Source organism: Helianthus annuus, chromosome 15, assembly GCF_002127325.2.
Source record: "Helianthus annuus cultivar XRQ/B chromosome 15, HanXRQr2.0-SUNRISE, whole genome shotgun sequence".
Taxonomy (NCBI): Eukaryota; Viridiplantae; Streptophyta; class Magnoliopsida; order Asterales; family Asteraceae; genus Helianthus; species Helianthus annuus.
In genome coordinates this window covers 40,636,244-40,708,332 of record NC_035447.2, presented here as the reverse complement: position 1 = coordinate 40,708,332, position 72,089 = coordinate 40,636,244, and the positions used below count along the sequence as shown (strand labels likewise).

At 40.6% G+C, this 72,089-nt stretch overlaps 2 protein-coding genes, 2 long non-coding RNA genes and 1 other non-coding gene across 6 annotated transcripts; 4 read left to right on the top strand and 1 right to left on the bottom strand.

The window, feature by feature from the left end:
• Positions 1 to 38,035: 38,035 nt before the first annotated feature.
• LOC110913638 lies at positions 38,036 to 41,642 on the bottom strand. The gene is made up of 4 exons (XM_022158460.2): positions 40,690 to 41,642; positions 40,203 to 40,616; positions 39,234 to 40,129; positions 38,036 to 39,170 (listed from the first exon to the last, which is right to left on the bottom strand). The coding sequence occupies exons 1-4, from the start codon at positions 41,408 to 41,410 to the stop codon at positions 38,574 to 38,576; spliced, it is 2,628 nt and encodes an 875-aa protein (XP_022014152.1). The 5' UTR covers positions 41,411 to 41,642; the 3' UTR covers positions 38,036 to 38,573.
• A 1,093-nt stretch (positions 41,643 to 42,735) lies between these two features.
• Positions 42,736 to 43,444, top strand: LOC110911499. 2 transcript variants are annotated; one of them, XR_004880759.1, is made up of 2 exons: positions 42,736 to 43,147; positions 43,236 to 43,444. It is a non-coding gene; the product is annotated as an uncharacterized LOC110911499 (long non-coding RNA). The 2 variants fall into 2 exon arrangements; XR_002576989.2 differs by having other exon boundaries at positions 42,737 to 43,147; positions 43,254 to 43,444.
• An 18,316-nt stretch (positions 43,445 to 61,760) lies between these two features.
• LOC110913637 lies at positions 61,761 to 62,186 on the top strand. Its single transcript, XM_022158458.1, has one exon. The coding sequence runs from the start codon at positions 61,761 to 61,763 to the stop codon at positions 62,184 to 62,186; it is 426 nt and encodes a 141-aa protein (XP_022014150.1).
• Positions 62,187 to 64,863: 2,677 nt separating this feature from the next.
• Positions 64,864 to 65,063, top strand: LOC118487202. The gene is made up of 2 exons (XR_004880757.1): positions 64,864 to 64,928; positions 65,000 to 65,063. It is a non-coding gene; the product is annotated as an uncharacterized LOC118487202 (long non-coding RNA).
• A 136-nt stretch (positions 65,064 to 65,199) lies between these two features.
• On the top strand, positions 65,200 to 66,085 carry LOC110909625. Its single transcript, XR_004880758.1, has 3 exons — positions 65,200 to 65,285; positions 65,347 to 65,453; positions 65,871 to 66,085. It is a non-coding gene; the product is annotated as an uncharacterized LOC110909625 (transcript).
• Positions 66,086 to 72,089: the final 6,004 nt, after the last annotated feature.

The following is a 72,089-nucleotide window of genomic DNA, read 5'->3' as shown; positions in this document are numbered from 1 at the left end:
AGTATGATGAACATACATAGCATGAAATGTTATGTAAAACGATGTACTAAGTATGCACACAATGGGCATACATAGCATGTGATGTAAAATGTACTAAGTATGATGAACATACATAGCATGAAATGTTATGTAAAACGATGTACTAAGTATGCACACAATGGGCATACATAGCATGTGATGTAAAATGTACTAAGTATGATGAACATACATAGCATGAAATGTTATGTAAAACGATGTACTAAGTATGCACACAATGGGCATACATAGCAAAAACATAATGAAATCATGTACTAATAGTGTACTAATGAACATAGCAAGTATATGATATAAAAGCATGAAATCATGAAAGTAACAAGTAGGCACATGTGTTTCACCCCAAAACGTTTGAAAAACAGTAAAAGAGGGGACTATGTACTCACTTGAGGGTGCTTAGAAGTCTTAGGATAACCACCAAGCAAAGCTAGAAGATCACGGAATCAAACGGCACCTATATAGGTATCTACGTTAATAAACGGACCTATCGGAGGATCGGGTAGTACAAGGGTTCGTAAACCAAATAAGTATGGGAACTTATGTAATATGGTTTAACAAAGCCTACGTACTAAAACGAAACCTATCCTAAGTGCTTTTGACCCATTACGACCCGTTTAGGTAGCTTACACCACTTTAACGCGTCGTTTGCGTAAAACGCGTTTGGAATGCCTAACTAGTCCTATGACAAGCAAGATATGCCTTAACATGTTTAATATTGTTGTTAAATCAGTTTAGATGTCAAAAATTTCGTTACATAGACTTAAAATGAATTTATGCGTAAAAAGGGCATTTTGGTAATTTACCTAAGGCATATAAACTACCTATCATATAACTAACTAAACGTCGTGACCATAAGGTATAACCTCGGAAGGTTATTCCCTATACAACTATGGTCACCTAATGTGTTTGGTCGGATCCTAAAGATCGACCAATGGGTCGGGTTCGTAAGCATAAGCGATTGATTAGATCGCTTACCTTTACGACCCTAAACAAGCACAAATCTAAAAGCGACGAGCTAAACATGCTAGAACAAGTTTAGTAAAGTTAGAAAACAGGTTTGGTATTAAAACAAACAGTTTTAATACCCTAGAGTAGTTTGGTTACAAAATACGCGAGAAAACGCATTTTGGCCGAAACTACGACTCGTCACTGAGCCTAGATAACGTGGTAATCAGTAGGTATAGTTACTAGGGACTATAACCATCGTGATTACGCTCACGTTATGAATTTCAAACGAACTTCGCATTGACCATAAACTGGTTAATGCAGAAAGTCAAACGCAGTTTGACTTTAACGCTAAAACGAATGAAAAACGCGAAAGAATACTTACAGAAGGTCCCCGCAAGATTCGAACCCGATTCACTCTCAGGTAGGAAGCATATACTTCCACTTAGAGAGTGTAGAATCAGATTCAAATGTGAGGAAGAATGAAATGGGTGAGGGGTATTTATAGATTTCCTTGAACCGTTAAGATCGTTCGTCGAAAAACGTGATTTGATCTAGACCTTACATGTGGGCACATGGTTTTCAAAAACCATGGGAGCCCCTAATGTGGACTATGTTCATTGAATACCATCCCATGGTTTTGCAAAACCATGGGTGAAAACCATTAACACTTCAAAATGAACTAGGTTCATTGAATCTGCCAGAAATTTCAAAAATGGTCCCTACACTTGTAAAACTTGATTGTTTTGGTACTTTTAAACCCCTTTAACCTCATTTCAAGGCTCTAAAATGATACTAAAGTATAGGGAACTTAAAATATGCTCAAAGACATCACGGATGTCGGTTCGTTTGTCGTACGGTTGCGTTATTCGCTTAATTACGACGGGAGTCGTAACTAACGCAAAAACGATCCAAATTAAGCGACGAATGGAATTTATCATACCAAACACTAAAATAAAATATTTTAACGCTTACATAAATTTTTGGAAGTCCGGAAGTATTCAGAACGTAAAATATGCGCGAAAATGCAAACTTATGCACTTTTTGACGCTTTTAGTCCCTGAATGAGCACAAAGTTTATTTTTGCGCACCAAACACCTCAAAGACTATTTCTAAGCTATGTAAAGAATATTTAGGGCATACTTAACTTATGATCAAGTTCCGGAAGGTCTGTTACAGTACAAATTGACATACTTTCGCAGTTTGTGGAATTTAGTCCCTGTAAGCGAATAAACTTGATTTCGGCATACCAAACCATCCAAAACTTATTTCTAAGTTATGTAATGGTTATTTAAGGTATGTTAAGCCTATTTCACTGTTCCGGAGTGTTTGTTGCATTAAACTGGTTATATTTACGCATCAGATCGCGTATAACCTTCCAGAAAGCGATTTAAAGCCCGAAATCGAACAAGAATTGATACGTGCAAAAGGTACACATATTTATACAGTTCCCAAGTATGAAATACAATATTTCATTGTCTTGGTATTTGTTTGATGGTGGTGGTGACACAGGTGTCACATTGAAAGTATCACCCTGGAAGTGTGTGGCACGCTTCGGGAAGCGTGGAAAGTTGAACCCGCGGTATATTGGTCCATTCAAGATTCTAAAAAGAATTGGGTTAGTAGCGTACAAGTTGGATTTACCTGCCGAACTGAACGGTGTTCACGATACATTTCATGTATCAAATTTAAAGAAAAGTCCAACGCAAGATACTATTGTTATTCCCGCAGACGAGATCCATATTGACGACACGCTCCATTTTGTCGAAGAACCGGTTGAGGTCACATATTGGAAGATCAACAAAACCCGCTGGAGCAGTGTCAAGCTCGTCAAAGTTCGTTGGAACGCAAGACATGGTCCTGAATACACCTGGGAGCGTGAGGACCGAATGAAAGAAAAGTACCCCCCACTTATTTCCCAAGAACCCAGCAACTCTAAGCAGGACTTAAAATTTCGGGACGAAATTTTTCTAACGGGGGGAGAATGTGACAACCCTCACCAAATCAGGTATCCGTACGAATTAATTACTATTTAATTACTGTTTAATTACTGTGCTTGCTTACAATTGTGGATAAACTGCTACTTGAATACTGATACATGCACTTACTTGCATCATACTTTATTAACTGTCACTTTGTTATTTACATACAGTACTTAATGACAAACATGATGGACAAAAGCCCAGTAGCACAATGAACGGATAACCCAGTAAACGTGCTGACATAGCCAGCACTAGGCAGACACTGCCTCTAAGGCCTGTATGAGGCAGAGATAGTTTACTACACCAGTAGAGAGTGTAGGGAAATGAGGGTTGTAGAACTGCATCACTAGGTGATAGTTATAGTGACCGGATGTGCCTAAAACATGATTTAAACACAAATCCTGCACTTTAATATAAAATTCAGCTTTTTAGCAAACTAGTAAAGTGCAAAAACATGGGAAAATAATACTAGACACTTTCCAAAGTGTCGGGAATTCTTTGTGTCACTAAAAATAATAATAACAACACTTTAAAGCTTTGTTAAGCACTTTAACGGATCAGTATCCAACCGAACAACTGGAATTAACCCGGAACATAAGAATATTGTCATTAACATTGTTTTTCTTTTTCTGAGCCAGTTAGGGTCCCCGAATACCCTAACACCCGTTACAATTTACAACACACTAGTAACTAATATTAAATCTCTAACTAACTAACTAATACTTAACTAACTAGTTACAAACAAACCGAATACCCCCCCCCCCTCAACGAGTTCAGTCACCATGTGGTGACACCAATTGTCCTTGCTAGATTATTTTAATCCATATGTCTAAGATCTAGTGGACATATAAACCCTTGGTTAATTGCAAGACATGGACTATATATATGTATATAGGATCACATTAACCTTCACAAATCATTTAACAAAAAAAATCAAACTCCTCTCCTCTCCTCTCTAGATATCTCGGCCGAACACCAAGCCCCACTCACCACCGTTTTCGATTTTGATCAAGTTACTCCAAGCATCTACAAGTGTGAAGGGTCGCGTACAAGGAAGCTTGGTGCTTACGGATCGTCAAGGACCTCACCTCAACGCTATTAACCACCCGTTTTTCGACTAGTTTCTTCCCTAGCCTCGAGCTAGTAGTAAGTGACTCTAAACACCTTCTTGATCTATTCTAAAGTGGTTAATAAGAGTTTTGTTGGTTGAAATTCATGAACATGTAAGAACAAAATTAAAAGTCTACTAAAGAAAATGAACAAGGTGGATAATAGATGAATATTAGTGTAAAACTTATAAAACTAGTTTTGTTATGGTTATTTATTGTTGATTGCTAGTATGGGAATGGATCGTCATCAAACCATGCTAGATTATGTTCACAAAACATGAACTAGCATTATGTTAAGTCGTAAAGTTATTAGATGACGAACCCTTCCAAACATAAACATGAACTTGTGTAAAAACAATTTTTCTTATGAAATGGAGTTCTAAATTAGTAGATCTAAGGATCTACAAGTGGTATTTTCGAAGAACCAAGTGTCAAATGAAATCATATTTTTAAAGCCGGATCTTTCAAAACAAAGGTGATTTTGGTGAACACACAAGTGTGTAGACGCTTGTGTAACAAAAAGATTTAACAAGGAATTATTTTTGTAATATTTGACAAGAAGTTGTAAAGTTGTATCTTCTTTAAAAACAAGATTCTCAAGAAACCGAGTTTATTTATAGAAAGATCTACTAAAAATATGGGGAAAGTTAGGCTATACGGTATGGGGATCGGCTTTGGACCGTCCCCATCCGTCGCCGACCATCCAGCCATGCCGCCCCTCCAACGTCGCGTCGTCTCCGTCGGTATTCCGACGTCCAGGACGGAGCAAAACAGTGGGCCCCATTTCTTTTGTTTGTTTGTTTGTGGGAGGATGACTGCTGCTTGAAAAAATAATGAAAATGAGAAAGATTACCCTTTGCTGTGCATTCGGTTGAGTGATGATGACTGCTGCTTGAAAACCCTAGAATCAAATGTGGGTTGAGGATGATGGTATTTTTTATAGTATGGATTTGGGGTGTTTTGGTACAGGAGCTTTTTACATGGGTCTGGGCTTTCTTTTGGTTCTTCTTTAATGGGCTTCAATTAATTCTAAGCCTTAAATTCTTACTTTATTTTCTACCGATAAAGAAGATGTTTTTTAATGTTAATGGAAATATTTTGTTAGTTTATTTGTTAAATATAAAAAAAATAGAAGATTAAAAAAAATAAAAAAAAAACATAAAAATGGTGGGGAGGACTATGACTAGGATCATCCTCCCATACCCTCTAGTTTTGGAGGATGGAGCATCCTTGGGAGAACTATGACGTGGCGCCTATATGGCGGATCATCCTCCCTTGGTGGACCATCACCATACCCTCTAGCCTTACTACATATTTTACACAAACCACAAGTTCATGTATTTTACGATTTATATCTATTTTGACTAGTTTGTGTTGATGGAATATTGTTTGTTAATGTTGGGAACATTGTTGATTTGAATCTTTAAAAGAAAATGATACGCTAGAAAGCGTGGCCACCTCCAGTTACAGGGGAAACTCTGGCGAAATTTTTCCAAAAATCTAACACTTGGAAATATTTTTATCACAAGTGTTATGAATATAATTTTTAACTTATTTTTCCAAATAAACTTCGCCACGATTTTTATTACAAAACTACCAAGTGTCGGAGGTGGGATTTTCACAAAATAAAACTTGATAAATATATATTTAGTATATATTTTCCGTAACAACACTTGTGAGATTTTTATGATTATTTTGTGAACTACGTAAATATTATTTTTAGGGTAAAAATAATATAACTGAATATTAACGGCTCCAAAATAATACGAACGCCTTCACAGTAATATTTAAGTTACACCGGTATTATTAATACCTCCCGAACGTTACAACGTAACTTACGTATTTTCAGAAAATACACTTAAATGCGTATTTTGTTATAAGTATTATTTTGGGAAATATTATATGTAATAAAATATAATATTTTTGGGAAAAATATTTATATTTTGGAGAAAGAATTAAAATATATTTTAAGTGAAACTTAATAATATATTTCGAAGTTATACGAACGCACATGTATTAAAACCCCCATCCTTGGGAAGGAATATATGTTTACCAAATAATTACGAAGTGTAAACACGAAATAGTTGCCTAACTATTTCCCAAAGACATTAAACCTTAAACTAAGGCACGGTCATCCGTCTAATAGAAGTTAGTACGTGTAGGTCGTTGCACAGCAGATTTTCTGGGAGATACTTTTTAGAGACGCACTTCGGTGAGTTCATGTCCCCCTTTTCTCTTAACTGTTTTCAGTTTTCAAACTGCGGGGGTGAAATATATGTTACTATGTTTACGAGTACTTTACACATGGTATGATTAGCATAAGGAGGGTTACTACTTAGATCATGTGAGTGGGTAGGCGTGAACTGAAGGCCATTAATCCTTAGAGTAGGACCGAGGGACAGTAGCGGTAGATCTATCTGGGTGTAGCGAGCCCAGCCCCAGGCCCAACAGAACGGACCTCAGGGTGACTTTGTGCCCAACGCAAAATCCGCTAGGTTTGAGTCTTCCTACTGCACATCACACATATCAATGGCCTTGCAAACCATTGGTGATCTCTTTATTTCCTTATTTGCTACATACCAGGATTTTATACTTACAAAGGTTTTTCCATACTCACTACACATGAACTCGCTCAACAGTTTTTGTTGATTTTTCCAACTTACATTTATTTCAGGGAACTAAGGATTCTGGCACAGTATGCTTCGTTTTCGCGCTGCGTTAAAGTTACGGGATCATCCACGTTTAGGGATTGCGACTTTTTCCTGGACGAGTCGCAAGTCTTAAACGGTGTTTATTTTAAAGTTTGTGGTTGTGTCTTAAGAACAATGTTTTCATTTGGTAGGTTGTAATTTCCGTTGCATGTGTCAACACTTTGAGACAATGTTGTTACTTTTGTTGTTAAGACTTTAATGGATGAATCTGCATGGTTTTACATTCATATAGCTTGGTTATGATTAAGCTATGGTATTAAGAAGTCACACTAAATTAACCCACGCTTCCGCAAAGCCAGGGTGTGACATCGCCATTGTCATCAATGGTTTTTTTATTTTATTTAAACAAAATATAAAATAAAATAAAATAAAAACAACATTTTAAAATACATTGAATTAAATAAAAATACAACCAACAAGAAAAATAAATATTCATATTTAATAACTAAAATTGAAAAAAACAAAAAAACAAATTACTCTTTGTCGGAATCGGGCAATTGGATATCTAAACCACAAACGTGTTCTGTTAGATTATATCGTAGTCGAAAATGGGTGTATTCATTTCGCAACTCCAATTGAATATCCTTGCTAACGGGTACTTGTATCGAGGGATCCATAACGTAGTCTGGTGATACTGCGTGGCCCTCACCCTCTATGATCATATTGTGCAATATGATACACGCGTACACCACGCTCTTTATTTTCGGTTGTTTAATTGGACACATCGGTTGATCAAGTATACCTCATTTACCTTTCAAAACACCAAAGCTTGCTTAACGTCCTTTCTCGCCAATTCCTCTAAGTTCTTGAACACATTTTCTTTGGCGTCGATTGGAAACGAATAAGGCTTTACAAAAACAGACCAAGTCAGGTATATACCATCAACAAGATAGAATCTATGTCTATAATTTCTCTCATTGACTACAAATGGACACCGTAGTGCGGTTCTTTATAACTAAGGATTGAATAGTGGTGATTGATGCAGAACATTAATGTCATTGTTTAAACCGAGAGCACCAAAGTACACATGCCAAATCCATAAACCATTCGACGCCACCGCTTCGAGCATGATCGTCGGTTGTTTGTGGTCATCTCTCATAATGTGTTCTCGTAGACTTGTCGAACAACTACTCCAAACGATGTGATACAACAGATGCTTCCGAGCATCCCCGAAATGTGCCATCTAAATTCATGTGCAGCGTCAAACATGATATGTCATGTCTAGTTGGCCTTCGTAAAAACTCTTTAGCGTATAACTTAATAATAGCATTGCAAAAATATTCAAGAGATTCACCAGAAGTCCTATAAGACATAGCTAGATATTCATCACATTCGCCAAGAACGTTACTGGATGCAAGTTGATGTACCGCGGTGTGCATTTTTGTATCGCCGTGAAACTCGTTTTTCCCTACCGCCGTAGCCTTTTTAAAACAATTCAAATTCAGCTTCAATATCTTCAACAATCTTTAAAAATAATTATTTCGACATACAGAACCTCGCTCTAAATGTCTCGGCATTATACTTTGAGTTTTCAACAAAGTAATCATTCATTAGAACTTCATTTGCCGTTACACGATCACGATGCATAATTGTTTTCTTTGATCGTCCGGTATCTTAAAGTGTAACACCCCGTGTTTCGAAAGTCAAAGTCAAAGTCAAGATTGAAGTCAAAGGAAGAAAAGATTGCTAATTGCGATCTGTCTCTCCTAGCTCAATTCCTGTTTTAACTTCTTTGACTCGTAGATTAGTATATTTTATTTTCGCCTTAGTTGTATTATGTGGAGTAATTGTTAAGAATCGCAGTAATCGATGTATATTTATCGCTACGAATCGCCTTACGACTGTGAATAATAGGAAGTAACAATGCGATAAAGTCGACTAAATGATAATCAATCTAATTTCACCAACATCGAATCGCAATCGCACTCGCAGCTCGAAATAAGCAATTTTGGTTAAATATATATATGTGTGTGTGCCTGTTACTTGTGCATGTTTAATTTATGTTATGTGTGGTAATCAATCGAAACGCAATTGAACTCAATAGCAAATGCTAAACGAATACGAAATAAGGACGCTTGTATGTAGATATAGTACGATAATTGGTGGAGAAGAGATAGCGCAAGATATGAGTAGTGGAATAAAAGTAATTTGACTAGGAAACTAAATCGCATTCGCATCGCTCGCAATCGCAATCGAAATAGCAAAACTTGTCGCACCGAACACTGAAACCAAGTGCCAGCCGGCCGGATTGCCATGATTGGGCTGCCATCCGGTCGAAGTGCCGTCCGACCGGGCTGCCACCCGGGCGAGGTGCCATCCGACCGACCAGCCCTTTCCACTTTTGGAATCCTATAAATACCCCATGTCACTTTCATTCATTCCACTTTTGGCAAGTGACGTCTGAACTCGTGCTCCTCCTCACTTTTCCTCAAATTTCTCTCAATTCCGGTAAGATCTCGTCCTAAATCTTGTACTTCCTTAATCTACACGCACTCCTACACCTTTCTATCTTTTGAATCTTAACTTTTAACCATGAAATCATCAAGATTCAAGGCGTTCTAGGATGACGTCATCATGTGTTCTTGAAGAACTTCATGTTTTGGCCTCAATCCACCAAGAACAACTTAGATCTAACCGATTTCCACATAAATAAACAAAGATCCTTCATAAATCTAGACATTTTCACGGTAAAAAGGATTAAGAGAAGGTTTTTCAACTTCTTTCAACTCTTTTACACTCAATGCATTCAAAACCGATAAAATCGGACCTTGTGCTGACATACCACTCGTTGTTGTGGTCGTGTTGATTCAAGATCCGAACTCTATCCAAGAGACTACCGATTTCGGGTTAAACATGGAACACCGTCTCGAACCGTTAACTGATCGGATTTGGGTGATTCCTGTCCGATCGGGGATACCAAGTATTGACAAGGTTTCCGTTGGTTAGCACGTTATCAAAACGTCTCGATAAAAGGACAAACAATCAAAACGGCTAAGTGTAAAATGAACGGAACGACCAGGGCAGGGTGTTGTCCGAACGGATAACCATCCGAGCGACCGGCCGTTGGAACGACTTACACTAGGGGTCCCACACTTAACCAATTTTACCAAGATCTGGAGTCTGAGTGTTGAACGAATCGTTGTCCGATCGGAATACCATCCGCCCGAACTGCCATTCGAATCATGAAACATTTGGACTTTAATACTTAAATGATTTTCAAACATCTTCGATGCACTAAGGATGCCACCCGACCGGACTGTTGTCCGATCGAGTGACAACCTGCTGTGAACTTGTTCTCACTGAAGTGTCAACCTATCGGATTGTCGTCCGATCGGACGACCGTCCGATCGACCGACCTGAAAGATAGAGATAATTCAATGTTTTCAAAATGCTACAACAAAAACTTCAAAAGTCAAGCCATCATACACAAACACATCCTTCTCAAAGGAAGAAACAATCCACTCGAACAGCCATCCGACCGGACTACTGTCCGACCAGACCGCTGTCCGAACGGATTGCCATCCGAGCGACCGGCTGTCCGATCGGACTACCATCCGATCGAACTGCCATCCGAGCCACTCGCGCTTTGCATCATTTTACGCGTCACTTATTGTTATGTTATCAATCTATTCAGCTAACCTTACTCCCTAGTGATCCCTTCAATCCATCAACCGCTGTGAGTATACTCGAACCCTTTTTGCTTTCGCACTTTTGGGTGTTACATACGTTACTTATTCTAAATCACATCGAACACACTACGCAATACTTTTAACGCTAACCATTACCGCATGTTATACGTGACTTAATGAATGCTTGTTTGTTATGTTTACACATGGAATGCTGTCTACGTGCCTTAGCAACGATAGTACTATAGTTTGGACTCAGCACCCGTTCACACGGGGGTTGTTAAGGACAATTATTTGCATGGATTACAGTGGTGATCATGTATTACGAACTGCCTTGGGCAGTCAACCCGCAGTCATTGGTATCGATAGGTTCATGTCGATAACTAACATGCTTCGTTTTACTCAGTGTACGTGCTGGTTATGCGTCAACCATTTCGAACTCTATATGCTATTATCAAACTTGTATGCTCGCCTTTACACTATGTGTATTGACTTTTATTTTAACGTATGTGACAGGTGCTTAAGGTGTCTATTTGCTTGGAAATCAAGGCTAGGAAAGAGTCTTAGTAACCAACAAATAGTTGTCTGTACTAATGAAACATGAGTTGTCGGAACAGAACAATTTGCCTAGATTTGTCTGTGATAATTTGTTTGCCTTTTAAGACATGGTATGGGACATGTTACTTTAAATTGATTGGTAATGATAATTGTTATGGAAACTTCTGGACAATCTGTTTCGCTCAGTGCCACGCCCCGATGTTTCCGCCATCGGTTGGTGTGTGACAGATTGGTATCAGAGCCATAACTATAAGGAATTAGGCAAGACTCGACCCAGTCCGGGTCGATGTCTTAGAGACCTAGTCTACAGTTAGGACCCAATAGACCGACTCGTGCATGTCCAGTAAGGGTTCTGCATGAGCTTACTGCAATTTCTCGATTATTCTCGCCTATACTACACTATCACTGCACTCAAATTTTCCAATATGAATAAGCGATTAAGTCGAGATTAGGTGTGAAAACCGCAAACTCGTAATTAAATTGCTTGTTTGACCTGTAATTATCTATAAAACGCGAGAATTCGCGTTGAACCAGGAGTGAAGTCCATACTTTAGCGCGGATTTTCGTCTCTATTTTTATTAAAATAAGAAAGAAGTTGTTAAGCCAGGGGTGAAACCCTAACCTTGATGACTTGTTTTTGGTTTTACAAACTCTCACCAAAGTCTCGACGGACTCCAACGACCTGAAGTCACTGAATGACCGAAGGAATGCGTGCCGAACGCCCAAGACTCGAGGCAAAAACACAGTCCTGAAAGTCAAAATGTGTATAACAAGTCCTTGAGAATAGTCGAACCACTTTGGATAGTCAATGTCTAATAGTCGCAGACAATCTATTCCTTGATTTTTATGTGTTTCGATTCTGAGCCCGCAACTGCTGACTCTGATGATTCATCGATTTTATGAGTTTGTATGTGTATTTACCTGCTCATGTGTTTAAATTTTGGAGATTTATTCGATTTTGCTTTCACTTCGATCGACACGCACGACTCGCACTGCATTTTATCTCAAAACGTTAACAAATCGCTACTACTATAAGGAATCACCGTATGAAGCCCGCTATACTACACGTTTATACTATACCACTCACTATGTTAAACGCGATCGCTATATTCGAACGCTCGCAGACTTTGAATAATAGGTTTCTGTATTCTGACTGTATCTGGTGATTATGTGCTTACGTGCTTCGGTGATTCTGTGCCCTACGTGTTTATATGTTTATGTGCTTACGTGTCTCTATGTGAATCTGTGATTTTATGCCTATGTGTTTACGTAATTATGCGTGTTACTGAGCTTTAGTAAGCGCTAGACGTGTGAGGTGAGATTCGATTATGACGTGTCTGAGACCTATGACGATGTCTGTTGCAGACAATGTCAACCGGACCATCATCTGGACCTCGTCTCCCACGACTCACTCGCCAAGAACAGAGGGACAAACACCTTGCTGCCATCCTCGCTAAACAAGTGGCCAAGGTTGTGCCCCAGATAGTGAGTGAAATTTACGAGAACGTTAGCAAATCATCTGAGGAGTCTCGAACCGTATGTGACAACTCGTACTTTAGACTTACTTTGTGTAACGTTACGTGCTAATGTGAAAGTTTACTATTTAATGATTTCATGAAATGTTATGTGCTTGATGTGTTACGAGTGTTGTATGTATGTATTAAACCGATCGCACAAGACTACACAACTTGAACCGCACAACACCACTCGCACAAGCCCTTTGGGCCGTATAATTGTAACCGGACTTTAGGCAGCCCAGTAAGGGTTCGGCCCACTTCCCTTAACCGTGTAAATCCCATAGTTGGGGATTGGTATTGTTAGTTGATTACACAAAACACTATCACACACAAACCCTAGGCGATTTCCTCTCTATCTCTCTCGTTTTGCTCGGAACCGACGGCAAGATCATTGTACTCGGATCACTCTTGCTTCTTCTCTAATCCGGTTAGTACTTGATACGTTTGTTGTTGTTTTGAATGTTGTTGATGAATCGGCTGCTATATGATGATGTTCTTGTGAGTAGGTTGCATGATGTAGAATCAAACCGAATAGATGGTTAATCGGTTACATGGTTATGAAACCGGTATTGTATGATGATGATAATCCGCTGTTATGTTATGTCTCGGATTTGTTAAACTTATTGATGATTCATTAATCGGCTCTATGATTGTTAAATCGGGTATGTTTAAGTGTTTCGATAGATTGTTCTTGATTATGAGTTGTTATGATTCAAGGAATTGTTAGGGTTCATGTGAATTAAATGTAAATTGGTTGATTTGATCGGATATTGCTTGAATGGGAAACTGTTAGTGTTGTTAATTGATTGTGGTTAATTTGGAAACTGATGATAATTGTAACCGATTGCTCAATTCACGGAAATTATTAAACTAATCGCACAAGGCATCTTGTTCGCACAAGATGCCCACACGTACAAGTGGATCAATCGCACAACTGATCTGATCGCACAAGAGCACACACGCACAAGACCATCTGATCGCATAAGGCCAAACGCACAACCTATTTTATTATTGCCTGATCGCACAACATCTTGTGGATCGCACAAGCTGGTGCGGATCGCACAAGATGTTGGGCCACACACGTATACTGAACTATTGTTGACTGTTGGGCCACAAAGCCCATTTCCTGATCGCACAACCCAGCTGGATCGTACAAGATCAGCTGGATCGCACAAGGTCATTTGTATGACATTTATTGGGCCGTATATGTAAACTGTTTGTTTGTTTGATGGGCCGGGATTTAGTGGGCTTAGATTTGTACCTCGCACAAGGTGGTTGGGCTCGCACAAGCTGGAAGGCCCAACCATCCGAATCGCACAAGTGGCATATATGACGTGTTGACTGTTTACGTGCATACGTGTTTACTATGATGTATACGTGCATTAATTGAACCGAACCTGACTCGTGTGGTAACCCTGTTAGGACGTGGTTGACCACTATTAGTTCAAGAGTCTTTTATTGTGTATCTGCTGAGCAAACCAAGGTGAGTTCACACAGCCAAGGCATGGGATTCCCGGGTTGGGAATTGGGTTGGAATGTTTGATATGGAATGATTACTCGTACTTACGCAATCACTAGACTATAGACCATCGTCCTCAGGATAGTTAGGACACTTACGTAAAACCTACGTAAACTAGTATCTGCCATTGTCTCCCGGGTCGGGAGGACACTTACGTAAATCCTGCGTAACCTAATACCCACTACTGTCTTCCGGGTCGGAAGGACACTTACGTAAATCCTGCGTAAACCCCACGCGTACCACTGTCCTCGGGGAAGGGCACTCACGTAAATCCTGCGTGACCTAGTACGTATTCCTGTTCTCGGTTTAAGAAGAACACATGGTTGCAATTAGTCTAGTAAGTACCATAATGGGAAGCCCCCATTATAAAGGATAAATGTGAGAATCCCTCACCAATAGTATATACTTGTATGGGAAGCCCCCCACTAGACGAACTTACACCTTACTGTAATGAATTTACTTTCTGTGAACTCGCTCAACTAGTTGTTGATTATTTACTGCATGCCTTGCAGGACCTTAGGTACTAATGGAGCTTGCACAGGGAGGAGCAGGTCGTTGTGGGCAGATGGATCGTGATTACTTATTAAACACTTATGACGTGTTCAAACATTAATACTTTTGTTGGGTTTTACATAAATGCTTCCGCTACACTTAAATTATGTTGGTTTGATACACACCTTTCGTATTGATGGATTATTATTATTACTATTTATTACTTGTTCAACATGATTGGTGGCTTGATCCTGGTCATGTCACGCTCCCAAGCGGTGGTACTCCGCAGGTGGATTTTGGGGGTGTGACACCGTAGCTCCAAAAGTTGCTACCAAGACTGCTTTCAGCTTCAAGCAGTTCAAGGCTTGCGGTCCATAGGAATTCACTGGAGAAGATGGCCCAACGGCTATGTTTTAATGGTTTGATTCCATCGAAGTCACTCTGCGCCAAAGCGGTTGTCCTGAAAATCTCCGTACCCTAAACGCAACCGGCGTCTTCCAGTCCCGCGCACTAGACTGGTGGACGGCCGAACGAAACAAACGCGAGAATGATGCAGCTTACGAGCTGACATGGGAAGAGCTGAAGGCCATCATGATGGATGAATTTTGCCCGCCCCATGAACACCAAAAGCTGGAGGACGTGTTTTGGAACATAAGGCAGAAGGATGGAGACAACGCGGCCCTGACTGCTCGCTTTAAGCAGCTCAGCATCATCTATCCCGATCAAGTGAAGACGTCTGATATGGCAATCAAGAAGTACATTTGAGCCCTACCCGACTGTGTTGCGGATTTTGTGCATGCCGCGAAAACAGCAACGATCGAAGAAACTTACTTGCTTGCCGCTGAAATCAACGACAAGCGAGTAAAAGCTGGTTTCTGGGATAAGCCTTCAAAGTCTCTGCATCAAGCTACCATCGCACCAACCGCTGAAACCGCCGCCGCTCAACCGTCAAAGTCCTCATGCCGCAGGAAGAAGAACAACAACAGCAGCTCCAGCAACAAGAACTGTGCTGTCACTACCACTGCTGCTCCACTGCAAGCCGTACCGGCTCAGCAGCAGTCCCACCACCGTCCAGCACCAGTTACCTATGCACCGCCCGCAAAGCGTGCATACACAGGCTCCCACCCTGCTTGCCCGTCATGCTCGTATCATCATCCGGTGGGTCTCGCCTGTCGTTTATGCGCCCACTGCAGCATGTACGACCACTTTACTGCCAACTGCCGTACTAGTCCCCGCAACACCGCAGCTCCCGCCACTGCTCATCAAGCTCTGCTCCCAGCCCCGCAAGGCCAGCAAGTGGCTCAGGCACCCGCGATCAACGCCAGAGTCTGCTTCGCATGTGGTGATCCCAACCACTTTGCGAACATGTGCCCGAACAGGGTGGTGAAACAAGAGCCCCAGCAGCAGCATCCTCATCAGCAGCAACAGCCTCAACAACAGCAACAAGCCGCACACGCTAGAACGTTCAACATCAATGTGCGCCAAGCCCAGGCTGACAACAACGTGGTCAATGGTACGTACCTTGTGAATGGTATTTATGCATCGTGTTTGTTTGATACTGGAGCCGATAATTGCTTTGTGTCGTTTGAATTCGAAAAGCTCCTTAGTCGTAAGCGCTCCCATCTCCCCTCGATATTCGATGTTGAAGTCGCCACCAGAAGAACTGTCACCGTTAATTCTGTTCTCCGTGATTGTACTCTTGAGCTCAACAATCACATTTTCCCAATCGACCTTATTCTGATGCAACTCGGAAGTTTTGACATCATAGTAGGCATGGACTTTCTTCACGAAAACCATGCTGAAGTTGTGTGCTTCGATAAGATGATTCGATTCTCGCTTGCGAATGGTGATTTATTGTATGTTTATGGTGAAACTGCTTCGAAAGGCCTCAAACTCATGTCATGTGTCCAAGCTAGCAAGTACCTCCGCAAGGAATACAGAGCTTTCTTGGCTAACATTGTAGTAGCGGAGAAGGAAAAGAAAAGGAAGACAGAAGTGAAAGACGTTCCTGTGGTCCGTGAATTTCCTCAGGTGTTCCCTGGTGATCTTCCTGGACTACAGCCAAGTCGTGATATCGACTTCCGTATCGACCTCATTCCTGTAGCCAACCCTGTTGCCAAAGCTCCTAACCGACTCGCACCGTCCAAAATGCGTGAACTCTCGAACCAACTCAAGGAATTACTTGAGAAAGGCTTTATTCGCTCGGGCACCTCTCCTTGGGGCGCGCCAGTCCTTTTTGTCAAAAAGAAGGATGGGTCGTTCAGGATGTGCATCGACTATCGGGAATTGAATAAGCTAACCTAACCATCAAGAACCGCTATCCCCTACCTCACATTGATGATTTGTTTGATCAACTACAAGGTGCTACGTGTTTCTCGAAGATCGATCTACGCTCAGGCTATCACCAGCTACGCATTCAAGAGGAGGATATACCCAAAACCACTTTTCGCACTCGTTACGACCACTATGAGTTCGTTGTCATGCCTTTTGGTTTGACCAACGCACCTGCGGTTTTTATGTATCTGATGAATCGCGTGTGTAAACCTTATCTCGACCGTTTCGTCATCGTGTTCATCGACGATGTCTTGATCTATTCCAAGTCGAAAGCTGAACATGCGCAACATCTACGTTTGGTTCTCGAACTACTCCAGGGGAATCGACTCTATGCCAAGTTCTCCAAGTGTGAATTCTGGCTAGAGGAGGTTCAGTTTATGGGTCACATCGTAAATAGTCAAGGTATTCATGTCGATCCCGTGAAGATTGAAGCAGTTAAGAGTTGGATTACACCGAAGAACCCGTCTGAAGTCCGTTCTTTTCTCGGATTAGCGGGCTATTATCGACGATTTATCGAAGGATTCTCAAAGATCGCTGTGCCGCTTACCGCTCTTACGAATAAAGACAAGCCTTTTGTTTGGGGAACCGAACAAGAGTCTGCTTTCCAAACCCTCAAGCACATGCTTTGCAATGCTCCTGTTCTCACGTTACCCGACGGAAACGACGACTTCATGGTCTATTGTGATGCTTCCAACCTTGGTCTTGGTTGTGTTCTGATGCAGCGGGACAAGGTTATAGCTTAGCATCTCGTCAGCTCAAAATCCACGAGAAGAACTATACAACCCATGATCTCGAGCTAGGCGCAGTTGTTTTTGTGTTAAAGATTTGGCGACACTACCTATATGGTACCAAGTGTACGATCTTCACCGATCATAGGAGTCTACAACATATCTTTGATCAGAAAGAACTTAATATGCGTCAACATCGATGGGTAGAACTTCTCAACGATTACGACTGTGAGATTCGTTATCACCCAGGCAAAGCAAATGTTGTTGTCGACGCCCTCAGCAGATGGAGCTATCTGCTCAGCATTCGCAACGCCCAAGCCCAATACGATCTCGAAACCCTCATCCGCGAAGCCCAGCACGCCTGTTTCAATGAACACACTCTGAAGAAGGAAAGAATCTACCACGATGGAGCCCAGGTTGTGAGTAAATCCAATGGGATTTTCCATTTTCTGGACCGAATTTGGATCCCTAAGCGGACCGAATTGCGAAAGAGTTTGATGGACGAAGCCCACAAATCCCGATATTCTATTCATCCCGGTGCCGATAAAATGATCCAGGACCTTCGCTACAAGTACTGGTGGCCGGGTATGAAAAGGGATATTGCTCTCTATGTTGGAAAATACCTGACTTGTGCAAGGGTCAAAGCTGAACACCAAAGACCCTCTGGCTTGCTCGAACAACCACCAATCCCTATGTGGAAGTGGGAGAGTATAGCTATGGACTTCATAATCAAGCTTCCACACACGTCATCAGGTCACGATAGCATTTGGGTTGTTGTTGACCGTTTGACCAAATCTGCTTACTTTTTGCCAATATGGGAAGACTACAAGGTAGAACGATTAGCCTGAATCTACATTGATGAGATCATTTGTAATCATGGAACGCCTCGTGACATCATCTCTGACCGTGATGCTCGGTTTACCTCGCGACTGTGGGAAACGTTTCAAGCTGCTCTTGGTACTACGCTTAATCTGAGTACCGCATTCCACCCTCAAACCGACGGTCAGACCGAGAGAACAATCCGTACTCTTGAGGACATGCTCCGTTCGTGTGTCATAGATTTCGGTGGTAATTGGGATAAATACCTACCGTTAGTCGAATTCTCGTATAATAATAGTTATCATTCCAGCATTCAGATGGCACCATTCGAGGCCTTATATGGAAGAAGATGTCGGTCACCTATTGTATGGCACGAGGTCGGTCACTCGCAATTAACCGGTCCTGGGCTATTGCAAGAAATGACTGACAAAGTCCTCCAAATTCGAGACAACTTGTTGAAAGCTCGAAGTCGACAGAAAAGTTACATCGATAGACGACGCAAGCCCCTTGAATTTGACGTTGGCGACCACGTACTCCTAATGGTATCACCTTGGAAGGGTGTGGTCCGATTCGGCAAGAAAGGGAAACTAGCGCCTCGATATGTTGGAACTTTTAAGATTCTGGAAAGAATCGGAAAAGTCGCCTACAGAATCGAACTACCGAAGGAGCTGAGTAACGTCCACCCGACTTTCCATGTGTCAAACCTCCGAAAGTGCCTGGCTGAGCATGATTTAATTGTACCTCTCGACGACCTCCAAATAAACAAAACACTACACTTTGTGGAGAAGCATGTCGAAATCATGGATCGCCAAACCAAGCAGCTTAGACACTCGCACATTCCTATTGTGAAAGTCCGATGGGAAGGCAAACGAGGCACAGAGTTCACTTGGGAACTCGAAAGCGACATGAAGACGAAGTACCCACAGTTGTTTGTTACGGCTTCGGCCTAATTTCGGGACGAAATTCCCACAACTAGGGGAGGCTGTAACACCCCGTGTTTCGGAAGTCAAAGTCAAAGTCAAGATTGAAGTCAAAGGAAGAAAAGATTGCTAATTGCGATCTGTCTCTCCTTGCTCAATTCCTGTTTTGACTTCTTTGACTCGTAGATTAGTATATTTTATTTTCGCCTTAGTTGTATTATGTGGAGTAATTGTTAAGAATCGCAGAAATCGATGTATATTTATCGCTACGAATCGCCATACGACTGTGAATAATAGGAAGTAACAATGTGATAAAGTCGACTAAACGATAATCAATCTAATTCACCAACATCGAATCGCAATCGCACTCGCAGCCCGAAATAAGCAATTTTGGTTATATATATATATGTGTGTGTGTGTGCCTGTTACTTGTGCATGTTTAATTTATGTTATGTGTGGTAATCAATCAAAACGCAATCGAACTCAATCGCAATCGAATCGCAAACGCTAAACGAATATGAAATAAGGATGCTTGTATGTAGATATAGTATGATAATTGGTGGAGAAGAGATAACGCAAGATATGAGTAGTGAGATTAAAAGTAATTTGACTAGGAAACTCAATCGCATTCGCATCGCTCGCAATCGCAATCGAAATAGCAAAACTTGTCGCACCGAACACTCAAACCAAGTGCCAGCCGGCCGGATTGCCATCCGATCGGGCTGCCATCCGGTCGAGGTGCCGTCCGACCGGGCTGCCACCCGGGCGAGGTACCATCCGACCGACCAGCCCTTTCCACTTTTGGAATCCTATAAATACCCCATGTCACTTTCATTCATTCCACTTTTGGCAAGTGACGTCCGAACCCGTGCTCCTCCTCACTTTTCCTCAGATTTCTCTCAATTCCGGTAAGATCTCGTCCTAAATCTTGTACTTCCTTAATATACACGCACTCCTACACCTTTCTATCTTTTGAATCTTAACTTTTAACCGTGAAATCATCAAGATTCAAGGCGTTCTAGGATGACGTCATCATGTGTTCTTGAAGAACTTCATGTTTTGGCCTCAATCCACCAAGAACAACTTAGATCTAACCGATTTCCACATAAATAAACAAAGATCCTTCATAAATCTAGACATTTTCACAGTAAAAAGGATTGAGAGAAGGTTTTTCAACTTCTTTCAACTCTTTTACACTCAATGCATTCAAAACCGATAAAATCGGACCTTGTGCCGACATACCACTCGTTGTTGTGGTCGTGTTGATTCAAGATCTAAACTCTATCCAAGAGACTACCGATTTCGGGTTAAACATGGAACACCGTCTCGAACCCTTAACTGATCGGATTTGGGTGATTCATGTCCGATCGGGGATACCAAGTATTGACAAGGTTTCTATTGGTTAGCACGTTATCAAAACGTCTCGATAAAACGATAAACAATCAAAACGTCCAAGTGTAAAACGAACGGAATGACCAGGACAGAGTGCTGTCCGACCGGACTGCTGTCCGAACGGACAACCATCCGAGCGACCGGCCGTCCGAACGACTTACACTATGGGTCCCACACTTAACCAATTTTACCAAGATCTGGAGTCTGAGAGTGTTGAACGAATCGCTGTCCGATCGGAATACCATCTGCCCGAACTGCCATTCGAATCATGAAACATTTGGACTTTAATAATTAAACGATTTTCAAACATGTTCGATGCACTAAGGATGCCACCTGACCGGACTGCTGTCCGATCGAGTGACAACCTGCTGTGAACTTGTTCTCACTGAAGTGTCAACCTATCGGATTGCCGTCCGATCAGACGACCGTCCGATCGACCGACCTGAAAGATAGAGATACTTCAATGTTTTCAAACTGCTACAACAAAAACTTCAAAAGTCAAGCCATCATACACAAACATATCCTTCTCAAAGGAAGAAACAATCCACTCGAACAACCATCCGACCGGACCGCTGTCCGATCGAACTGCCATCCGAGCCACTCGCGCTTTGCATCATTTTACGCGTCACTTATCGTTATGTTATCAATCTATTCAGGCTAACCTTACTCCCTAGCGCTCCCTTCAATCCATCAACCGCTGTGAGTATACTCGAACCCTTTTTGCTTTCACACTTTTGGGTGTTACATACGTTACTTATTCTAAATCACATCGAACACACTACGCAATACTTTTAACGCTAACCGTTACCGCATGTTATACGTGACTTAATGAATGCTTGTTTGTTATGTTTACACATGGAATGCTGTCTACGTGCCTTAGCAACGATAGTACTATAGTTTGGACTCAGCACCCGTTCACACGGGGGTTGTTAAGGACAATTATTTGCATGGATTACAGTGGTGATCATGTATTATGAACTGCCTTGGGCAGTCAACCCGCAGTCATTGGTATCGATAGGTTCATGTCGATAACTAACATGCTTCGTTTTACTCAGTGTAAGTGCTGGTTATGCGTAAACCATTTCGAACTCTATATGCTATTATCAAACTTGTATGCTCGCCTTTACACTATGTGTATTGACTTTTATTTTAACGTATGTGACAGGTGCTTAAGGTGTCTATTTGCTTGGAAATCAAGGCTAGGAAAGAGTCTTAGTAACCAACAAATAGTTGTTTGTACTAATGAAACCTGAGTTGTCGGAACAGAACAATTTGCCTAGATTTGTCTGTGATAATTTGTTTGCCTTTTAAGACATGGTATGGACATGTTACTTTAAATTGATTGGTAATGATAATTGTTATGGAAACTTCTGGACAACCTGTTTCGCTCAGTGCCATGCCCCGATGTTTCCGCCATCGGTTGGGGTGTGACATAAAGCTCCGCGTGCTCACAAATCTTTGTAAAAAAATCAAGAGTACAACACGAAGAATTGGACGAACTTGACGAGTCGGTTAGATATGTACTTGGACACTCCATATCCTCCATTGGTATTTTTCAAAGACTAAAAATAGAAAATTTTTATAGAATTGGGAGAAGTAGATAGAGAATTTTTTATAGAGTTGAGAGGTAATTTGTGAAGTGAGTGAAGTGAGTTTGAGAGGTAATTTAGGAAGTGAGTGTGTGTGTGTGAAGATATGTGGGGAATGATTTTTTTAATTACCAACGGTCATAGACACACCCACCATCACGAACGTGATACACATTGCGGATAAAGCCATCACCAAGTGATACACCTGACTTGTTGCGGTGTATCACGCCATCACTAGCGTGATGGTTGTGTATCCACGCATAAGCCCCCACCCCCTTAAACCAAAATAAATAGCTGGCGGTTGTATTGATTTAGGTAACTAAAACTTCTAAAATCTAATTGAATCTGTGGTTTGAACCATTTTTCTAATTTAGTCCAACGGTTTCATTTTTCTCCCGTGAGTCTAAAAAGGTTTCATCGTTGCTATTTTAGTCTACTGTGTTAACTTCATTCATTTTTTCTGTTAACAAGAAGGGCAATTCGGTAAAAAAGGGTGAAAGTTGAGTGAAAAATAAGGACTAAGGTTGTAATTTCTTGAAACTATGAAAGAAAGCTGAAATTTCAAACATATAAATTATCACCTACTAAATTTCTACCACCACACCTACCTCTCAGACCCCACATTAAGTGTCGTTAATTTATGAAAATAAAAATTACGTATTTGAGAAATGCTCGTGGTTCGGAACTTAAAATAGCTCATGGTTCGAAACTTCTTAAATAATAACTCGAAAAAAATCATTCGAAATATACACGGGTCATTTTTGAACCAAGCCAAGTTGGCTTGTTTAAAATTTGAGCAGAAGTCCAAGCTAAGGGGACCTCATGTTACGATCATAATAGTACAGGGACGAGAGATGCCATTGTTAAATAGAATAAGTTGCTTATGGTAATAGTCAATTCGTTAATTTGGTACTTAGACTATGGGACGTGCGCGTGGCTTTTGGGTGTTGATAGCCCTTGAACGTCAGCTACTTCACCTCGTTAAAACAATCCATCCAAGTCATCTTCATCATGAAGGATTGAAGTCCTCCCCTTTCCTTATCATTTTAAAAAGTTTTATGTTTCATTTTTATTTTTGATTAATTTAAAAAATCACTTAGGTCGAAGATAATTTAATAAGTTTTATTAATTTTTTTTGTTGATTAACGCGTTCTTTTGATTTTCCAGGAAAATCCATACATAAAGACAAAAATGAAAAGTACTTTACAACAACGCGTTTTCCGAAAGCATCTTTAAATTGCCTCACCAATACGTCCCATGTGATGAGCAACAACCCCCATCAATATTCTATACTCTTTTTAAGACTTTTTAATATGTTCCTTCAAACCCCTATAAGACTCATCCCACTCCCTCTAATTTTTTCATTATCTCAATATGTGACCATCCCTTATCTTGAGTCTTGTTATCATATACACTATTGATTCTTAGTGTTACGTTGTTATGATTATGGAGAAGAGGGAAAGGTTGATCTGCAAGTAATGTGTGGAATGGTCGAGTCGGGAAGAATGAATTGTTTTTGTTCTTCCCAACACCGCCCATTCCACTTATTACTTGTGGTTTCCTCCCTTTCCCTTGAGCTTCTTTTGAATTTCCATGGTTAATCACCGATGACCAAACAACTTTGTTTCTTGCTTGACTTCAGATTCATCTAGATTTACGGACCGTAGGGGTATGCAACGGGTCGAATCCGGGCAGGTTTGGTCCTAATATGAGTTGGTTGGTTAATGAGGACCATTAGGGAGGGGGTGGATGAATGATGATGAATCATTTCTTTTCCGGGTTGTCATTTGACTCATTTGGGTTGGGCCGTTGGGGTAGGATTAAAACCAGATTGGGCTGTGAATCTATTTTGGGCTTTTGGTTACTAATGTGGGCTGAGTTGAACTTTAAAAGAGACAGTAACATTTCTCATTTTCTCTAGTTGTCCAATAATCAATGTCAAGTTTACAATTTCTTTCAAGTGATACTAGTGTGTGTGTGTTTTTTTTACAAATTCTCAAGTTTATAATTTCTTTCAGGTGAAACTAGTGTTTTTTTTTACAAATTCTAATTGGTTCGGGTCAAACGACTTTAGTCGGTTCCATCAGTTTTGGACCAAAATGGTGCAAAACCAAATTTTATAGAATCCAAAGACCAAGGACCGGACAGGTTTTTATATATTTGGGCTGGGTTCCGGTTGGTCCGGGCTTTGCAGAACGGCCTGAAATTTGCTCACCCCTAATCCTAGGCATAGCTCATGAAAGCGTTTCATCTTTTGATTTTGGTTGTGTTACAATAAAGAACTACCAATCATGTAACTAGAGTTGCATCGTGTTTTAGTGATGTTAGGAGTGTTTGGTATTGTGTAATATGAAGTTATCCCGACTCTTTTTCAACACAAGTGTAATGCATCTCTTCAATCAGATTTTTGTTTGTATAATATAATGTCTTTAACTATTGATTTTAATTTTTAAAATTGTTATATTTCCCCCACGTTAACTACTAACATCAAGGATCGGATCAAAAGTAACATAAAATATATATATATACACACACAATGGCGAAACTTGAAATTTCCGACAGGGGGTCGAAAACGTATATACCTAAAAAATTCTATACGAAAACTACATAACGGACAGTCAAGATATTGTTAAGTTTTGTCTTTTATAACATATTTATTTTTCATTAGTGTACACTTTCAATTTATTTAGTATAGCTAAGTGTTTTTATGTATTACAATATTCTTTTTTTAATTTATTTAGTATATCTAAGTGTTTTTAAAGTATTACTGTATTCTTTTTTTATTTGTTATTATATGCCAAGTGTTTTTAGTTAAAAATTACATATTTTATTTTACTCTTATACATTATTTAATTTGATTTATTTAAGTTGGCTGATTTTTGGGTTTTTTAACGAATCAAACCGATATCGTTAACTTTTTGGTTTTCTCTTTCGCTTGCTATAGCATATGTCGGTAGCGTAATGATCAAATTAAATAATGTATAAGAGTAAAATAAAATTTGTAAATTTTAACTAAAAAAACACTTAGCACACAATTATTAAAGTTGGCCAATTTTTGGGTTTTTTAGCGAACCAAACCGATATCGTTTATTGTTTGGTTTTCTCTTTCGCTTGCTATAGCACGTGCCGGTAGCATAACAATATACAACACGGAGTGTTTTATATTTGTTTTTATGTGCAAAGTGTTTTTTTAGTTAAAATTTACATATTTTATTTACTCTTACACATTATTTAGTTTGGATTATTTAAGTTGGCTAATTTTTGGTTTTTTTTACGGACCAAAGCGATATTATTTATTTTTTTTTCCTACAGCATGTGTTGGTAGCATAACGAATCGCAGCCAATCGAATTCATATAGCGTCCACATGGCACCGCATAGGTTATATCTCGCTAGTTAGTTTAATATGTTTCATTATTTTGATAAAAATCTATTATAAAATGCCTTTAAAAATATACACATCTTTCAAAAAATACATTATGATATGTTGTTTAAAATAAATAATGATGAAAAAATTGTTAATGCACAAACTTCTAACTTAGTATATAACAAGACGAACATCTTATTATCTTTTAAATGGGTTTAAGTACGCTACATATATCCTTTAAAGTCGTTTATAAAGGGATGATGCACGGGTGCTAACAACAATGTGTCAAAAACTTGTTAATAACGGACAATACCTTAGCTTCTATGAACTCGTGGATCATTTAAACTTCGTTTTTATATGTTCAATTTTTTTCTTGTGGCCCTATAGACCATAAACGACCTGTTTAGTTTACCACTCATAGTTCTTTTCAAAACCATGAGTGGTGACTAACCTTTAATCAACTCTCACCATAGTCCAAGACCATGATTCTTTTTGTTAGGTAACACCTCTGCTTCTATGACCCCGCGGGTCATTTACGCCGAAACGTACACAAACTGGAAACGTACATAAAACAAACACATAAACGTATTATATTTCACCTTACTTGTTTCCAAAAAAGGTTTGCGTTGAAACGTAGACCAATTCGAATTTATGCCGACACGTACCTAAAAATACGCATGTAAACATTAGTTTTTTAAAGTATAGGAACGAGGATTCGGTTAAATTAAGAACCACCAAACCACTGGGTGTCAGCCCAGTGGCCACCACACCCCGCAAACACCGTGGGGACTCAGGTTCGACTCCGGTCGTTAGCGTATTATAAACCGCACCTGATGTCCACTCGGTTGGGGGACTCACCGCCAGGCAGCTATGTGGTGTGCTAGCCTGTGGAGTTGGAATACTCCAGTGGTTAATGGTACCACGCAACTACCATTTTTTTTTTAAATTAAGAACCACCACGAGTTCTGAGAACCATGAGAATTCCTACTTTTCGCGCTAGCTGGGCCACCATTTTTTCATAAACGTATATGAAAATGTTATAAACACATCTGTAAAAAAAATTGTTGAGACGGTAGTTACGCATGATGTCAAATTTGTTTACGATGATGTAAATTTTTTTACATCACCAATAAAAATTTTTTACACACGATGTAAATTTTAAAAATGGAACAATAGAAACTGGAGCGGTTAATTTATAAAATGAAGTAGTAGCCTAAGGTCTAAAATTGCTATTTTCTAAAGTTTAAGAGTAAATAAAATAGAGTAGTAGCCTAGGGGCTAAAATTAAATTTAAAATGCCTGTGGTTTGTAAAAATTTCACCAAACCCTAAACAGAAACTTGAATTTCTGGATATAGAAGCGGGGTGGAGGGCATTATTACCACACGAGTTGGAAGAACGGGCTGAATGTAAAAGGTTTATTATGGAGGCGGACAAATTAAAATTTATGGATGTCAAGTAAAAATCTAGGGTCCAGTGAACAACGGAGGGGGATGAAAATTCAGCATTTTTTTTCATAATGTGGTTAAAGCTAACACTAGCTATAGTCGCATAAATGGTTTAATCATCGATGGAGTGTGGGAGACGTCACCTCCTCTAATCAAAGATCAGGTTTTTAACTTTTTCTTTGATAAGTTTAAAGAACCGATGGAGGTGAGACCGAATCTAGTTTGTCCATACCTCCGTACGCTTACAACTTTGGAGGAAGACTCTATAGTTGTTCCTTTCTCCACCGTGGAAATTAAGCAAGCGGTTTGGGAGTGTGAAGGGGATAAGGCACCGGGGCCGGATGATATAAATTTTCATTTTATCAAAACTTATTGGGATTACTTGGAAGGTGATTTCAATAAGTTTTTTAAGTTTTTTGAAGAATTCTTTTGGAAGGGTCGTTTAGCGTCAGGTGCACATCTTCTTTTTTAGCTTTGATTCCTAAAAAGAGTGACCCTGGGGTCTTGGGGAGTATAGACCGATTAGCTTAATTGGAAGTATCAATAAAGTGGTGTCGAAAGTCTTGGTGAATAGACTCAAATCGGTGGTTCATGGTTTAATTTAGGAGGAACAATCGGGTTTTTTTGCTAATCGAAGCATTCTCGATGGCCCGTTGATTTTAAATGAAATTATCCCATGGTTGAGGCGTAGTAGAAAGAGAGGTTTAATTTTTAAGGTTGACATTGAAAAGACATACGATTCTTTAAATTGGAATTATTCTTAACTCTATTTTAACTCAAATGAATTTTCCGTTGAAATGGAGGACTTGGATTATGGCCATTGTATCCAATGCTAGGGCTTCGGTTCTAGTCAACGGATCCCCAACCCAAGAATTTCCATGTTATAGGTGTTTGAGGCAAGGCGACCCGATATCTCCATTCTTGTTCATTTTGGCAATGGAGGCTTTAACCTGGGTAATGAAGAAGGCGAGCTCAATTGGTTTATTTAGAGGCATTTTGGTTCCCATGCATGGCCGGAATTTATCCCATTTTTATATGCGGATGATGTAATTTTTGTAGGTGAATGGTCGACGCAAAATGCAATAAATTTGAATCGTATATTGAGATGCTTTTATCTAGCCTCCGGGTTAAGGGTGAATCTTGCAAAAAGTAGTATATTTGGTGTGGGAGTGGATAATGCCCAAGTTCAAGATTTGGCGGAGGTTTTGAGGTGTAAAACCGGGACATTTTCGTTTAAGCATTTGGGGTTGCACGTTGGGGCGAACATGAACCTAATAAAACATTGGGAGCCGGTGGTGAATACTTTCAAAAAAAGCATTATGGAAAGTGGCAACTCTTTCATTTGGCGGTCGGATGACTTTGGTAAGTTCGGTTTTGAGCTCCTTACCGACTTACTATTTTTTCCTTTATAAGGCACCAATTCAAGTAACAAAAACTTTGGAGCGGTTACGGAGAGAATTTTTGTGGGGTACCACCCCCGGAGCTTAAAAAAATGAATTGGGTAGCATGGAAGAGCGTTATGACACCTAAAGATTTTGATGGTTTAGGTTTCGGGTCGTTACGGGCTGCAAATATTTCAATGTTGGCAAAATGGTGGTGGCGGTTTAAATCGGATCCGGATGGTTTGTGGAGAAAGATTATATGGAGCTTACATTATAACCCAAGGAGTTGGAATTTTATTCCGGTTAAGTTATCCGCTCCGGGTCCTTGGAAACAAGTGGCAAACACATCTACAGATTTTGCTGAATTGGGTATGGATTTGTCCACATTTTTCCATGGGGTTCCGGGTCAAGAAAGGAGGATTGCTTTCTGGAAAGAGGTATAGTTAGGTGAAGAACCGTTATGTATCAGTCATCCTAATATTTTCCTGTTGGAACGTTAAAAAGGGGTTACTATAGACGAGCGCGTGAAGGTTTCGGATGGGGGTTTGGAACTGTGTTTTAGTTGGTCGCGACACTCGTCAACCCACAGAATTGGCTGAGTTAAGTGCACTTTCTGCTTCTGTATTTTCTTATAGTTTCGGTGTAGGAAACGATTTATGGAAGTGGAAAGCTGAGTCTTCCAGCAGTTTTTTCGGTTCGCAGCGGTAGGCTTTTGATCGAAAAGGCTTTATTTTCAGATTTGGGTTTAGATTTTAAATGGAACGGCTGGGTTCCATTGTAGGTAAACTTTCTCGCGTGGCGTGTGGTGCTGGATCGGCTTCCTACGGCTATAGATTTGAGGAGAAGAAACATTTTTATCCAGCCGATCGAATGCAAAGTTTGTAACAAAGACTGCGAGATGACGGCCCATTTATTCATTTCTTGCAGAATGGCACAACAGGTTTGGGAGTTTATTGCAAGGTGGTGTAAGGTTGGATCTTTATTGGCTCTAGAACTAAAAGATCTGTTTAATATGCATACTCGGTGTTGTGGCTCTGCAAAGTGGAAAAAGGTAATGTTTTCCTTGATTCAGATTGCGGGTTGGGTGTTAGGGAGGAACAAAAATGATGTCGTGTTTAGAGGGTGTTTGGTGTTGAGTTTTGAAAATAGATTATGTGTTTTGAATGATCATAATCAGATAATTAGCTGTAACAAAACGTGTTGCAGAAAGATAGTGTTTGGATTTGATTATGTTATTCGATATCACAATAATCAGATAATCAACTATTTGAGTGTTTGGCAAATATATATATTTTAAAAAATAAATAAGTGAAAACATAAAAAATCAGTTTTGGATTATTTAGTAAACGAGCCCGAGGTTTAATTATCGAGCTCGCAAGCCTAAAAAGCCTATTATTTATATTATTTTTATTTAATATACTAATTAATAGATAATAAACGAGCCGAGCCCAAGCCGAGCTCGAGCTTGATAAATTACAAACGAGCCGAGCTCGAGCTTTGAAAACAAAGCTCGAATCGAGCCGAGCTCGAACCCGAGCTCTCATAACTTAATCGAGCTCGAGCTCGAGCCTGGCCAAGCTCGGGCTCGGCTCGGCTCGTTTGCACCCCTAGTAAGGGGTGACCTACTTTTGGATTATCACGTTTTGATCTCTACAAAACGTAAAAAAACAGTTTTTATTAATTTTTGTTACCAAACACTCAAAATAGATTTTTTTGCGATTTCAAAACACAATAATCAAAAAATCAGGTTGAAAAAGCAATCTCAAACACACCCTTAATAACAAACAGCCGAACATGGTGAAGATAAAGGAAGACATTCGAGTGTATGGATCTTTGGATTAAAAGTAGAGCGAAATGTAGTATGGGAGTGCGATAGTTTATGTAGCGAGTTCTCTTGGAATGAGTGGTGCAATTTTGATCTATCTAGTATGGGAGTGCAATAGTTTGAAGTTCGTTTTTTGGTTCTTGGTGCATGTATATCCTTTCCGGGTTAACTATTCTTGACCGGAAGTGTATTACTCCCTCCGTCCCATTAAATGTGTCTTATTTTGAATTTTCAAAGTCTTTATTTATGAACTTTGACTTTAATTATATATATTTTGTGTTATATAAAACTTGATGAAAATTAACCCGATAAAAATGCTTGTAAAACACACTCAAATCATATAACTTTCATTAAGTATTATCTAACACAAACAAAATTATTTAGGGTTTTTTACATATTTCCCCCTCCTAAGCTGGCTTATTACGTATTTCCCCCCAAAAAAAAAAACAATTACATATTTCCCCTTCCTAACCCATATATGTTACATATTTCCCATTTTCATTAAAATTACTCTTGAAATAACTATTTTACCATTAATGAACTATTAAATGAATATTTACATATTTGCCCTATCTAAGATCATCAATCAATTACATATTTCTCCAATTCATGTAGTATTTCTCTAATTCATATATATTCATGCTTTTGTAATATAATTGGTTCAGATTAGGGACGTACCCAAGTGGAGGCTTGGGTGGCGGGCGTCCCCCTTAAATTTTTTTTGGTACTTTATAGGCAAAAATCCCTATCGTACACATTGAAAGTTTGGTTGAAACCTTCGTTCGCACCCCTAAAAAATTATTCGTGGGTCAGCCACTGTATCTTCAGTTGTGTCAGAGTCAGGTAGCATTACGATGAATTACATCCGGATCAGCATTCATCATTGTGAAGAGCTCAGAAGGCAAATAACAATCCCCTTTTAAAGTATCTGAACCATACTGAAATATAGCTGCTTTGCATGAGCAATTGTTGACACATGCTTGTTTGCAAGTCTCAATATCCACCTTCTCCATGTCTGCAATAATGTTGAAGTATGTAACGTTCTTAAGTGGAAACTGACGAGGTGTGACCCGCGTCGCTCACCCGACCCGGTTACAACCTTTTATATTTACATAAATACCCAGAATTATTCTAGAACCTTCCATATCTATAAGGAAGGTGCATAACTAAATCTCCCACTTTTCGGGAAGATCATGTAAATCTCCACCTTATCGGAGCACATCCTAAAATAAGGGAAACCCTAATTGAGAACCTATAAATAAAGACAAATACGTAAGGTACGATCATCTAATTCCCATACACTTTTCCCTTCATATACTTCTCCAAAAGAACGAATACTTATTCTCACGCCGGAGGGTGGTTACAGGAATAACCCCATTCCTGTAACGAGTCCTAACGGTGTTTCTGTTTTGCAGCCACACGTTCGGGTCATTGATCGTTGAAGTTTCCAGAGTTGTTAAGGTCAGTGTTTCTTCATTGGCGCCATCCGTGGGACCAAGCAAGAACAACAAAGAGCTTCATGGCAAGTGATCAGAACATGGCTGGTCAAAGAGCGACGAATGATAATCTGACGCTAGGGGCGGGAGGCGTAACCGCCCCAGTATCATCACCGGCCGTTACCAGATCGTTAGATTTGGAGTTCGAGGCGGAGGGGCCACCACCAGGGTTTGGTAACGTTACCACCGTCTCTTCCCAGGCCGTGGTTACAAACCCTTACTTTTACATGCCCTCACAAACACAACCCGGAAGGGTGGAGGGAGCAGGCAGCGGCACCTCAGCCCCAGGGGCTGCTATTTCTTCACAGACTTCGCGTCTTTTCTCCACCCCAGTCATCACCTCGGCGAGTCCTAGCATCTTAGCACCTGGAACCAACACTCCCCAGTACTACCAACCGTTGATCTCCAGCCCAATGCCACCGTTGTATTCAGCCGCACTCACGGCAGCATTGTCCACCCCGCCTCATCAGCCGGTCATCATGCCAACGGGAGTAATGAATGCCCCTGTCACGCCAGGCAATCAGATGTATTTCCCGGGATATTGCTACGCGCCCCCTTTCGGGTACTTACCCTCATACGGGGGAACAGCCTATCCCCCTCAGGGAATGACACAAGGGATGTCACAGTCGCCCTACGCGGCTTACATGCCGCCGTGGTGGAACTTTCCGAGTCCACAACCAATGTATACTCAGGCGTCAACTGAACCCGTACACGACAGGGAAAACGCGGTCCGACCCCGGTTTACTCCTTTTGAAAACTCCGGTCCAGGAACAGGTCCCGCCCCGGGTGCAAACAACCCACCGGCACAAACAGTGAACTTAGAAGAGGACGAGTTAACCAAGCCATACAAGCCAGTAGATGCAACATTCCGATCTAAATTTACACGCCGTATCGCCGAAGCCCCTATTAAGGAAAAACCAAAGATGCCCCAAACAGTCGGCAAGTACGACGGCCTCACCGACCCGGATGATCACCTTAATCTATTTAAGAGTGCGGGTGAGGTGGCTTGTTGGCCCATGCCCCTTTGGTGCAAAATGTTCGTACAAACCTTAGTAGGAGCAGCGCGAGTATGGTGGGACAGCTTACCCACAGGCGAGATAGACAGTTTCGAGGATCTGGAATCAAAGTTTATCCTACAGTTCAGTCAACAGCGCCGACATACGAAAGATAGGAATGAATTACTCCATATCCGTCGTCGAGACAACGAAACGGTAGAGAATTTTATCATCAGGTTCAATAAAGAAAGCCTGGCGATACCAGGTGTCACTAACGATTTGGCATGCGGAGCTTTCCTCCAGGGGGTTAATGATGACGAATTACTAAGAACGTTGCATGGAAGGGACGGGGTACCCCCGACCATAGACGAGATACTGCGGATTGCCAAAGTATACGTTATACAAGAAAAAGCGGTAGCGGCCAGCCACGCGGCTAACAGAAAGAAAGAAGCCTTGAAGAACCAAGAAGAAAAAGACAATCGGGGGTCTAAAAGTAAACACAGGGGAGACCGATATCAGCGGAACGACAGAGACTCGCGTTACGATAAGCATCGGAGCTCATACTCAAGAAATGAAACGTCAAAACCCCGTTCTGAATATCCCAATCTAAGCAAGACCCCGGCAGAAATTCTGGCCTCGGAAAACCTCAGGCTCAACCCACCAAAGCCGCTGAAAGATAACCCGAACAAGGATACGAGCAAGTACTGCGAATACCACAAGGGAAGTGGACACGACACCAACGATTGTTTCCAGCTTAAAAAACAAATCGAGTACTTCGTAAAGTCAGGAAAGTTGGCACATCTGGTGCGAGATATCAAGCAGGGTCCGCCGGTGGTCAAGGAGGAAAATGACAAGGCGGCAGGAAAAAGGCCGCGAGAGTTAAACATGGTCCATGCTGGTATAGGAAGAGGGGCTAAACGGAGTTTCTCCACCCTCGAGCCTTGGATGTTGGCAACAATGACCATCGAACCACGAATGGAAGATTTGCATCTTACCACGGACGCCCTGATCGTTTCCGCGGCAGTAGGAGATTACCGAATGAGGCGAATTTTGGTTGACACCGGAAGCTCAGAGGATATCATATACGAGCACTGTTTCGATAGAATGCAACCGGAGGATAAAAAGCTGCTCGAATCGGTGCATGCTCCCATTAAGGGTTTTACAGGGGAAAAGGTGGATCCCATTGGTCAAATCACCTTCCCGGTAACCTTCGGGCAAGCACCCAAGGAAAGAACAATACTACTAACTTTCCTCGTGGTCCGCGCCGAGTCATATCACAATGTAATCATCGGAAGGTTCACTTTGGGGAAGTTAGACGCCATAGTCTCCACGGCAAGAGGTTTTATGAAGTTCCCAACACCGCAAGGTATTGCCACGGTGTTTCGAGATAGAGTTGGAGAAGTATTGGACACCAAACGATGCCGTCAAGGCCCCGCAGGGGTTACAGGGCCAGAGAGGTGGGTACTGAGCACACGCCACCCGGATCAAATGGTCACCATCGGCGATACTCTGTCCCCAGAGGTAAAGAGCAATTTGAAACAATTGCTAAAAAGAAACGTAGACATATTCGCTTTCGAGCACGCCGATATGACCGGAGTCCCTCGCGATAAAGCAGAACATAAGCTCTCCACGCTCCCAGGCATTAAGCCAGTCGCCCAGGGTAAACGCAGTATGGCCCCGGATCGCCGGGCAGCGGTCGTTAAGGAAGTACGCAAGTTAGTGGAAGCTGGAATCCTCAGAGAAACACAGTATCATACCTGGGTGTCTAACCCGGTCATGGTTAAAAAGCCAGATGGCACATGGCGGATGTGCATTGACTTCAAGGATCTGAACAAGGCGTGCCCGAAAGACGCATACCCGTTGCCGGAAATTGATTTAAAAGTTGACTCCCTGGTACCGTATCGATACAAGTGTTTTCTAGACGCATATAAGGGATACCACCAGATCAAGATGGCCAAAGAAGACGAAGAAAAAACAGCCTTTCACACCGACGTCGGCATTTTTTGTTACACCAAAATGCCTTTTGGGCTACGGAATGCGGGAGCCACCTACCAGCGCCTCATGGATAAGGTTTTCGAAACACAGATCGGGCGGAACTTGGAAGTTTACGTAGACGACCTGGTCATAAAAAGCAGCGAAGAGAAACAAATGTTGGCAGACATAGAAGAAACTTTCCAGCGGCTCAGAAAGCATAACATAAAGTTAAACCCAAAGAAGTGCTCTTTTGGGGTTGAAGAGGGAAAATTTCTGGGGGTAGTAGTTACCCACAACGGCTTTAAAGCCAACCCAGAAAAAATAACCGCCATATCGCGGATGCCATCCCCCCGAACGTTGAAGGAAGCTCAAGCCCTAAATGGACGACTGGTAGCAATCAACAGGTTCCTTGCAAGGCACGCTGAAAAATCACTGCCGTTTATAAAAACGCTGAAAGATTGCCTCGACAAAAAGAATTTCAAATGGACGGCAGAAGCGGAACGAGCTTTGCAGGAAATGAAGCGGTTCATAGAAAAACTACCCACGTTGACCGCGCCCAGACACGGCGAAGTGCTAAAAATGTATCTGGCGGCGGCCCACACAGCGGTAAGCGCGGTGCTCATGGTTGAACGAGAAGGGAAACAAACACCCATATACTACATAAGCCGGGTGTTGGCGGGGCCTGAAACGCGTTACCCTACACTGGAAAAGCTGGTATTAGCATTAGTACACGCCACCAGGCGATTAAGAAGATACTTCCAGGCACACCGCGTACAGATCTTAACTAATTACCCGCTACAGCAGATCCTGCACAAACCTGAGGTCTCGGGTCGGTTGGCTAAATGGGCTATCGAGTTGGGAGCCCTGGATATCGAATATCAGAAACGCACAGCAGTCAAGGGACAAGTTATCGCCGATTTCTTAGCCGAAATACCAGAAGGAGAGGTAGTCACGGACCCGGTTGTCCAAGACATACCAGAAACGAGCACAGCGAGGCAGACTTGGAAGTTGTACACAGATGGATCGTCTAGTGGTAAAGGGTCTGGGGCAGGTTTGATGCTGATAAGTCCGGACCAAATCAGGCTAATGTACGCCTTACGTTTTGATTTCGAGTGCTCCAATAACGAGGCGGAATACGAGGCGTTACTGGCTGGTCTACGAATGGCAAAATCCATGGGTGCAGCCAGGGTCGACGCATACGTCGACTCACTGCTGGTCAACAATCAAGTCAACGAAACATATGAAGCAAAAGACGAGGCAATGGCGAGATATCTGGCAAAAACCAAAGAGCTCATGAACTCTTTCGATAAAGTCACGCTCAACCACGTGCACAGAGGGAAAAATCAGATAGCAGACGCCTTAAGCAAACTTGCCACCTCCGGCATGGAAAAGGAAGTCAAGGTTGAGACATTACAGACACCTTCAATTGAACCGCGTAGCGTCTCCGCTGTCACAATGGAAGAACCCTGTTGGTATACCCCGATCCTGCTTTTTCTCAAAACCGGCGAACTGCCTCCCGCCAAGGGCGAGGCACGAAAGATTCAAACGAAAGCACTGCAGTACGAGGTCAGCGATGGTGTCCTGTATCGAAAATCTTACCTGGGTCCCCTCCTACGATGCGTCTCCCCGGTTGAAGCGAAATACCTCATCAGTGAAATACATGAGGGTATATGCGGTATACACGCGGGTCCTCGAGCAGTGGTCGCTAAAATTCATAGCGCGGGGTATTACTGGCCCGGGATGCATGAAGACGCCGTCAGAGAACTGAGAAGATGCCTCAGCTGCCAAAAATTTGCCCCTCAAACAATTCGGCCCAAAAATAGTCTAGTACCGGTGACATCGGCTTGGCCTTTTCAGAAATGGGCTGTAGATATTGTGGGACCTTTCCCGCCCGCTCCCGGGAAATTAAAATACTTAATCGTGGCGGTGGACTACTTCACCAAGTGGGTGGAAGCAAAACCCTTGGCTAAGATAACGGCAGAAAACGCCAAAAAGTTTCTCTCGGAACACATTGTATGCAGGTTTGGCCTACCGCTCTACCTGGTAAGTGACAATGGGACGCAGTTCACGGATAGAATTCTTCAAGAATGGTGTGCCGATCTCCACATTCAGCAGATCTTCACGTCGGTAGCACACCCACAGGGTAATGGGCAGGTAGAGCGGGCGAACAGAAGTTTGTTAGAAGGTATCAAAAAACGGCTGGGACACGAGGGAAGCTCGTGGGTGGAGGAGTTGCCACACGTCCTTTGGGCGCATCGAACAATGCCCAAGACCAGCAACAACGAAACACCATTTAGCCTTACCTATGGAATGGAGGCTATGATACCTGCTGAGGTAGGGTTACCATCGTTACGCCGTCTCGAAGTAAAAGATAACAATGACCAATCGCTGAGAGAGGGCCTAGATTTATTGGAAGAGAGGCGTGAGGCGGCCGCCATTAGCGAGGCACGTTACAAAAAAGCACTGGAAAAGTATTACAATAAGCGGGTGTCTAAATTAAGTTTCAAGGTGGGCGATTACGTCATGCGCGACAACGAAGCAAGTCGAGCGGAACCAACGGGAAAACTAGGCCCCAACTGGGAAGGTCCCTATGTCATCCAGGAAGACTTGGGCAAAGGAGCCTATCGCCTGTCCCGACTAGATGGCACGCCGGTCCCGCGCAGTTGGAACATCGCACAGCTGAAGAAATGCTATTTGTAATGCCTTGCTCCTAACAGCAAGAGTCAATTACCTTTTCCAGTTCGCATTTGTAACCCATCATGGGATTTTTACTCTTCGTTTATTTTTTAATGCAAGTTTAATAAAGATGCAAGTTCATCTATTACAAAAATTACCATCGCACAATGAATGCATTATCCGGTAGAAACAAAAACAACACCCTTAAACACGAAATATTTTTCATTATAAGTCATAGGGTAACTACAACAAGCGCTTACGGCGGGTATCTTGGTAATAGATACATAAACCGCCTCAAAAAGCAGATAGGCATCATTACATATACATAGCCTATCTCAAAAAATCAAAAACCAAGTACTTGTCCCTGTTTTTAATAAAAACCAAACATAAGGGAACCAAAATACAGAACATGTTCATAAAACACCTATTGATGAAAGATGGGTGCCGTCACCACTGCAGGGGTAGGCACCCCCACATCATCATCGTCTTCCACCACCACCACAGGGTTGACGGCCAAGGGAGCAGTTGAGCCACCAACCATTCGGAACATCAAGCCAGAGGCATCCGTCGGCTGCCCCTTCGTCCGACCACCGAACTGACGTTGGTAGGTCAGACGATATCGCCGTTCAGGGTCCACCTGGATCAAGTCAGTCAACACATCAGCCGATAGCTGCATTCTGGGATCCTCTGGTTGAGGGTCCGGGATAACAAGGCTTTGACATGCTCGGTTGGCACGAACCGGAGCAGCATTTGGGATTGGTCGTCTGCTCCTAAGCATTGATCTTGTTACCGGATGCTGTAACATCAAAAGGCCATCAGCAGCGTCAAGCACCCGAAAGATCTCGGAAAGCCTTTGCCGGTATCGTTTTCTTTCCATGGCACAAACATAAACAAGAATGGAAACGAAGGGTGAATTTATAGCAGTAGTTAACAAGTTTTGACAGTGATGACATCAGGTATATTAATTAAAAGTAATCATCACACATCACAGAGTCATATTTTCAACGACGGCGGTGTCAGAAATCATGACATTTGCATTAATTTGGCTGTCAAATCAAAACGGATAATGGGCACTAAACCCAATTTAAACAGTATCAGCAAGAGTACACAACGAGCAAAACAAATGAATAACGGAATGGTCAGTCTTCTTCGGACTCGTCCGCAGGGTCCAGCATCAGACGTAGCGAGTCTATTCCATCTTCATTAACTTTATCCATCAGATCGCCATAGCAAGGTAGAGGTTCGGTGTACGCAGCTTCAAGAGCCTTCGCCATATCAGCCTGTAACTTATTTTTGAGGGTTTGGAAGTCCGGCGGGACTCTTTCCGCTTGCTGGCAGTCCATGTAGCCCTTAAGTACACCATCATGATGACCAGCTTGGTAGGCAGCGGCGGAAAGACGGTCAATCAGGCTAGTAAAGTGGGACGACTCACGCAGAAATTCGAACGCCCCCACTAGCCCATTAGTTATCAACCAATTCCTGTCTCCCCGCATAGCCGCTAGCTGGTTGGTCAAATCATCGATCTCTGCATGGGATTGTGCTAGCGCGTCCTCCACCTCCCTTAACTTTGAAGACGACGATGCAGCAAGCTTATTGTTTTGGGTGACAAGGGAATCACAATGATCTTGCATCTCCTTGAATTTTGCCTCACGCTCCTCCAACTCTCCCTGCATCAGTCGGATCTTGGTATGACAGGTCTCTACTTCGGTTGTCAAATCCTGGTACCGCTCCTGAACCTGGGACACAAAATCAGTGTCAACACGAAATTTTTCCAATTGGGCCGATAACTCGTGTCTCACCTTCTGAGCCTCTGCCACAGCCTTGCGTTCCAACTCCTCTTGTACATTTTTCGCTTGAGCCAAAACCCTATCTTTTTCCGCCATATCGCGGGCCCATAAGATCCTTTCCTCAGCGAGATGTTCAGTTACCCTCCGCAAATCCTCCTCGGCCTTATTCTTCTCTGACAGAAATCGGGCCTCTTTCAACCCAGCGGTCTGCAGTTGACTTTCGAGGCGATGCTTGTCATCCCTCAGTTCTTGGATAATGACCCGGGCCTCATGAAGTTGGGTGTTATCACGCACCCACCGGCGCCGTATCTCTACCAACCGGCGAGGTAGGGTCACAGAATCTGATATAGACGAATTCATCAAATCCTCATTGTTTAACCCCTCAACATACGCCGCTTCAGCGGGGGGGTACACCCTCTCAACCCAATGTTGGACAACTGGAGGAAAGATAAGTCGGGAAGATTCAGCAATCTTCCATTGAGGCTGGTAACGTTTATCCTGGGCATGAGGATCCCAACAAACGGTAGGTATAAACAAATCATCAATCAAGCGGGCACCATCGTCAGCAATGCCGCTGCTCGACGCACGATTATCGCCTCCACCCACGCTAGTTGCCTCATGCGCGGTCGACGCGGCAGCAGCATTGGTGTCAAAACCAGCAAACATGTCCTTGGGCGATTCAGGAAGGGTTGTGTCAAAACCACCTGATCGAAGCGAGGGCAGCGGCTCGGAAGTTACGGCTATGGATACCGTAGAACTAGGAATGGGCATGATGCAGCTCACAGCGGGGGCGAACGACGCTGAAACTTGTGGACTCGTAGGCATGCTGGTACTACCAGTACAAGACGCCGCCATAGTCGAAACAACAGTGGATGGCACACCCCCGGATGATATTCCCGCAAAGGTACCTGCACCACAAGACCAGACGGACGCTATCAGCAGGGACACTAGTATGCCATATGGTTATTTAAAATAAAATACCTGGTGAAATTGCACATGCGGCTTGCACCGCCTGAAACGCGCTCAGCGTAGGTGCCACAAAGATTTTCCTCTTTTTCGAAGCACGGCCAGGACTGGTCAGGTCGGAAGCTAAGGAAACTTCACGACTCGCGTTGGGCGTCTCTTCCATCACGGGCACGCTGACAGTGGTTGCTGCAGGTTTTCTCCCTGACAGCTTTAGCCGAATAGGTTTCTTCTCTGATGATGCTGAAGTAGCGGCCGCCATACCCGACAAGGGAGCGATATACTCCAAGGGATCCGTTGGCATCGCCGGTAGAAGAAATTGTTCCAGATGCACTTTCAACACATCTGGTTCCCCTTCATCAAGTCTCCGGTCGTTGGGTTTCAACGCCAGGTGACGTGGTGGATCAACAAAGTCAAACATCCCCCACTCCCCTGCGCAAAATACGTGATTTAATTAATACCGGATTTAAAAATATGTTAACCAGGTGTGGTAATGTAAACATACCTCCATCTTCCCGTTGGAATGAGGGATAACGCCTTATATCCGGCCATAACAGGCTCATACCGGCCATCACTAGCGCCCCTTCTGGAATAATAGTGCACTCAAAGGGGCGGCCACACAGTTTTACATACAGCGCATTTGACGCGTACGAATCTGCAGGGGGAGCATCATCCTTCACTTTATCCTTCGGTCCTTTATCTTGCCAATGCATTTCCCCGGGAATAGCACTGGCATCCAGGTAGAAGAATTTTTTCTTCCAATCCTTGTCTCTAGAACTTGTAGGGATCTCCCTCAGACATGATACTTCGGTATCCCGCCGATCAAAGGTAAAGAAAGGGGATTTCCACACAAGTACGAAGAAAGCCCTAAAGACGATCAGTTCTGGGATGTGACCAAGAGCTACGCAGGCATACTCAAATTGTCGAAGTTTCACAAGGCCAAGAGGATGTATTTGAGAAATGTGGATGCGGTAGAAATCAAGCACCAATTTCAAAAATTTGGTGATGGGTAACCGGAAGTTGCAAAACTTGAAAAAATCACTAAACAAAGTGATTTTACCTGCTTTCAGGGGAAAGGCGGTGTCGGTTTTTGACGGCAACACAGGATTCCATTCAGCCCTAATGCCATAATCATGGACCAAATTGTTGAAAGACATCACGCCCCATTTGCACAGTAGTACGTCCATGGAAGCGGCGGAAGAGGATTCGGTCGTTTTTGAAGCCATTGAATAGAGAAGATGGTGATAGAGTAATTTGGGGGTGATTTCTTGAACATCCGTTTAAGGCATCGTCTTTTATAAGATACGAAAACTTTTCAAATTCAAAAATGTGTACGAATCGACGCACGTGTCAATCACGGGAAAAGACAGCTGTCATTGACGAGATGACCCAACTGTCACATCCGCTATTTTCGCCGTCATTTCCAAAGGTCGTCACACAAATCATTACGAGTTTCCCCTTTTTCTTTTTCTTTTTCTCTTAGTCCGACCTAATGGACTCCTTCCATGAGCTCGGACTGGGGGGACATGACGAGGTGTGACCCGCGTCGCTCACCCGACCCGGTTACAACCTTTTATATTTACATAAATACCCAGAATTATTCTAGAACCTTCCATATCTATAAGGAAGGTGCATAACTAAATCTCCCACTTTTCGGGAAGATCATGTAAATCTCCACCTTATCGGAGCACATCCTAAAATAAGGGAAACCCTAATTGAGAACCTATAAATAAAGACAAATACGTAAGGTACGATCATCTAATTCCCATACACTTTTCCCTTCATATACTTCTCCAAAAGAACGAATACTTATTCTCACGCCGGAGGGTGGTTACAGGAATAACCCCATTCCTGTAACGAGTCCTAACGGTGTTTCTGTTTTGCAGCCACACGTTCGGGTCATTGATCGTTGAAGTTTCCAGAGTTGTTAAGGTCAGTGTTTCTTCAGAAACAAAGGGCATTTCTTCCACAAGACAAAGGATAATTACACTCTCCAAGATTAGTGTTAAGCAGCCACCATTTACATTCCATGATATTCATAAAAATATAGATATATACTATTCATGTAGCAAGTAGAAGAATTAGGGAAATACTACATGAATGGGTAAATATGTAATTAATTGATAATATTAGATAGGGAAAATATGTAAATATTCATTTAATAGTTCATTAAGGGTAAAATGGTCATTTTAAAAGTAAATTTAATGAAAAAGGGGAATATGTAATATATATGGGTTAGGAAGGAGAAATATGTAATTGTTTTTTTTGGTTGGGGAAATACATAACAAGCCAGCTTAGGAGGAGAAAATATGTAAAAAACCCAATTATTTAAGGTCAAAGTTTATAAATAAAGACTTTGAAAATTCAAAATATAACACTTTTAATGAGACGGAGGAAGTAATAAATTTTTTTTGCCTTTTAATAAAATCTCTACTGTTAATAGCATTCAATAAAATATATTCTACTATTTCGATAACCTTTTATAGTGAAATTACCTTTTTACCACACCCAAACCCTAAACAAACTTCAACAATCGCCTATAAAACCTCAACCCCTCATTAGGTATATGTATACCTCCTTTTCAACTCTCCTCCTTCCTTCCGGTAGAAAGTTTGCCGGAATAGTAAACCAGAAGATCTTTCCGATCTCAGTTTTCCGGTGGCTTTTTTACCATTCGTGTATTTTTGTTTGTAAAAAAAGTGGGATAGAGGGAAAGGGAGACAAGGTTCGGGGAAGGTGCTAGAATAGGTGGCTTGGAACAAAAGAATCATTGGTTAATTTATTATTATTATTTGTTCCGAGACCACCTATTCCAACATTTTCCTTTGACTATCTCCCCATCCCTTTTTATCCTAAGACAACTGCGGCTGCTGCTTTGTTTTGTTTAAGAAGAAAACGGTGATCCATTTTATTTTATAATTTTATAATTTTATTCTTTCACAAATCACCAGATCTTGAAACCGGTGAGTTTGAAAATTTATTTATCGTTTGGTATGATTTTTTTTTTCTATTTTAACTATATTTTTTGCTTTTTTTATTTTCTTTTATTAGTTTTTGATTGCTTTGCAGGTTTTATGAAAGTTATCTGCGTAAATATCAAGTGTGATGATAGATCCTAAAGCAGTGAACACCGGGACGTTTTAGGCCGTCAGACTTGATTTGTTCAGATTCCGGCTGAGCTCCGGCAGATCTTTTCCGGCCGAATTATATGAACCATATGTTGAATGTTAAAGATTAATAAAATAATGTTTTTGTTTTTATCGATGGTTTAAATAACTAAATATTAAATGCCATTTATGTGTTGCAAAGAAGATACTAAATGGTTTTGTACGTAGTAAATTTAAAAGAGGGTAATATTAAAAGTTAAAATATTAAAGATAGGGCACCGTACTCGTTCGGTACTGAAAAATGAAAAAAGTTGGAAAACGAAAAACTTGGTACGGGTACTGGTATTACTCGTAAATATCTGATACCGAAAAATGGAAAAAATAGGTTATCGGTAATGAATATACTCTGTATGATACTGGTTTAATACCGGTACCCGGTACGAAATGCTTATTCTTAAACAAAGATGGCTTATTCTTAAACAAAGATGGTTTTAATAACTAGTCTTTGGTTGGGGTAGTCGGTGGGGCTAAATGACAAAAACAATTGAATTAAAGTGTTTTTCCTTTTGAGATAAAAGGGGTTTTAGTGCCGTTGAAGGTGGTACAATTTAGTTAAGTTTAGCTATATAATGCGTGAATGGCCGTTTTTAATTGTTTTGATTTTATATTTTCGTTATGGTTTACTCCAAATTACAAAATTCATACAGTTTGTGTATGTGAACTTGTTTTTTTTTAGGGTAAATTACTTTTTGAGTCCCTGTGTTTTAGTGGTTTTAACTAGTTGAGTCCAAAAGCAAAAAGTTTAACGACCCGAGTCCCTATAAGCATTTTCTTTAACCTTTTGAGTCCAAATTTTAACCTTTTGAGTCCAATTTTTTGGACTCAAATCGTTATAAAATGAACAAAATTGGACTCAAAACGTTATAAAATAAATGGTTAGGGACTCAGGGCGTTAAACTTTTTGATTTTGGACTCAAATGGTTAAAACCACTAAAACACAGGGACTCAAAAAGTCATTGGCGAAGCCACGCCCCCCCGAATTTTCACGAAACCGGGGGGGCGGCAACGTATATACCTATACGAAAGTACTATTCATAACACTACGCATCGAAAAGTTCGGGGGGTCGGACGCCCCCCCGGAGATACCTTATCCTTCGCCCATGCAAAAAGTAATTTACTCTTTTTTTTAACATTATAGTAGACTTGATTTCAGTATGACTAAGGGGTTGTTTGGGATTCTTCTCAAAAACAATTTGTTAACTTATATAAGTTATAAGTTAGAATTTCTAACTTCTCAAAAACAACTTTTTTCACACATAAAAACAACTTAAATAAGTTAAACCAAACACTATAAAAACAATTTATTAACTTTTATAAATCAATAAGTTATAAGTTGCTCCAAAATAAACTAACCCAAACACCCACTAAACTAAGTTTTGGAGAACCTATTTGGAATACGTTACTAGTTGGTTGGTCTATTTGTCCCCTTTATCACAGTTTTTAAAACTAACAAAAACTACTATTATATGTATAACACTAGTGAGATTACCGGTGCTACGATGTGAGGTTTCGTTCGACATCTATTCAGTTTTAATATAACAACCAACCGAAAGAAATAAACCTAAAAGAACATTGACACATTTTTACATCGATCGAAAATCATAAAAATAAATTTAATTGGACATTGAGATGGGCTGATTTTAAATTAATTATAAATGAAATCTTAAACGTTATCTTATATATAACTTCAATAAAAAAAAGAACATAGAACTAAAACACTAAACATAAAAAAAAGTGTAGAAATAGAAATAATAAACTCTAGAAAAAAAAATCAAGAAAGGAAAAAAATAGTACATAAAAATAATTATAGAAACGTGTTATATTTGACTCAACTTATTTTGAAAAAAAATTACATCGAAAGGTAAACCAACTTAAATTTATACCGACACGTGCAATAAAATAAACACGTAAGAAAATAGTTACGGCGCATTGTGGCGATGTTAAAACGCAAATTGACTCGAATTTATACCGTATAATGAAAACGTATTATATTTTACTCTACTTGTTTCCAAAAAAAATTTACGTTAATACGTAGAGAAATTGAAAACGTAAATAAAAATAAGCACGAAAGTGTATTATATTTGACCTGACTCATTTTCCAAAAACATGATGTTAAAATACAGACTAACTGAAAACGTACATAATTATACGGATTAGAACATATTATATTTGACCCAACTTATTTCTGCGAAAAATTTACATCTAAACGAAAAATAATGCAAATCAGTTTTAATTTATACAAATATATAAATAAAAATAAACACGTAAAACTTGATTACAAAGTTTTTATAAAGTTAAAGGGTTGTATATGTAAATGCTAAAAGTTAAGAGGTAAAAGAAAATAAAACTATAAAAAAAACAAAAATAAAAGAATACAAAAGTATAAAAAAAAACTCAAAAATATAAAAAGAAAAACAAATAAAAAAAAGTTGAAAACATGAAGAAAAAAAAAAAAAAAAACTAAAAGCAACCAAACCAATAGCTAACCACCGGTCATCATGCAATAAAAATTAGAAAAAAAAAAAGAAAAAGACAAAAGACCAAAAAAGTCAAAAAGCAAAAAAAAATTATAAAACTACATAAATAAAAAAAGGAAAAGACAAAAGGACAAAAAAGGTCAAAAAGCAAAAAAGACAAAATAATAATAATCATAAAACACTTAGCATCCAATTTGCTAAATGTAATAGTTATAAGAAACGGGATCAGGAGAAAATGGTCAAAAGTTAAGAACAGTGAGAACTCTTCGTGTCCTAACACGTGTCCCGTCGCTTAGAAAAGGGCGGAGGGGCTTTTTTGTCCTTTTATCTTCTGCTTTTCCAGTTCTGCTTTTCCCAATATTGTTTTAATTTTTGGTTTTTAAGATTTTTGACGTTAACCAAATTCAATAATTAATGACGTTTTAATGGTTTCATTATATCAACATTTTGGCGTTTATGGCGTTTATTCACATCGTATGCCATTGGAACCCAGGAGGCAGGAAATCTATTTGAATGACGTTTTTCAAGGGTTTTAAACAAGATGACCCATTTTTCTATTATTTTTTATAAACATTTTGGCTTTGTGGTATCTTGGCGTTTTACTATTGTTAAATTATATTTCAACCATAGGACAAAAAAAAATTATAAAACTACATAAATAAAAAAAGGAAAAGACAAAAGGACAAAAAAAGGTCAAAAAGCAAAAAAGAAAAAATAATAATAATCATAAAACACTTAGCATCCAATTTGCTAAATGTAATAGTTATAAGAAACGGGATCAGGAGAAAACGGTCAAAAGTTGAGAACAGTGAGAACTCTTCGTGTCCTAACACGTGTCCCGTCGCTTAGAAAAGGGCGGAGGGGCTTTTTTGTCCTTTTATCTTCTGCTTTTCCAGTTCCGCTTTTCCCAATATTGTTTTAATTTTTGGTTTTTAAGATTTTTGACGTTAACCAAATTCAATAATTAATGGCGTTTTAATGGTTTCATTATATCAACATTTTGGCGTTTATGGCGTTTATTCACATCGTATGCCATTGGAACCCAGGAGGCAGGAAATCTATTTGAATGACGTTTTTCAAGGGGTTTTAAACAAGATGACCCATTTTTCTATTATTTTTTATAAACATTTTGGCTTTGTGGTATCTTGGCGTTTTACTATTGTTAAATTATATTTCAACCATAGGATAAAAAATAAAAGGGAAGAAAATAAATTAAAAATTCTAATCGGATCTCTTTTCACAATTTTCATTGTCATCAGTCTCTCTCTTCTTTAATAATACAAGAACTGTCACCAAATATATGGCGTTTTATGTAAAACTTAACAAACTCATCGGTTTGATTATTTTGCCTGCTCGTCTGTTGAAGTGGTTTTTTTGTGGATGTTTGGGGACATAGATCTATGACGTGTGGGTGAGTTTTTCGTTTTTTCTTCATGTTGATATTCATCTTTATAATCAACTCACTCTTCAGTGTCATTGATCTCTTCTCTTCATCCAAGCCTTCTTCAAGAACAAAAAATACAAAATGCCATATGACTGCCATTAGTATCTTTTTCTTGAAATTTTGTCCATCTCATGCAGCAAAATCTTACTGAGTTACTCGCCTCCGCTAACAATTCATTCAGTGAAACTTTACGAATAACAATACTGAATATCCAATAAAACATATTAGCCATCTTTAATTTTTTTTTTTGGCGTTTTACAGTGAGTGGTATTTAGTAGTATTGGCGTTTGTTTTTTTTGTTTTGATCAAATGAAAGTTGATGAGACGTATCATTTTATAGGATCTCTTTTTGGCGCCTAAGTTAGGCGGTGCCTTATTATAATTAGGGATGGCAATGGGTCGGGTTCGGGTCGGGTATTAGTAATCACATACCCATACCCGGTTGTAAAATCGTGTCCCATACCCGACCCAATACCCGTCGGGTATTTGTCGGGTAATTACCCATCGGGTACCGGGTATACCCACGGGTATCGGGTATACCCATTAGTTTGTTAAAAGATATATATTGGGATTTCCAAATACATTTTTACTATTATAATTATTATATAATTTTATTTATGCAACAACTATTATAAATTAAAAATATACATTGCATAAATATAAGTTTTATCATAAACTAATAATAACTTTATAATATTTATATACTTATATGTATATATTTCACAACATACAAATATAAATACTATTATCAAATACATATGCTAAAAGAAAATTTATTTTTTCACATTATAAACATACTAAAATAAATCACTAATAGATAAGGGTTAATGGAAAATAAAAATATAAATTAAAAACTTCGGGTATATGATCGGGTATATAGTTCGGGTAAACGGGTATGTGGTTTCGGGTAATCGGGTCGGGTATCACCTAATCCCATACCCGACCCATACCCGCGAAAATTTTTAAAACTAATCCCATACCCGGCCCAATACCCTTCGGTTATCGGGTATACCCGTCCCATTTGTGTCGGGTTTCGGGTATACCCATCGGACTCGAGTATTTTTGCCATCCCTAATTATAATAAAGTATTCGTCTTTTCAGTTACTGTTTGTAATTATTGTTTTTGACAAACTTTATCTCTGAAGTCTGTAACACGTCCCATCTTTCAAGTTCGGCGTTTTAGATTCTAATATAATTAATTTTCTCTATCTTCAGTTTTTCTGATTTGAAGTTACTATTTCTAGTTACATTTTCAAGTTTGTTTTTTATTTTTTATTTTATTATTTTTTTGGTTTTTTATAATTCTTTTTCAAACTAATTTTATTATAGTTTGGGAGTTTTTGAGGGCGTTTAACGAGATGATATCGTTTAAACAAGCATTTTGGATGTTTTGGCGTTTTTATTATATATGGCGTTTTTATTATACATCAATCAACTGAAAACGAAAATAAAAAAAAAAGAATACATAAAAAAGTTTTTTTATAATACCTGTCCAAAGAAATTTTATGATGGTTTAATAAACGCTAAAGATGTAAGACATTTGCCTTTTTGGCGTTTTTATTAGATATGACGTTGTTTATTTAAATAACAATCAACTGAAAAAGAAAATTAAACAAAATAAATATTGATCTTCCAAATCTTCACTGTTACCAGTATCTTTCTTCTTTTGAAGCATCTTCAGTGGCTGTTTCGACTTTCGTATGAAATCAGCCTTTTTTTTCTATAACTTTTGTCCATCTCATGCAGCAAAATGTTATTGAGTTTACACCCTTTCAGCCAAAATGTTATCTTTTGTAGCGTTTTACCGAGAAAAAGAACGCCACAAAATAAACCATCTTAAAACTGTAAATTTGATTATGCTAAAATCAATAAAGTGTTGCTGTATGGTGTTGGATAACGTTGTTAATCATCAGTTAAGAAAGATAACTGACAATGTTGTCCACACCATACAGCTACACTTTATTGACAACAATATATTTGATGTTTGGGTTTTCTGGCGTTTATCAGTCGAATGTTTATATTAAATATGGCGTTTGGGGTTTTTGTTTGTGTTTTTTAATTGAAGGTCTGAGTTTACAATATAGGATTTTTTTGACGGTTTTTTTAGGCGGGATTTTACTATAATTTAGTTTGGCGTTTTATATCTAATGACGTTTTTAGCAGAATGCTGTGTGATTTTTGTTTTGGCGTTTTATTTTCATGAGGTGGCGTTTTGTTTGGAGTAGTCAAAAGACGCTTTTACCCTTAATGAAGCACGTCCACGTAATAAAATTGATGTTATTTACGAAAATGCCACCGCGCCAATCTAGTCCATAGATTGTTTTGACCGGACGATCGATAAGCGTTTTCACCGTTCTCACACTTTCTACCGTTTTCTCTAAATCCCGACCCATAGTTATAATACTTGGTTACTCCTAAATGGTATTTGCTTAAGATATAAAAAAGATCATTCTAGTAAGCTAAATGTCTAGAGGGTAAATAGTATAAGCTTAAGATGTCTAGAGGCTTAAATGTCTAGAGGGTAAATAGTATAAGCTTAAGATGTCTAGAGGCTAACAAATTTTAAAAGAATCAAAGTTCTATTCGTTCAGGTTTATTTAATGATTAAACATAAAAGTATAAACTTTGTCTGTGAAAGAATTTTATTAGAAAAAGTAGGTGGTGGTCATTTAGAACATGTTTAATGGTCATGAGGTTTACAAATCATGAGAAGAACATCGCCCCTCTCCCTTTGCGGTTGTCACATTTTGGGTTTATCTCGTTATTGTGGCCACAAACTAAATTAAGAGAGAGATTAGTTGGCCTTTGACTTAACCAATCATTTTTTCCAATTTCAAACCACATACCTCACAATTAGGCCGGGGGTATGGCCTAACGCCATCCCACCACATCACCAAGTATGGCGCCCCTAGGCGCTATTCTCCATACCCTCGAATTTAAGGGGGGGGGGGTATAGGGTGTCCGCCATTGTTCTAACGGACCAAATTTGGCATTTTCGAAGTACATGGTTAAATATGACCGTTGCATAACGTTCGATTTTTAAAAAAGTTTTTTTTTAATTCTAATATATATACAAACCTATCACAAACTAAAACACACACCAATCACAAACTAAAACGCACACACCAATCACAAAAAAACACATAAATTCTATCCAGTCATTTTTAAGAATGTCATCCGATTTGTCGAGCTCTTCATCCGACGGTGTTCTTGATGATATGATTATCGCAGTGACGCAAGAGACGCTTAATTATTTGCGAGAAGAAGCCCAATCGTCTACATCGCATACCAGACAATCGCCTCTTGAACGAGATCGGTTAGGTGCTCATGAATGTTTAATGCAAGATTATTTTTGTGAAAATCTATTGTACAATGATGAACAGTTTAGGCGTATGTTTCGTATGAGTCGTCGTCTTTTCCTAAAAATTTCTAATGATCTTGCGGGCGAATTCCCTTTTTCACACAAAGAGAAAGTGCTAGTCGCAAAATTGGTTTATCTGGAATACAAAAGTGTACTGCCGCAATTAGGCAACTAGCGTACGGCACCGCTAGTGATGCGTGAGATGAATATTTAAGGATGTCGGCCAGAAGTTGTCGTGATTGTCTTGAAAATTTCTGTGAAGGTATTTTTTATTTATTGTTATTATTATTATTTTTTTATTTACAGTTTATTATTGTCATTATTATTATTATTTTTATTTACAGTTTATTATTATTATTATTATTATTATTATTATTATTTTATTAACATTATTTTATTAGGTGTTATCTTTTTGTACGGGAAGCGATATTTGAGGATGCCAACCGCCGACGTTCCACTTTTATACGAGGCCTACCAGCGGATACACATGTAACACCTCGCGTTTCGAAAGTCAAAGTCAAGATTGAAGTCAAAGGGAGAAAAGATTGCTAATTGTGATCTGCCTCTCCTTGCTTAATTCTTGTTTTGACTTCTTTGACTTGTAGATAGTCTATTTTATGCTTTACGTTAGTTGTATTATGTGGAGTATCTATTAATAATCAAGGTTTATTCGATGTTTATCGCATGTTTGATCGCTTATCGCTTACCGCAATCGTACTCGCAACTCGAACTACACGTTCTGGATATTGTTTTATGTGTGTGTGTGCCTTATGTGTTACTTGTGCATGTTTATTTATGTTTATGTGGTGGTGATTAATCAAAACACAATCGAAACTCAATCGCAATCGAATCGCAAATTCTAAACGCAAGTTAATTAAGGATGATTGTATGTTGATATAGTAGTTGGGATTAAAAGTAATTTGAATAGGAAACTCTATCGCATCGCAACGCTCTCATGCGAATCAAAATCGCAAAACTCATCGCGCCATGCCCTCCAATCGAGTGGCCACCCGATCGAGCTGCCACCCGATCGGGCTGCCACCCGACCAGGGTAGCCACTCGATTGACCAGCCCTTTCCATTTATGGTAAGCCTATAAATACCCCTCATGTCAACATCATTTGATGTTGACAACTCTCTCTCCTCCCCACTCGCTCGAGCTCGCTTTTCTTCCGATTTCTCGCGATTCTTGTAAGTATTCAACCTAAATCTTGTACTTTCTTAATCTACACGCACTCCTACACCTTTCTATCTTTTGAATCTTAACTTTTAACCGTGGAATCACTAGATTTGGGGTGTTCTAGGATGATGTCATCATGGTGTTCTTAGGAACTTCACGTTTTGGCTTCAATCCGCCAAGAACAACTTATCTCTAAACGGTTTCCACACAAATAAGCAAAGATCTCTCATAGATCTGAACATATTCATGGTGAAAAAGGATTGAAAGATGGTTTCTAACTTTCTTTCAACTCTTTTACACTCAATGCACTCAAAACCGATAGAATCGGAGCTTGTTCTGATCTTCTACTCCTTCATGTCGAAGTGTTGGTTCACGATCTGGATTCTATCCATGAGATTACCGATTTCGGGTTGAACATGGAACACTGTCTCGAACAGTTAACTGGTCGGATTTGGGTGGTTCCTGTCCGATCACATTACCAAGTATTGATGAGGTTTCTCTTGTTCAGCACGTTACCAAGTGTAAGACTATCAGGCCGACCAGGACGGAGTGCCGCCCGATCGGGTTGCCACCTGATCGGCTTGCACATGGGCCCCACACTTGGCTTTTATTTCAAACATTTGAAGTTGTGAACGTTGAACGAACTACTGTCCGATCGGATTACCACCCGATCGGATTGTCACTCGACCATGTAATGTTCTGACTTCAACACTTAAACGATTTTCAACATGTTCAATACAAACGGATTGTCACCCGATCGGACTACAATCCGATCGAGTGACAAACTGCTGTGAACTTGTTCTCACTAAAGTGTCCAACCAATCGGATTGTCACCCGATCGGACTACAATCCAAACGAAGTAACAATCCACTCGAAAGGTCACCCGATCGGATGGCCATCCAAGCGGATTGTCACCCGATCGACCGGCCATCCGATCGGATTGCTGTTCGACCCACTGACGCTTTGCTCAATTTTACGCGTCACTTATCGTGTATGCTATCGTTCTGATTAGGCTAACCTTACTCTGTATCGCTCCCTTCAATCCACCAATCGCTGTGAGTATACTCGATCCCTTTTTGCTTTACGCACTTTTGGGTGTTACATACGTTACTTATTCTAAATCACATCGAACACACTACGCAATACTTTAAACGCTAACCGTCACCGCATGTTATACGTGACTTAATGAATGCTTGTTTGTTATGTTTACTCATGGAATGTTGTCTACCTGCCTTAGCAACGATAGTACTATTTGTTTGGACTCAGCACCTGTTCACTCAGGGGTTCTTAAAGACAATTTGTTACATGGCTCACAGTGGTGAGTGTGTATTATGAACTACCTTGGGCAGTCAACCCGCAGTCATTGGTATCGATAGGTTCTTGTCGATAACTAACATGCCTCATTTTACACTGTGTACGTGTTGGTTATGCGTAACGATTTCGAACTCTATTATATCTATTAAACTTGTATGCTCACCTTTACACTACGTGTATTAACTTTTACTTTAACGTATGTGACATGTGCTTAGGATGCTTATATGCTTAGCTTGCTGTGAAATCGAGGCTAGGAAAGGTCTAGAAACAAATAAACAATTGTCTGTATTTGAAATCTGAGTTGTCGGAAAAGAACAATTTGACTAGATTTTGTCTGTAATAATTGTGTTATCTTTTATGACATGGTATGGGACATGTTGTTTTAAATAATTGGTAATTATAGTTGTTATGGAAACTTCTAGACAATCTGTTTCGCTCAGTGCCGCGCCCCGATGTTTCCGCCATCGGTTGGGGTGTGACAGATTGGTATCAGAGCCATAACTATAGGGAATTAGGCAAGACTCGACCTAGTCCGGGTCGATGTCTTAGAAATGACCTAGTCTATAGTTAGGTACCAACAGACCGACTTGTGCATATCCTGTAGGGTCTTGTACGAGCTTACTTGCTATATCTCGTTATTTTCGCGCACGCTACACTATCCCTGCACCCTAATTTTCAAAAATGAACGAGTGATTAGGTCGATATTAGGTGTGAAAACCGCAAACTCTCAACTAAATTGCTTGTTCGACCCACATTTTTATCCATAAACAAGAGAATGTGCGTTGAATCAGGAGTGAAATCCATACTTTGACGTATAATTCTTCCTTATTTTTCAAAACATGAACAAAGTTGTTAAGACAGGGGTGAAGCCCATACCTTGACGACTTGTTCCGCCCTCTATTTTAATTTTACAAAACTCTCACCAAGGTCTCGACGGACTCCAACGACTTGAAGTCACGATATGACTGAAAGGGTGCGTGCCGATCGCCCAGATTCGAGGCGAGAGCACAGTCCTGAAAGCCAAAGTGTGTACCAAAGGTCTCTGTTAATAGTCGAACCACTTTGGTCAGTCAACGTCTCTATAGCCGCAGACAATCCATTTCTCGACTTTTATGTGTTTCGATTCTGAGCTCACTACTGCCGACTCTGATATTTGACGCTTTTATGTGGATTTTTATGTGTTTCATGTGATTTGTTCGTTTATGTGCTACGGTTTTTGGTGATTCATTCGTTTTTCACTATCGCTTGATCGACAGACACGACCTGCACTACTCATCTACCTCAAAACGCTGACAAATCGCTAATTATGGACGACCTTATGCTATGTTATACGCTTATACTATACTACTCGATATGTTACTCGCGATCGCTATTTTCAAACGCTTGCGGACTTTGAATGATAGGTTTCTGTATTCTGACTGCCTCTGTGCTTATGTCGTGCTTATGTGCTTCTGTGTTTCTGTGCATTACATGCTTACGTGCCTTTGTGCTTATGTGAATCTGTGATTATGTGCCTATGTGGTTACGTGATTATACATGTTCCTGAGCTTTAGTAGTCTTAGACGTGTGAGGTGAGATTCGATTATACTATGTTTGAGCCCTATGGCGATGTCTGTTGCAGACAATGTCGTCATCTGGACCTTCATCTGGACCCCGTCACCCACGAGTTACTCGTTAAGAACAGAGAGACAAACGCCTTACTGCTCTCGTCGCTAAGCAAGTAGCAAAGGTAGTTCCTCAGATCGTGAGTGAACTGTACAAGAATGTGAGCAAATCGTCCGAAGAGTCCAGGACCGAAGCTCCCAAGGCTACTCACAAGACCGCTTTTAGCTTCAAACAATTCAAGGCATGCGGACCGAATGAGTTCACTGGCGAAGATGGCCCTACGGCCTTATTTCAATGGTTCGACTCAATCGAAGTCACCCTGCGTCAGAGTGGATGTCCTGACAATCTCCGCACTCTGAATGCTACCGGCGCCTTCCAATCTCATGCATTAGACTAGTGGACAGCTGAGAGGAACAAACGCGGAAATGATGCAGGCTATGGTCTGTCATGGGATGAGTTGAAGAACGTTATGCTCGAAGAGTACTGCCCTCTCCATGAGCGCCAAAAGCTGGAGGATGAATTCTGGCATCTGATGTAGAAAGATGGTGACAACACTGCTCTGACTGCTCGCTTCAAGCAGCTCAGTATTATCTGCCCCGATCAAGTGAAGACTACTGACATGACAATCAAGAAGTACATCCGCGCTCTGTCGGATTGTGTTGCAGATTTTGTGCATGCTTCAAAGCCAGCAACGATCGAAGAAACTTACTTGCTTGCCGCTGAAATCAACGACAAGTGAATAAAAGCTGGTTTTTGGGATAAAGCTTCAAAGAACCTGCACCAAGCTACCACCGCTGCACCGGCTGCTGACACCGCCGTCGCCTCTCAGTCATCAAAGTCCTCTCATCGCAAGAGGAAGAACAACAACAACAGCTCCAGCAACAAAAATTGTGCTGTCACAACCAGAACTTTCAACATCAATACGCGCCAAGCACAAGCCGACAACAATGTGGTTAATGGTACGTTTCTCGTGAACGGTATTTATGCTTCGTGTTTGTTTGATACTGGCACCGATAACTGTTTTGTGTCGTTTGAATTCGAGAAGCTCCTAAATCGTAAGCGCTCCCATCTTCCCTCGACGTTCGATGTCGAAGTCGCCACCGGAAGAACCATCGCCGTCAATTCCGTTCTTCGTGATTGTACTCTTGAACTCAACAATCACATCTTTCCGATTGATCTTATTCCGATGCAGCTCGGAAGTTTTGATATCATAGTAGGCGTGGACTTTCTTCGTGAAAACCATGCTGAAGTTGTGTGCTTTGATAAGATGATTCGTTTTGCGCTCGCTAACGGTGATGTATTGTGTGTTTATGGTGAAACTCATTCGAAAGGTCTCTAGCTTATGTCGTGTGTCCAAGCTAGCAAGTATCTCCGCAAGTAATATAGAGCTTTCTTGGCTAATATTGTAGTAGCGGAGAAGGAAAAGAAAGGGAGTCCTGGAATGAACGATGTCCCCGGGGTTTGTGAATTTCCTCAAGTGTTTCCTGATGATCTTCCCGGTCTACCGCCAAGTCGTGATATCGACTTTCGTATCGACCTTATTCCTGGAGCAAACCCTATTGCTAGAGCTCCTTATCGACTCGCTCCATCCGAAATGCGTGAACTCTCGAGTCAACTCCAGGAACTGCTTGATAAAGACTTCATTCGCCCGAACACCTCTCCATGGGGCGCACCAGTCCTTTTCGTCAAAAAGAAGGATGGGTCGTTCCGGATGTGCATCGAATATCGGGAGTTGAATAAGTTGACAATCAAAAATCGCTATCCCTTGCCTCGAATTGATGATTTGTTTGATCAGCTACAAGGTGCTACATGTTTCTCCAAGATCGATTTACGCTCAGGCTATCACCACTACGCATCCAAGAGGAGGATATACCCAAAACCGCTTTTCGCACTCGATACGGCCACTATGAGTTCGTTGTTATGCCTTTTGGTTTAACCAACGCACCCGCGGTTTTCATGGATCTGATGAATCGCGTGTGTAAACCATTTCTGGATCGCTTCATCATCGTGTTCATCGATGATATCCTGATCTATTCCAAGTCAAAAGCCGAACACGCGCAACATCTATGTTTGGTTCTCGAGCTACTCCAAGGGAATCGACTCTATGCCAAGTTCTCCAATTGTGAATTTTGGCTGGAGGAGGTTCAATTCCTCGGTCACATAGTCAATAGTCAAGGTATTCATGTCGATCCCACGAAGATTGAAGTTGTTAAGAGTTGGGTTACGCCAAAGAACCCGTCTGAATTTCGTTCTTTTCTCGGACTAGCGGGCCATTATCATTGATTTATCGAAGGATTCTCTAAAATCGCTGTGCCGCTTACCGCGCTCACTCATAAAGACAAGCATTTTGTTTGGGGTACTGAACAAGAGTCTGCTTTCCAAACACTCAAGCATATGCTCTGCAATGCTCCTATCCTCACTTTACTCGACAGAAACGACGACTTCATTGTCTATTGCGATGCCTCAAACCTTGGTCTTGGTTGTGTTCTTATGCAAGGAGACAAGGTTATCGCCTACGCATCTCGTCAGCTCAAGATCCACGAGAAGAACTATACGACCCACGACCTTGAGCTAGGCGCAGTTGTTTTTGCATTAAAGATTTGGCGACACTACCTGTATGGTACCAAGTGTACGATCTTCACCGATCATAGGAGCCTACAACATATCTTTGACCAGAAAGAACTTAATATGCGTCAACGCTGATGGGTAGAATTTCTCAACTACTACGACTGTGAGATTCGTTACCACCCAGGCAAAGCAAATGTCGTTGCCGACGCTCTCAGCAGGTGAAGCTATCTGCATAGCATTCCTAATATTCCAGCCCAGCATCATCTCGATACCCTCATCCGCGAAGCTCAGCATGCGTTTTTACCGAACGTTGTTTGAAGAAGGAAAGAATCCACCACGATGGAGCCAATCTTGTGAATAAGTCGAATGGGATATTGCATTATCTGGACCGAATTTGGATCCCTAAGCAGAACGATTTGTGACAGATTGATGGACGAAGCCCACAAATCCCGGTACTCTATTCATCCCGGTGCTGACAAAATGTACCAGGACCTTCGCTATAAGTACTGGTGGCCGGGCATGAAAAGGGATATCGCTCTCTATGTTGGAAAGTGCCTAACTTGCTCGAAAGTCAAGGCAGAACATTAAAGACCCTCTGGCTTACTCGAACAACCCCCGATCCCTATATGGAAGTGGGAGAGTATAGCCATGGACTTCATAACTAAACTCCCGCGCACGCCATCAGGTCACGACAGCATCTGGGTTGTCGTCGACCGTTTGACCAAATCTGCTCATTTTCTACCAATACAGGAAGACTACAAGGTAGAACAATTAGCCCGAATCAACACCGATGAGATCATTTGTCGTTATGGGATGCCTCGCGACATCATCTCTGACCGTGATGCTCGGTTTACCTCGCGACTGTGGGAAACTTTTCAAGCGGCTCTCGGTACTACGCTTAATCTAAGTACCGCATTCCACCCTCAAACCGACGGTCAGACTGAAAGAACGATTCGTACCCTTGAAGACATGCTCCGTTCGTGTGTCATAGATTTTGGTGGTAATTGGGACGCTTACCTGCCGTTAGTCGAATTCTTGTATAGTAACAGTTATCATTCCAGCATTCAAATGGCACCGTTTGAGGCTTTATATGGAAGAAGATGTCGATCGCCTATTGTATGGCACGAGATCGGGCACTCGCAATTAACCGGTCCTGAGCTATTGCAAGAAACGACCGACAAAGTTCTCCAAATTTGAGACAATCTGCTGAAAGCTCGGAGTCATCAGAAAAGTCACGCCGATAGACGCCGCAAGCCCCTTGAATTTGACGTTGGCGACTACGTACTCCTAAAGGTATCACCTTGGAAGGGTGTGGTCAGATTCGGCAAGAAAGGGAAACTAGCGCCTCGATATGTTGGACCTTTTAAGATTCTGGAAAGGATCGGAAAAGTCGCCTACAGACTCGAACTACCGGAGGAACCTAGTAATGTCCACCCGACTTTCCATGTTTTGAACCTCCGAAAGTGCCTGGCTGAGCATGATTTAATTGTACCTCTTGACGATCTCCAAATAAACGAAACACTACACTTCGTGGAGAAGCCTGTCAAGATCATGGATCACCAAACCAAATAGCTCAGACGCTCGCGCATTTCCATTGTGAAGGTTCGATGGGAAGGTAAACGAGGCGCAGAGTTCACTTGCGAACTCGAAAGCGACATGAAGGCGAAGTATCCGCAGTTATTTGTTACGGCTTCGGCCTAATTTCGGGACGAAATTCCATTAAGTGGGGGAGGCTGTAACACCCCGTGTTTTGAAAGTCAAAGTCAAAGTCAAGATTGAAGTCAAAGGGAGAAAAGATTGCTAATTGTGATCTGCCTCTCCTTGCTCAATTCATATTTTGACTTCTTTGATTTGTAGATAGTCTATTTTATGCTTTACGTTAGTTGTATTATGTGGAGTATCTATTAATAATCGAGGTTTATTCAATGTTTATCGCATGTTTGATCGCTTATCGCTTACCGAAATCGTACTCGCAACTCGAACTACGCGTCCTGGATATTGTTTTATGTGTGTGTGTGCCTTATGTGTTACTTGTGCATGTTTATTTATGTTTATGTGGTGGTGATTAATCGAAACGCAATCGAAACTCAATCGCAATCGAATCGCAAACGCTAAACGCAAGTTAATTAAGGATGATTGTATGTTGATATAGTAGTTGGGATTAAAAGTAATTTGAATAGGAAACTCTATCGCATCGCATCGCAACGCTCTCACGCGAATCAAAATCGCAAAACTCATCGTGACGTGCCCTCCAATCGAGTGGCCAGCCGATCGAGCTGCCACCCAATCGGGCTGCCATCCGATCGAGGAGCCACTCGATCGGGCTGCCACCCGACCAGGATAGCCACTCGATCGACCAACCCTTTCCATTTATGGTAAGCCTATAAATACCCCTCATGTCAACATCGTTTGATGTTGACAGCTCTCTCTCCCTCCCACTCGCTCCAGCTCGCTTTTCTTTCGATTTATCGTGATTCTTGTAAGTATTCAACCTAAATCTTGTACTTTCTTAATCTACATGCACTCCTACACCTTTCTATCTTTTGAATCTTAACTTTTAACCATGGAATCACTAGATTTGGGGTGTTCTATGATGATGTCATCATGGTGTTCTTAGGAACATCATGTTTTGGCTTCAATCCACCAAGAACAACTTAGATCTAGACGGTTTCCACACAAATAAGCAAAGATCTCTCATAGATCTGAACATATTCATGGTGAAAAAGGATTGAAAGATGGTTTCTAACTTTCTTTCAACTCTTTTACACTCAATGCACTCAAAACCGATAAAATTGGAGCTTGTTGTGATCTTCTACTCCTTCATGTCGAAGTGTTGGTTCAAGATCTGGATTCTATCCATGAGATTACTGATTTTGGGTGAACATGGAACACCGTCTCGAACAGTTAACTGGTCAGATTTGGGTGGTTCCTGTCCAATCAGATTACCAAGTATTGACGAGGTTTCTGTTGTTCAGCACGTTATCAAATCATCTCGATAAAATGACAAACCATCAAAAACAACCAAGTGTAAGACGATCAGGCCGACCAGGACGGAGTGCCGCCCGATCGGACTGTTGTCCGATCGGATTTTCACCCGATCGGGTTGCCACCCGATCGGCTTGCATCTGGGCCCCACACTTAGCTTTTATTTCAAACATTTGAAGTTGTGAATGTTGAACGAACTACTGTCCGATCGGATTACCACCCGATCGGATTGTCACTCGACCACGTAATGTTCTGACTTCAACACTTAAATGATTTTCAACATGTTCAATACAAACGGATTGTCACCCAATCGGACTACAATCCGATCGAGTGACAAACTGCTGTGAACTTGTTCTCACTAAAGTGTCCAACCAATCGGATTGTCGTCCGATCGGACGGTCGTTTGATCGATCGACCTGAAAGGTAGAGATACTTCTCTGTTTTCAAAATGCTACAACAAAAACTTCAAAAGACAAGCCATCATACATAAACACATCCTTCCCAAACGAAGTAACAATCCACTCGAAAGGTCACCCGATCGGATGACCATCCGAGCGGATTGTCACCCGATCGACCGGCCATCCGATTGGATTGCCCTCCGATCGGATTGCTGTTTGACCCACTGACGCTTTGCTCAATTTAACGCGTCACTTATCGTTTATGCTATCGTTCTGATCAGGCTAACCTTACTCTCTAGCGCTCCCTTCAATCCACCAATCGCTGTGAGTATACTCGATCCCTTTTTGCTTTACGCACTTTAGGGTGTTACATACGTTACTTATTCTAAATCACATCGAACACACTACGCAATACTTTAAACGCTAACCGTTACCGCATGTTGTACGTGACTTAATGAATGCTTGTTTGTTATGTTTACACATGGAATGATGTCTACCTGCCTTAGCAACGATAGTACTATTTGTTTGGACTCAGCACCTGTTCACTCAGGGGTTGTTAAGGACAATTTGTTACATGGCTCACAGTGGTGAGTGTGTATTACAAACTGCCTTGGGCAGTCAACCCGCAGTCATTGGTATCGATAGGTTCATGTCGATAACTAACATGCCTCATTTTACACTATGTACGTGCTGGTTATGCGTAACGATTTCGAACTCTTATATCTAGTAAACTTGTATGCTCACCTTTACACTACGTGTATTGACTTTTACTTTAACGTATGTGACAGGTGCTTAGGATGCTTATATGCTTAGCTTGATGTGAAATCGAGGCTAGGAAAGGTCTAGAAACAAATAAACAATTGTCTGTATTTGAAATCCGAGTTGTCGGAACAGAACAATTTGACTAGATTTTGTCTGTAATAACTGTGTTATCTTTTATGACATGGTATGGGCCATGTTGTTTTAAATAATTTGTAATTATAGTTGTTATAGAAACTTCTGGACAATCTGTTTCTCTCAGTGCCGCGCCCCGATGTTTCTGCCATCGGTTGGGGTGTGACAACACAGATTTCCTGGGATGTTGGGTAGTCTTGATTGCACGCACTTGGAGTGGGCGACATGTCCCACCGCTTGGAAAGGGCAACACCATCGCGGTGACCACGATGGTCCAACCCTAATATTACAAGCGGCCGCGTCTCAAGAATTATGGATTTGGCATGCGTACTTTGGCATGGCCGGTGCGAACAATGACATCGCAGTTTTACAATCTTTGAATCTTTTAGACGATGTCATAGATGGTGTTGCACCTGATACTTCATTCTATGCAAACAACGTGGAGCATAAGTATGGGTACTATCTCACAGATGGTATTTATCCGGAGTGGGCGACGTTTGTGAAAACTCTTTCATGTCCAGATGATGAGAAAAGAATGTATTACAAGAAGAAACAAGAGTCAGTAAGAAAAGATATCGAACGTGCGTTCGATGTGTTAAAAAAGAGATGATCTATCATTGTCCAGCCATCGAGGATACTTGAAAAATAGTAAAATGAGAAATATCATGTATACGTGCATCATCTTGCATAACATGATATGGGAAGACTCGGGCAGAGCGTTTTGTGGAGAAAGTTATGATGAAAGTAACCAACAGAAGAACCCACTACTCACATACGCTGAAAAAGAAATTATCCGAGCGAGGATACGTGTCAGGGACACACACCATAACCTTCGAGCTGATCTGACCGAGCACCTATGGTTTTATCGTGAACAAGGATGAGATGACGAAGACGAAGAGTGATTTTTTTAGTGACACTGTATTTTTTTATTTAGATTATGACATTATATTTTTTATTTAAATTATGGCATTCTATTTATATTTTTATTTAAATTATGAGTTCTAAATTAATAAAAAATGTTTAAATTTAAATAAAAAAAATAATTAGGTAATGATGATGAGGGCTTTAAACCATTTCATGCAAGTTAAAGGAAGAAGCTTTAAAGCCCACTGTATGATGTGGCTGTGAGGTGGCGCTGATGTGGCGCGATAAAGCCCCTAGGGGCTTTATACCACACCTTGTAGCCTTACAACTATTCATCAAGGAGTTTGGACAAGATGATGTGGACGCCACATGTAAAAAAACATGTGATTTGTCAAACCACTACTCATGATTTTAGTGGGGCATAGAATAGATCCGAGACGCATAAAATTAAATTTTGAAATGTAGTGACAAATGTATTTGATGAAAAAAACGATTTTTTTTCTTACAATAACACAATATTAAGTTATCTTCACATCACATTGGGTGAAAAAAACATTTAAAATGGTATAGTAGTATGAAGTGTGTGAGTCAAACCAAACAATACCACTTTCTATACATACTCTCTCTTTCATCAAACAAAACCAGTAACTCTCTCTTTGTCGTGTGATATAAACCACGAATAACACCTTTCACATACAAGGGGGTGGTGTACCCAATGTGGTTGCATGTAAAATGGGATTTGCCTATGTCATTATAGCCCTCAATGCTATTTTAAGGGTGGAATAATACTTATGACCATTAGGTCATGAGTTCGATTCACACAAGAGAGTTTTTTCTAAATTTATTGAGTTTACTTCTGAATTGGTGTATAAGTATTATCGCCTAGTGGATATGGATATGATCGGGTGGTTCCGTTGATGGCACAATAATACTCCGGTGGTCCGTCAGTGATCCAAAAATTTGTCGTTCCAAAAAGAAAAATGAGATTTCACATAACCACTACACATTAATTGAGTATATTGTGAAAATGATATGGTCTTGTTTTCTGCTTTTAGCTTATAAAAATTTGTTATAGTTGTCTCTTCGTTATTCGAGTAAGAAATAACAAACACTTTTTATTATTTTTTTATTATTTAATTTGTGTAATACACAACCTTATAAGCTAGTATTATCTTATATAATATAATTTGTGTAATACACAACCTTATAAGCTGTTATTATCTTATATACTATGTTGTTACGCCTACAGATATCTAATATTGTTTAATCCCTATTCCATATGACACATGTATTTTCGAATTTGAAATGACTCATCAAAAGTAATTTGCAAAAAGTTGGAGAGATTGACATTTTAGGATTTTGTGAAATATTTATTTATATATCTCTAATAAAGCAAACTATTGGGGACACATGTCACCCTATGATTTAGGCCAAATAAGCATCCACCTAGGCATATCTCATTGGAAGGACATGTGGCATAGCTCTAGATGTCCGATTGAAATTGGCTTCTCACGTACGCTATACTCTCTCTCTCTCTCTCATTCTCTCAAATCTATCAATAAATCAGACGACTTCCTCTTTCGATATCTTTTATTCCCTTTTCGCAGAAACCCTAAATCGGAGCTATGAGATCGACGAAATGTTGCGAGTCACCGGGAGGAGATGCTCTTCATGGTGGTCGTCTACTCCGGCTTCATCCGCCATCATCTCTCGCAATTCAATCACCTGATGCGGCGTCGTTTCAACGTCCGATGATTCCAGATCCGTTTCCGGTTCAAATCCATCTTGCCTCAATTCCATGTTTCTTCAACATATCAGATGTCACTTTCTTTAACGCTTTTAATTATGTAGTAATTAGATATTGATTCATTTGAATTCATTTGCTGTTTACGGATTTGTGTAGATGCGTGTAGCGAATTTGGATTTTGTTGACAGTTAATTGATATTTACACGGTTCTAGAACGTGTTATTTGTTCACCTGGTAATTAGTTTTAGATAATTTAGCTGTAGATGTTGATGATTTAGATCCCTTTGCGTTTGGAATTCTATACTGATGGATTATTGCGATTTTTCAAGTATATTTTCTGTGCAGGGATTGTTTTTGATTTTTTTCTGTTATTGGATATTTTAGACACAGGCTTGCTTGAATACATATGCTTCAGATCATTATCTGATGACTGATATTTTTGAAGATATTAGCTACAGAATGCAAAGGAACAAATGAAAGGTATAATCACAGTGATGTCTTATATCATGTTAAACAACTGGACCTCTTATGTAGAAATGTGAAAAGTACAAGTGCTTCACAATTCACTTGATTGCAATTATATTCAGTAACTTTTGAAGGTAATCCACTGAAGTGTCCGATTGCCTTTCCAGATCCAGAAGCAACCTGGTCACGTTTGAAAACGATATTTTATCTCCAGGAAGTTGGTGTGGTTCATAGAAGATGGCATCTCTGGAGGAGGATTTATGATTTGTACTTGGGGTAATTTACTTTCTTTATTTTTTCAGTTTATTGCATCTGCTTTGAAAATAATTTATTCATTTTTTTTGCAGTAATGAGCAGTTTGCAGTGGTTGAGAATCCTGGGTTTTGGTATTGGACATTTACCTTGAAGGACGTCAATGGTGAGGTGCTTGCTGAGATTGATCGCGACTGGCGCGGTTTTGGTTTTGAGATCATGTTCCTACCTTTGTTTGACTATGATGTTTTCAAATATGTTAGAAACAGTATATGAAACAACAACTTGTGAACGGTTCAGGTGTTCACTGATGCGGGTCAGTATGTAATCCGATTCGGGAGCGCTGCTGCTACTAAAGGCATATCAGAACTTTCTAAAAAGGTAAACCCGATACTTTGACATTCGGTCAGTTTTGCTTGTGTTTGAATTTATGATATTGCAGGTTCAAGAATTTGAAGTGGCGCATCCGCTGACATTGTCAGAGAGGGCTGTAACCGTTGCACTCGCGATATCGTTGGATAATGATAATTTTTCCAGACATGGAGGCTGGTAAAAGTATTATAATTTTTCATTTTTAATTTTTATTAGTGTGTGGGTAGGGGTGAGCAAGTTTAGGTCCAGACCGAAAATAACCGAGAACCAAACTGAAAATATACCCAACCCGACCCGAACCCAAGTACCTAGGTATTTAGATCGGTTCCAATTTTTCATATAAAATCGGGTCGGGTCGGGTCGGTTATCGGTTCTTTTCAAGGTGAAACCCGACTTGGACCTATGGACCAGAACCGACCCTATATTTAGGGTAGTGAATCGGTTATGTATTTTATGTTTGATCGGTTCTCGGGTCGGGTCGGGTAATGGTTGGGTAGGGTCGGGTTTTTTCCTTTTGCTCACCCCTATGTGTGGGGGAAATCCTCAACAAGTTGTAAATTCTTATGACCGACATTATTGCATTTCTATTGCCAGGGGAATTCCTTTCTTTGCAGTTGCTGAATGAGGACATTTGCTTCAAATTTTTTAGTCTGCTGAAAATCTTGGACATTCGTAGTTTGTGTTACGGTTTTGTTGATAGAAATTATATCTATATGTAGCAGTTACTTTGGAACAAATTTCTACAATGTGTCGAATCATCACCTTGGCGGAAAATTTAATATACTCGAGAACGCTTCATATCTCTTCAATTCGTGTTGCTTTAGTGTGGGGAGGTTTTTCATATTGTCGATGCTCTTTTTTTTCTTCTGAACCATATTATTCCTTTTTTTTCTTTTTGATACTTATATTGTTACCTTCATTATATACTTTAATGATATATTAAGTGTAATTTTTTTGAACAGGGTCTATATACTGGATTGCTTAGACAAGCTACATACAAAACTACCAGACATGGTATAATTGATGAACATGGTGTTTTACATGTTACAGTAGGATTAATCTAACTTGCTTAATAGGATTCTCACAAACAAGGCATTTGAGGCCAATGACAAAGAACCCCTTCATTTATAAGATTTAATTACAAAGTTTGAGTTATATTTTTAAAATATTCAACCCGTGTATTACACGGGTATCTAACCTATCTCTAATAAAGCAAACCATTGGGGAACACATGTCACCCTATGGTTGATGCCAAATAATCAACCACATAAGCATATATGTGGCATATCACAAATGAGAGGACATGTGGCATAGCTCTAAGATGCGGATTGATTTTCATTTATTGGCATCTGGCTTTCAGTTGCCAAAATCATTGGTGAGGAAAACGTGTCTTTGCTTGATTTTATCGTTGAATAATAAATTTATTTGAGATTTTTTTATTATGGCTACAGGTGAAGTGTCACACCCCAACCGATGGCGGAATCATCGGGGCGTGGCACTGAGCAAAACACATTGTCCAGAAGTTTCCATAACAACTATCTATATAATTCAGTTAAAGATACGTCCCATACCGTATCCCGAATAAACAAATACCTTATTATAGATAACATCCAAACAAGTAATTCCGTTCCGACAACTCAGATTTAATTTAATACAAAACATAAATATTGTTCGAATGCTCCTAAAGACCCAGCCTGACAAGATCTACAGACAACTATGCTCTAGTTGCTCTTTCCTGACAGACAACTATTTGTTGGGGGCCTCTAGAGCTTTATTCTAGCCTCACTTTCTTAGCAAGCAAACATCTTAAACACCTGTCACATACGTTAAAATACAGTAAATACATAAATGTAAAGGTGAGCATACAAGTTTGATATAGCATATAGAGTTCGAATAGTTTAGGCATAACCAGCACGTACACAGAGGAAAATGAAGCATGTTAATTATCGACATGGACCTATCGATACCAATGACTGCGGGTTGACCGTCCGAGACGGTTCGCAATACATGATTACCACCGTAATCCATGCAAGTAATTGTCCTTAACAACCCCCGTGTGAACGGGTGCTGAGTCCAAACTATAGTACTACGTCGTTAAGGCAGGTAGACAGCATTCCACGTGTAAACACAATCAACAAGCACTCATTTAGTCACGTAATACATGCGAATCGGTTAGCGTTCAAATAATTGAGTAGTGTGTTCGATAGTGATTTTGTGTAACACCTCGAATTTTTGTGTCCAATAATGTGTTAACACGTGTCATTTGTTTACACGTGGCATTGATATTAAATAAAGGACCAATTTTGACAAACCTTGAAAGTATATCAATTCAAGGGTTATAAATGTCAACAAGGGTAAATATACTGTATAATAACCCTAAATAAATGCTTGTACCTTCAAACGAATAAATCATAAATCATACGGAAGCGAAACGCGGAAGAAAGTGAGAGATTACGAACTACAGGGGTTAACTGTGTCAACATGTTTAATTATACCTCTGAGTGACCCTTAACGTTCCCACGGCTTCGTAGCAGTATTATACGCTCACTAGAATATACTGTATAAATTCCGCGAAGTTCCGTCTTAAAACGAGAGAGTTATACTCGAATTCGTATGAGAAGGGTTAAAAGCGTCAATAATGAAAGTTAAGGCTTTCTGAATAATTAATAAACTAACCGGGGACTTTATAATGCGGGTAAATAACACGAGGCCCCTATCGGTAAATAACCGAGGGCCAAACCGCAAAGTTACCCCTTCAAAACCGAAAGGTCAGGTAAATCATTACGAAAGATTTCGTTATTAATTACCAGGATTTCGTAATCATTTCAAAAGATTTAAGATTTCTGGAATTTCAACCTCTCGCGACCCGCATGAAGGTTAGACTTAAGTTGAGGCGGGCCGCGAGCCTCCTAAAATACGCGTCTGATTTCTTAAACTCAGGCGACCCGCGTTAAAGTGCATGGGAACTCCCATGCGGGTCGCGTAAAGTGCCCAGATGCAGAAAGTTGGTGTTTTCTTGACTTTTGAGCATTATGAACGATCAATCTCCAATAAATAAGGCATGGGCGCCCCCTACTCGACCCATAGCCCTCAGGGACACCTACCCATCATCTCTGGACTGTTGTGAGTGTTTGTAATGATCATAGATGCTTGGCATTGGCTATAAATAGCCACATTATGCACATAACATTCACAACACCAAAAACACACATCTCTGGTCATTGCAAGAGCTCTCAAGTCCTCTTCTCTGCTCTATAATCAGCTCTCAACTTCTGTAAGTTGCCTAGATCATTTATAATTCAGTTTATGCTTAGTAAATAGCTAGAACACAAACCGTCGTAAATACGGTTTGACTTTAAATTAAATCCATGATGGTTCTGTCTTGTGACGAATCAAAGGTGGTTATAAGTTGGTATCAATGAGGGTAATAAACCCCTAAAAGGGTTCCCCCTGATCACCACTCTAACTATGTCAAATATCGAGTCAAACGTGCGGTTAAAAAGTCAACAGAAAGCTATTTTAGCGATTTATGCATAATCTGTAATGTATATGTTATGAAACCTGTTTTGACACTTATAAAACATGATATTAAGTATATAAGCTTGTTTGCGCTCGTTTGAATCGATCATTTGCTATATTGACCCGGTTCGGAGCCGAATGTCGCAAAAGTTTGACTTTTGCTTTGACTTCAGTTCTGACCCGTTTTAGTGAGGTATAGATATACCTTAGGACTCTCTTAGGACCAGGTCACATGTTGGTATAAACCTCTGTGATCGGTTCATGAGTTATCCGAGTCTTTTGCGCATTTCCGTCATTCGCCTAAAAGTTGACCGTAACGGCCTTTTGAAATTAAAACGAGTATTTCGGACACGTGAACGGACCAGAACCTTGCTTATTAAATTATAAGCATGTCCTTAAAGTTTCACGTCAATCCGAGGTCTAGAATGAGAGTTATGCTAAATGGCGCATTTAAAGTTAAGTTTAGTAATTAACGGCGCAATTAGCATGACGACCATCTAAACCAAGATTTCGTCACCAAAACTTTTACCCACTGTATTAAAATAATATTTTGGGAATTTTAGAGATTTTTAATAATTTTTACCTCGCTCATAACCTGCGGTTATGGCTACGGTTCGGTAAATACCGAATATGCCCTTTTCGGCCAAAACATGAGTTCTACAAGGTCTTTTGACCCGATTCCAGTTGCTACTGATTTTAAATAATAAATAAAGTATTTTAAGCTTTATAAGCTGTTGGGGAAACTCAGATTTCCTGTAGAACTCGAAAAGCTCTTTAAAAGTCTTAAAATGACCGAAAAGCCCCTACGGGGCATAATATTAACTTAAACTCGTTACGGGCGTCACGGAAGGTATCCTACTGATACCACAACCCATTTAAGGCATATTGACTTAGGAAATAAGCGTACGACTCTCATGGTTGACCGTTTCGCCTATTGCGCGCACGGTTCGGCTTATGAAACTAGTTTTCATAAATTAGCCGATACGGGTCAAATTATATTATTTGAACCCCAAAATCCAGAGTGTGAACCATAAACCCGAATAAAACAAGTCTCTGAACTTGTTGGGTCAGAATCACACTCCATTCTCGGTTTTCGCCTTTTCGCGCGATTAAACCATATCTATATATATCGGAACCAACCGGTCTAGGCTACGGCCATTATAACGACTCGTTAGGATTCTAAGAGGTTGATTAAAACCTTCGTTCCAGATTAGGAGCCCCAGTAAAAGCTATCGGTGATTTAATCCAATTAAGGAAATATACTTGCAAAGGTAAATACTTTAACTTATTTCCCTTATATGGGCTTGGGTTACGGTATATTAATACCGCTTGATTGAGCATTATATTCTTCCATCGCTTAGGTGGTTAATTAAATAATATGATCGGCTCATTTAAACAGTTTTGTTGCTTATAAGCCTTTGGGGGGTTTAATGACCGTTGTCCCGGATATCCTTGGCATCATTTTACGAAATGGCCACGGCCATCGACATCCCGGTGTAGGCGTACACCCGGTATAAAGTGTCGACATTAAATTAAAAAGACGTAGCCGTTGGTTTTTATACTACGGTTTTACGCAATGTGGTGTGTCTATAAATCTTTAACCCGGCACGACCCGGGCTACTGAACGCATAAAAGAACATGTAAAACGTTCACAAGATTTTATTATAATTTTCCCAAGTTATAAAAGAGTTTATGCCTTGTGCATTCAAATCAATTTTAATAAACATTTTCAACTGTGTCAGTTGAATGTATTTACCAGTGTAAACTGACGTATTTTCCCCAAAAAGATTAAGTGCAGGTGCTAGACGAAATTGACTGGTATTAGCTGCTTAAGCATCACGAATAGTCTCGCAAACTCGATGCCGTATCTGAATGAACAATATTTATTTATTTTGATCCGCTGTGGATATATTCAACTTCTGTAATACATTTGATATTACAACCAGAGGTTGAAGTTTATATATTTATCTTAAGCTTCCGCTGTGCATTATATAATTGTGTGGTTTGACTATATTGTTGCCAACATCGTCATGGTAATCCCCCACCGGGCCCACCGGTGAGACACGTGGAAAACGGGGTGTGACAGGTTGGTATCAGAGCCAACATTGAGTGAATTAAACACTATCCTATTGTGTTTAATCTCAATGACACAATTGCACATACTTGAGTCTAGACAAGAACTTAGGAGAAATTCGGATTGATACTCCTTTTTGTCTTTATTTTCAATTCGATTTTTAATAAGTTTTGGAGCAGGAAAATGCCACCTGTTATATTCCGAGGAAGAGGAAGAGGAAGAAGAGGCAGAGGAGAAATCGTGACACATCACGATAACGAAGCTGGACCATCTGGTACAAGACATCCTTCGATGACACGGAGCGAAGAGCCACAACGACGAAGAGATCTTTACGAACCCGCGAGGCATTCCACCTCGCACAGCTCGACGCCATCCTACCGGCACTCCTTTGGGCCAAACTCAGAGAATGATCCCAACAACCCACAACCTTCCTTCATACCTCTACAACGTTCGGTATCGCACCGAAATTACGACGACCCTACTCCCTACTACATAGGTCAGTTTAATCCAGCTGACTACATACAGGAACCTTCAGGTTTTGTTCCACTAGGGCCACAAGATCATTTCTCCGAGGACCATATGGATGAAGATACTGATCCAACTGAACCTGCGCGTGGTACGCCCACGCATCCGATAGAAGTCTTTGATGGGTCATCCTTCCATGGCACACCCTATCAGGGACCAGACAGTTTCCAAGCATTGTTCGATCGACATGAGTGGTACTACACGCCACCCCAACAGACATCACAACAACCGCGACATCCACAGGATCCCTCTGAGGATTCACGCTTTGAGGCGGTTACGCCACCACCTCCGCCACCGGCACAACCAGTAATACCTAATCCGCCAAGGCGTAGGAGGACAAATGCTCGTATGTCTACACGAGGAGGAGGGGGTATCCACTTCAGCACTCCTCGACATTCTAGTAGTAGCCACTATCCGCCACTACGAGAAGAAGGACCTTCAAGTCCTATACAGGAGGTGAACTCCGCACCAGCTGCACAAAATTCGCCACCATTCGGGTATGACCAACCCATACCTGCTTACACGGGTCCAACGGCTTACAACCCGTTTGAACCATCACAAGCACAATACAACTACGGCTATGAGCGCGACCCATATGTGGTGTCGGCTAGATATAATGCGCGCTACCCTGACGGAGCACATGGAAACATGGGACCACCGGACTACTCAGCTCATGGGTATCCAATACCTCCCAG

Coding starts and splice junctions, on each gene's coding strand:
- LOC110913638 (XM_022158460.2), bottom strand. CDS start 41,410: ATGGCTTCAAAAACGACCGAATCCTCTTCCGCCGCTTCCATGGACGTA. Junction 40,617..40,689: donor ATTCCAACGGGAAGATGGAG/GTATGTTTACAT, acceptor TATTTTGCGCAG/GGGAGTGGGGGATGTTTGAC. Junction 40,130..40,202: donor CGCATGTGCAATTTCACCAG/GTATTTTATTTT, acceptor CTTGTGGTGCAG/GTACCTTTGCGGGAATATCA.
- LOC110913637 (XM_022158458.1), top strand. CDS start 61,761: ATGTTGGGTAGTCTTGATTGCACGCACTTGGAGTGGGCGACATGTCCC.